Genomic DNA, 72,089 nt, shown 5'->3' on the forward strand with positions numbered 1-72,089 from the left:
CGTTAACCCGATGTAGTCGGACACCTGACGGTCTAGGCGTTCCCTGATGCTGGATCCGGATGACACCTGTCGATGGGTCGGCTGAAAGAATGACCTCATATCCGAAGTCACCAACACATCTTCAAACCGGCCTCTTCTTGCAGGCGCTGTTGGATTGGTACCCGCAACTCCTTCTCTGGCAGTGGGAATTGCTCCTCTGCCAGTGCACGCAAAGGCAGAATGCAGCATTTCTCGAAGCAAGGCCTGGAAGTGCTCCATTCTGCCAGCCCTCTGTGACGGCGGTAACATTTCCGCCATTTTGTGTTTGTACCGGGCGTCTAAGTACGTTGCCACCCAGTACTGGTCCTTGACCCTTATGCTTTTTATACGGGGGTCCCTATTAAAACACTGGAGCATGAAGGCCCCCATTTGCACTAAAGTGGAAGCGGTGTGGTGGCCTGGCTCCTGCTCATCATCAAGGATAATGTCGTCCTCTTCATTCTCCTCTCCCCATCCACGCACAACAACAGGGATCCCAGAAAGGTTTAAAGCATGCTCTTCTTGCTCCTCCTCAACCGCCCCGGCACCATCCTCCTCTGACTCCTCTTCAGACTCCTGTTGTTGACTTGTCTCAGATAGAGTAGCCCCCCCTGGGAATTCATCCAGCATTGCGATTTCCTCATCTTCCCGCTCCTGCTCCTCCACAGCTTGATCAATGACACGACGCAATGCATGCTCCATAAAGAAGGCATAAGGTACCATGTCACTGATGGCGCCATGGCTGCGACTGACCAGTTTGGTGATCTCCTCAAATGGGCGCAGAAGTCTGCATGCGTCGCGCATGAGCAGCCACTGGCACGGTGAAAAAAAAACCAGCTTCCCAGAACCTGTTCTGCCGCAGAGTTCATACAGGTAGACGTTAACTGCACGTTTCTGCTGGAGCAGCCTATCAAGCATATAGAAGGTTGAGTTCCATCGCGTTGGGCAATCGCAAATAAGACGTCTGACCGGCAGATTGTGTCGCCGCTGAATGTCAGCAAGGCGAGCCATGGCCGTGTAAGATCTTCTGAAATGGGCCGAGATTTTCCTTGCCTGCCGCAAGATGTCCTGGACCCCAGGGTATTTGACAAGGAATCGCTGCACGACCAAGTTTAAGACGTGTGCCATGCATGGCACGTGCGTGATTTTGCCCTGTTTCAATGCGCTAAGCAGATTGGCACCATTGTCACACACCACTTTACCAACTGTCAAATTGAGCGGTGTTAGCCACTGATCTGCCTGTGAACGCAAAGCTGAAAGGAGTGCCGGGCCAGTGTGGCTCTTGGCTTCCAGGCACAACAGACGCAGCACGGCATGGCAACGTCTCACCTGGCATGTCGAATAGGTTCTGGGGAGCTTGGGCGGTGCAGTGGAAGAGAAGCTAGCAGCGGAAAAGGAGGAGTCAGCCGAGGAGGAGAGGGAGGAGGATGGAGTAGGAGGAGGAGGAGAAGAAGAGTCAGGCCTGCATGCAATCCGTGGCGGTAAAACCAAATCTACACGGGTGCCACGGGTTACATGCTTGACGGCCGTCAGAAGGTTCACCCAGTGGGCAGTAAAAGTGATATACCTTCCCTGCCCGTGTTTGCTAGACCACGTGTCTGTGGTCAGATGTATCTTGGCACCGACACTGTGTGCCAGAGATACATTCACTTGCCACTGAACATGGCCATATAGCTCTGGGATGCCCTTCTCTGAGAAATACTTCCTTCCTGGGACCTTACATTGTGGTGTTCCAATGGCCACAAATTTGCGAAAGGCCTCCGAGTCCACCAGTTTATATGGCAGTAGTTGGCGGGCTATGAGTTCTGACAAGCCAGCCGTCAACCGTTGGGCAAGAGGCTTATCCGGGGTCATCATTTTTTTACGCTCAAACATTAGGCCAACGGAAGCCTGCCTTTTTGCAGAAAAACGTGAGCTTGGCGTGATGGAAGGTGGAGTGGAGGAAAATTGTGAGGAGAGAGGAGAAGGAGAAGTAGAAGACGAGGCTGGACGGTGAGAGCCTGGAGTGTGGCTTTGTGTGTTCTGTTGCTCCCACTCGGCTCGGTGATGGCTGCTCATGTGCCTTCTTAAGGCTGTCATCCCTAGGTGAGTGTTGGGCTTACCGCGACTAATGCGTTGACTGCAAAGATTGCAGATGGCAACGCTATTGTCAGCAGCGGACACGTTAAAAAAAGCCCACACTGCGGAGCCATGTGCCGGTGTCCTGGGAGCGCCAGATGTGACCGTACATGGTCGATGACTCGCTCCTGATACATTTGCAGTCTGCTTTGTCCCTCCTGTGCAATGTAAGTTATTCCAGCTTCTCCTCCCTATCTGCTGGTCCATATCTCCCTCTGAACTGATCTGCCTGTGAAAGCAAAGCTGAAAGGAGTGCCGGGCCAGTGTGGCTCTTGGCTTCCAGGCACAACAGACGCAGCACGGCATGGCAACGTTTCACCTGGTATGTCGAATATGTTCTGGGGAGCTTGGGCGGCGCAGCGGAAGAGATGCTAGCAGCGGAAAAGGAGGAGTCAGCCGAGGAGGAGAGGGAGGAGGATGGAGTAGGAGGAGGAGGAGAAGAAGAGTCAGGCCTACATGCAATCCGTGGCGGTAAAACCAAATCTACACGGGTGCCACGGGTTACATGCTTGACGGCCGTCAGAAGGTTCACCCAGTGGGCAGTAAAAGTGATATACCTTCCCTGCCCGTGTTTGCTAGACCACGTGTCTGTGGTCAGATGTATCTTGGCACCGACACTGTGTGCCAGAGATACATTCACTTGCCACTGAACATGGCCATATAGCTCTGGGATGCCCTTCTCTGAGAAATACTTCCTTCCTGGGACCTTACATTGTGGTGTTCCAATGGCCACAAATTTGCGAAAGGCCTCCGAGTCCACCAGTTTATATGGCAGTAGTTGGCGGGCTATGAGTTCTGACAAGCCAGCCGTCAACCGTTGGGCAAGAGGCTTATCCGGCGTCATCATTTTTTTACGCTCAAACATTAGGCCCACGGAAGCCTGCCTTTTTGCAGAAAAACGTGAGCTTGGCGTGATGGAAGGTGGAGTGGAGGACAATTGTGAGGAGAAGGAGAAGTAGAAGACGAGGCTGGACGGTGAGAGCCTGGAGTGTGGCTTTGTGTGTTCCGTTGCTCCCACTCGGCTCGGTGATGGCTGCTCATGTGCCTTCTTAAGGCGGTCATCCCTAGGTGAGTGTTGGGCTTACCGTGACTAATGCGTTGACTGCAAAGATTGCAGATGGCAATGCTATTGTCAGCAGTGGACACGTTAAAAAAAGCCCACACTGCGGAGCCATGTGCCGGTGTCCTGGGAGCGCCAGATGTGACCGTACATGGTCGATGACTCGCTCCTGATACATTTGCAGTCTGCTTTGTCCCTCCTGTGCAATGTAAGTTATTCCTGCTTCTCCTCCCTATCTGCTGGTCCATATCTCCCTCTGAACTCCCCTCCTCTTCATCTCTTGTGGGCACCCTCGTGACATCACTAGACACGTCATCGTCGACGTCACCTTCCCCACCGCTATAAGTAGAGATCTCAGAGTAGGCAGCAACAGCGGGGACCAACCTCCTCCTTGGGTTGATCTTAGTACTGTCGTCAGACTGCTGAGTAGCGGTTGTTGCTACCTCCTCTGCCTGTTTCAATACCAAGAGTGGCTGCGCATCAGAAAGGTCTTGATATGGATCAGAAAATAATTCCTGTGACTCAAGCGGAAGGTATGTGGTGGTGGTGGTGGTGGTGGTGTTGTTGTTGGTGGTAGTGTCTTTGGGGGTGCACATAGCAGAGAGTGAAGAAGAGGGTGCAGATCGAGAGGATGAGGAGGGTGCAGAAGAGTAAGGCTGAGTGAGCCACTCAACCAAGTCTGGTGCGTCCTTTAAAGTAATTGAACGCACCTTCTGCAACTTCCCACTTTGGCTCAAGCCTGTTTCTCCTGCCCTACCCCTACCACCCCTGCGGAAGGGCCTGCCTCTTCCTCTGCCTGTCATTTTTTAAATTACCCTGTGACAAAACTCTCAGTCCCTATACCGATGAAGGACTGCTGCAGTATAGGGCAGCGGTCAGCAGTAGTGCACCTCAACCCTATGTATTGTGGACCTATACCAGTCCTTATAGAATAGCAGACTGTACCTCACTCAACCCTATGTACTGTAGTACCCTATACCTTACCAGTCCTTATAAGGACCTTTGCGGAACAAGTAGGTTGTGTGTGAGTGATTAGCAGACTGTACGTCAGTCCCTATACCGATGAAGGACTGCTGCAGTATAGGGCAGCGGTCAGCAGTAGTGCACCTCAACCCTATATATTGTGGACCTATACCAGTCCTTATAGAATGGCAGACTGTACCTCACTCAACCCTATGTACTGTAGTACCCTATACCTTACCATTCCTTATAAGGACCTTTGTGGAACAAGTAGGTTGTGTGTGAGTGATTAGCAGACTGTACGTCAGTCCCTATACCGATGAAGGACTGCTGCAGTATAGGGCAGTGGTCAGCAGTAGTGCACCTCAACCCTACGTATTGTGGACCTATACCAGTTCTTATAGAATAGCAGACTGTACCTCACTCAACCCTATGTACTGTAGTACCCTATACCTTACCAGTCCTTATAAGGACCTTTGTGGAACAAGTAGGTTGTGTGTGAGTGATTAGCAGACTGTACGTCACTCCCTATACCGATGAAGGACTGCTGCAGTATAGGGCAGCGGTCAGCAGTAGTGCACCTCAACCCTATGTATTGTGGACCTATACCAGTCCTTATAGAATAGCAGACTGTACCTCAATCAACCCTATGTACTGTAGTACCCTATACCTTACCAGTCCTTATAAGGACCTTTGTGGAACAAGTAGGTTGTGTGTGACTGATTAGCAGACTGTACGTCAGTCCCTATACCGACGAAGGACTGCTGCATTATAGGGCAGCGGTCAGCAGTAGTGCACCTCAACCCTATGTATTGTGGACCTATACCAGTCTTTATAGAATGGCAGACTGTACCTCACTCAACCCTATGTACTGTAGTACCCTATACCTTACCAGTCCTTATAAGGACCTTTGTGGAACAAGTAGGTTGTGTGTGAGTGATTAGCAGACTGTACGTCAGTCCCTATACCAATGAAGGACTGCTGCAGTGTAGGGCAGCGGTCAGCAGTAGTGCACCTCAACCCTATGTATTTTGGACTTATACCAGTCCTTATAGAATAGCAGACTGTACCTCACTCAACCCTATGTACTGTAATACCCTATACCTTACCAGTCCTTATAAGGACCTTTGTGGAACAAGTAGGTTGTGTGTGAGTGATTAGCAGACTGTACATCAGTCCCTATACCAATGAAGGACTGCTGCAGTATAGGGCAGTGGTCAGCAGTAGTGAACCTCAACCCTATGTATTGTGGACCTATACCAGTCCTTATAGAATGGCAGACTGTACCTCACTCAACCCTCTGTACTCTAGCACCCTAGACAGACCAAGTTACCAGACCTTATAAGGACCTTTGTGGAACAAGTAGGTTGTGTGTGAGTGATTAGCAGACTGTACGTCAGTCCCTATACCGATGAAGGACTGCTGCAGTATAGGGCAGCGGTCAGCAGTATTGCACCTCAACCCTATGTATTGTGGACCTATACCAGTCCTTATAGAATAGCAGACTGTACCTCAATCAACCCTATGTACTGTAGTACCCTATACCTTACCAGTCCTTATAAGGACCTTTGTGGAACAAGTAGGTTGTGTGTGACTGATTAGCAGACTGTACGTCAGTCCCTATACCGACGAAGGACTGCTGCATTATAGGGCAGCGGTCAGCAGTAGTGCACCTCAACCCTATGTATTGTGGACCTATACCAGTCTTTATAGAATGGCAGACTGTACCTCACTCAACCCTATGTACTGTAGTACCCTATACCTTACCAGTCCTTATAAGGACCTTTGTGGAACAAGTAGGTTGTGTGTGAGTGATTAGCAGACTGTACATCAGTCCCTATACCAATGAAGGACTGCTGCAGTGTAGGTCAGCGGTCAGCAGTAGTGCACCTCAACCCTATGTATTTTGGACTTATACCAGTCCTTATAGAATAGCAGACTGTACCTCACTCAACCCTATGTACTGTAATACCCTATACCTTACCAGTCCTTATAAGGACCTTTGTGGAACAAGTAGGTTGTGTGTGAGTGATTAGCAGACTGTACATCAGTCCCTATACCAATGAAGGACTGCTGCAGTATAGGGCAGTGGTCAGCAGTAGTGAACCTCAACCCTATGTATTGTGGACCTATACCAGTCCTTATAGAATGGCAGACTGTACCTCACTCAACCCTATGTACTGTAGCACCCTAGACAGACCAAGTTACCAGTCCTTATAAGGACCTTTGTGGAACAAGTAGGTTGTGTGTGAGTGATTAGCAGACTGTACGTCAGTCCCTATACCGATGAAGGACTGCTGCAGTATAGGGCAGCGGTCAGCAGTAGTGCACCTCAGCCCTATGTATTGTGGACCTATACCAGTCCTTATAGAATGGCAGACTGTACCTCACTCAACCCTCTGTACTCTAGTACCCTAGACAGACCAAGTTACCAGTCCTTATAAGGACCTTTGTGGAACAAGTAGGTTGTGTGTGAGTGATTAGCAGACTGTACGTCAGTCCCTATACCGATGAAGGACTGGTGCAGTATAGGGCAGTGGTCAGCAGTAGTGCACCTCAACCCTATGTATTGTGGACCTATACCAGTCCTTATAGAATGGCAGACTGTACCTCACTCAACCCTCTGTACTGTAGCACCCTAGACAGACCAAGTTACCAGTCCTTATAAGGACCTTTGTGGAACAAGTAGGTTGTGTGTGAGTGATTAGCAGACTGTACGTCAGTCCCTATACCGATGAAGGACTGCTGCAGTATAGGGCAGCGGTCAGCAGTAGTGCACCTCAACCCTATGTATTGTGGACCTATACCAGTCCTTATAGAATAGCAGACTGTACCTCACTCAACCCTATGTACTGTAGTACCCTATACCTTACCAGTCCTTATAAGGACCTTTGTGTAACAAGTAGGTTGTGTGTGAGTGATTAGCAGACTGTACGTCAGTCCCTATACCGATGAAGGACTGCTGCAGTATAGGGCAGCGGTCAGCAGTAGTGCACCTCAACCCTATGTATTGTGGACCTATACCAGTCCTTATAGAATAGCAGACTGTACCTCACTCAACCCTATGTACTGTAGTACCCTATACCTTACCAGTCCTTATAAGGACCTTTGTGGAACAAGTGGGTTGTGTGTGAGTGATTAGCAGACTGTACTTCAGTCCCTATACCGATGAAGGACTGCTGCAGTATAGGGCAGCGGTCAGCAGTAGTGCACCTCAACCCTATGTATTGTGGACCTATACCAGTCCTTATAGAATAGCAGACTGTACCTCACTCAACCCTATGTACTGTAGTACCCTATACCTTACCAGTCCTTATAAGGACCTTTGTGGAACAAGTAGGTTGTGTGTGAGTGATTAGCAGACTGTACGTCAGTCCCTATACCGATGAAGGACTGCTGCAGTATAGGGCAGTGGTCAGCAGTAGTGCACCTCAACCCTATGTATTGTGGCCCTTAACCAGTCCTTATAGAATGGCAGAGTGTACCTCACTCAACCCTATGTACTGTAGCACCCTAGACAGACCAAGTTACCAGTCCTTATAAGGACCTTTGTGGAACAAGTGGGTTGTGTGTGAGTGATTAGCAGACTGTACGTCAGTCCCTATACTGATGAAGGACTGCTGCAGTATAGGGCAGCGGTCAGCAGTAGTGCACCTCAACCCTATGTATTGTGGACCTATACCAGTCCTTATAGAATGGCAGACTGTACCTCACTCAACCCTATGTACTATAGCACCTTACACCAGGTTATTACCAGTCCTTATAAGGAGCTTTGTGGAACAAGTAGGTTGTGAATGATTAGCAGACTGCAGCAGAAGGGCAGCAGTCAAGTATAATATTCTTTCTATATTTGGAAGAAAGAATATTATACGTGTACAAGCCTATTACCATACCACTGATACCAGTCCTGAAAAGAACCTTTGTGGACCTAATATAGTAACAGCTACTGATTAAACTGACCCTCACTGCCTCACACACTGCTTCCTGCCTGTCCATATATAAACTGACAAAACAGAGGCTACTGGAACAATAACTGGAATAGCACTTTTGTGGACCTGATAGTAACAGCTAATGACTAAACTGACTGTCCCTACAGCAGACACCGTCCTGTCCCTTTCTCTAAACTGACAAAAGACACTCAGGCTGCTGCAACAATCAGTAGCACAGCAAACCTATATCCTGAACTGTGAACTACACCTAACACCTATACCAGTCCTGAAAAGAACTTTTGTGTACCAAATAGCTAGCGATTTGGGTCACTGTAATCTCTCCCTGCTCCACACAGCAACCTCTCCCTATAGTGACAGAAGAAAGAATGTGAAATGGCCGCCAGATCGGGTCTATTTATAAGTTAGGGGGAATGTCCAAGTGTCCATGTGCTGTAATGTCTCAATTGGCTGTCCTGTACCCCATGATGGATGTGTCATCATAGGTCAAAGTTCTTTTACACAGTAAACACGGAAGTCCGCCGGGCGAACGGCGCTAATAGTCGGCCGAACGGGTGGACCGCGAACCGCCAAAATTCGCCGCGAAACGACCGCCGGGCGAACCGTTCGGCCATCACTAACAGGGGATAAACAGACAAACTGTCATGGATAAAAAGAAACATATATTTATATACTATATATATATATAGATATAGATATATGTGTGTGTGTGTACATGAATAATACCATAGAAGCTTGCTGATAAGTAATATCTCAGATTGAATAGATATAGATATATTAGAAATGCATACACAGAAATACATATAAAAATAATAATGTCTCATCATTAATACACACCTGGAATAAAGGGGGATAGATGGCATTTCTAATGGTGGGGTGAGTAAAACGGACCTCTCAGAGATAGCACACAAATCCTCGCACAGAGAGAAAAAAATATGTGGAGATAGTATATGTAGCACTGACCCCCAAAGGAGCTGCTGGTTTTATTGGGCTTACCGTTACCTTCTTGACGTCTTCTCCGTCTAGGGGTTCCCATGGAAGATGGCCCAAAGAAATGTGGAAACTGACACTGAATCTTCTTTTAGGTTATTTATTTGAACCAGAAACAGAGTCTTTAGATAAGGGTAGAGGGTTAGGATTAAGTTCAGGTACTTTAGACTGCAAAAATGGAAAGTCTCTTATAGGAAAAATCCAGAGAATAGCAACCATTTCACAGCTGGATTTTACAACCCCCGAATAGACCTCCTCTCACTAGGCCCAGCAGCCGGTAGGGTGTTAAGTAAAGTCTCTGCCACAGACTTGAGAGTAGAATATTTGAGAAAGTCTCTGCCACAGACTTGAGTGTAACTGAGGGACATAGACAAACTTAAAGAGCTATCATACGGTACCAGTATCTCTCAGCTGATCCGGTGATACTGTATGAGTGTAGATCCATGTAGTGTCCTTTAACTAAGCCTCCAGGCTCCTTCCGATTATCCAGCCTTGCGCACGGCCTTCTCCTGAAGAGTCCTCCCCTGGGGGTTCTCCAGTTGCTGGGCCTCTCCTTTAGATAAGATGGCACCGGACCACCTATGGATCAATTGGCCCCAAAATCCATTCAGGTTTGTCCCTGCAGTTGCGTTGCCTCGGGCTAGCCAGCCCCGAGACTTGAACTGCATGGTTCCGCACCCCAGGCCAGGAGGGCCATGGGGCTGGGCAGGAGGACCAGAACCAAACAGACAGAAAATATTCTCTGAAACAGAACAGAACAGACCACCCCACGTGATGTCCGTACCTTAAATACCACCTCCCAGAATGCACAGCAGGAGAACACTCCCACTGGGCTGGTTCCAAAAGAACAGTAGCATTCAATACACCCAGCTAGACTGCATTCTTAAGCCCCGTACACACGAGAGAACTTATGTCCGACAGACTTCCGAAGGAGTTCTGCCGGAGTTCCGACAGAGTTCTGACGGACTTTTCGACTGAGCGGACTTGGCCACACACAATCACACTAAACTCAGACGGATTCGAACGTGATGACGTACGACTGGACTCGAATAAGGAAGTTCATAGCCAGTAGCCAATAGCTGCCCTAGCGTCGGTTTTAGTCCGTCGGAATAGCATACACACAAGCAAATTTTTCGGAGGGACCGGGTCCGGCGGAGTTCCGTCGGAAAAATTTGAAGCATGTTCCATATTCTAAAGTCCGTCAGACTTTTGCGAATCAAAAGTCAGTTGCAGCCCACACACGATCGAATAGTCTGACGGAATCATTCCGTCGGACTTTGGATGTTCAAAAGTCCGCTCGTGTGTACGCGGCATTACTCTTGCCAGCGGTGACAGCAACACCTGTGGTCTAGGAGAACCCAGTGCAACCCAGCTGGACTGGTACTGAAACCATAAATTTAGAGAATTAGCCCCAAAACCAAGCTGTGGTTTCAGGAAAGTTTAACTTTGAAAAAACATATAGCGCCTGCTCGTCAGGAGCCAGTGCTACATCTATATATATATATATATATATATATATATATATATATATATATATATATATATATGTGTGTGTGTGTGTGTGTGTGTATCTAAATGTATATATGTATAACATCCTAACAGTACGTTCATTAATGGAATTTCTGCCTAAGCAGTATCCGAGAGTTTGTTAAAAATCTATGTAGCTGGTATACAATTGCTTACCCTGATGGAATAAATGCATGAGATGTTTAATCACTGCAAAAGAAAGCGGTCAAAAGCCAATCCAGTCAGGTGAATTCACCATAGTTAAAGAATATCCTGGAATTGGTATTAGATAATAGACAATAAGGCATAGGAAGCCAAATGACCTATTTGCAACAATACAGATGATGAGGCATGGAATTGCTTACCCTGAGAAATACATGCATGAGATGTTTAGTCACTGCAAACAGAAGCAGTCAGAAGCCAGCCCATCATCTTTATAATGGTGAAGCCTGTCTGTTTACATGACAGCTTAAAGCCTAGTACACATGATGAGATTATCGGACAAATGATCGTCCATTTTTTTTTTTTTGCAGGCTGATCTCCATATCAAAAAGGAATAGGTTACTAAAGTACGAAAATTCTTGTACGACAGAATAAAAATTCAGAAGTGATGTAATGTATAATATAATGCAGGGCTCAAAATTTCAAGTCCTAAGCTACTAGCCAGGCCTTAAGGGTTAGTTGCCACCAGTTGCCCCACCCAACCCCTACCATGCCCTGCCCCTAATCCTGCCCCTATATACGCCCTCATAAATTCTCATGAAATTACACTTAAATGTTTTTTGCAGAATTAAGTTACACAAATAAATATTAACAACAACTTTATCACCTGTGCCCATCAATGCAGCCTCACTCGTGACCATCAATGCAGCCTCACCCGTGTCCATCAATGCAGCATGACCAGTGTCCACTAACACAGCCTCACCCGTGTCCATCATTGCAGCCTCACCTGTGTCCATCCAGGGGCGGATCCAGAGTCTAATCTCGGGAGGGGCACTGCTATAAAATATGTTTTTTGGGGGGCAATTTATATGGGAAATGGCTGGTATTGGCGCTTCAATCATTACGGCACCATGGTTGTTATGGTGTCAGGATGATTGAAGCGCATTATTTCTATTAATACATTGTAATATAAAATTAAATGGTTCAACTCACCATAATGCAGAATCAGTGGGAGCCCTGAGGATGTCACTTGCCATGTCGCCTGCCACCAAATGTGGATTGTCACTTGTCACCAAATGCGGATTGTTACTTGCCACGTCACCTGCCACACATTGCGGATTGTCACTTGTCACGTAGCCTGCCACACATTGCAGATTGCCACTTGCCATGTCACCTGCCACACATTGCGGATTGTCACTTGCCACGTCGCCTGCCACCAGATGCGGATTGCCACGTAGCCTGCCACACATTGCGGATTGCCACTTGCCACGTCACCTGCCACACATTGCGGATTGCCACTTGCCACGTCACCTGACCCACATTGCGGATTGCCACTTGCCACGTCACCTGCCACACATTGGGGATTGTCACTTGCCACGTCACCTGCCACACATTGCGGATTGTGACTTGCCACGTCACCTGCCACACATTGCGGATTGTCACTTGCCACGTCGCCTGCCACCAGATGCGGATTGCCACGTAGCCTGCCACACATTGCGGATTGCCACTTGCCACGTCACCTGCCACACATTGCGGATTGTCACTTGCCAAGTTGCCTGACCCACATTGTGGATTGCCACTTGCCACGTCACCTGCCACACATTGGGGATTGTCACTTGCCACGTCACCTGCCACACATTGCGGATTGTCACTTGCCACGTTGCCTGCCACACATTGCGGATTGCCACTTGCCACGTCACCTGCCACACATTGCGGATTGTCACTTGCCACGTTGCCTGCCACACATTGCGGATTGCCACTTGCCACGTCACCTGCCACACATTGCGGATTGTCACTTGCCACGTTGCCTGCAACATATTGCGGATTGCCACGTAGCCTATCACACATTGCGGATTGTCACTTGCCACGTCACCTGCCACACATTGCGGATTGTCACTTGCCACGTCAACTGCCACACATTACGGATTGTCACTTGCCACGTCACCTGCCACACATTGCGGATTGCCACTTGCCACGTAGTCTGCCACACATTGCGGATTGCCACTTGCCACGTAGCCTGCCACACATTGCGGATTGTCACCTACTGGTGGTCTTTTGTTGGGTCCCAGAGTGAACATAGGCAGCAGAGAGATGATGCAATCTCTCTGCTGCACACAGCTTCCTACACAGTGAGGGAGGAACTGGAGGGACGCAGGGCAGTGAGAGATGATGTCATCTCCCTGCTCCCCTGCCTGCTGGCTTCCTGATTGGCCAGCAGCCCTCCTAAGCCGCCCAGCTGCCCCCCCCTCACCCGTCCACTCAGCGTGGGTACCCACGGAACCGGCCGCGCGGGTACCCGCGGAACCGGCCGCGATTGGACCCGCGGAACCGGCCGCGATTGGACCCGCGGAACCGGCCGCGATCGGACCCGCGGAACCGGCCCGCGGGTACCCGCGGAACCGGCCGCGATTGGAGCCGCGGAACCGGCCGCGGGTACCCGCGAAACCGGCCGCGATTGGACCCGCGGAACCGGCCCGCGGGTACCCGCGGAACCGGCCGCGATTGGGCCCGCGGAACCGGCCGTTCTGTCATCAGCTGGCGGTATTCTCGGAGGGGGCAATTGACCCGTTGCCCCCCCCCTGGATCCGCCCCTGTGTCCATCATTGCAGCCTCACATGTGTCCATTATTGCAGCCTCACCTGTGTCCATCATTGCAGGCTCACCTGTGCATCCTCATCTGTGTCCATCATTGCAGCCTCACCTGTGTCCATCATTGCAGCCTCACATGTGTCCATTATTGCAGCCTCACCTGTGTCCATCATTGCAGGCTCACCTGTGCATCCTCATCTGTGTCCATCATTGCAGCCTCACCTGTGCACATCATTGCAGCCTCACCCATGCAGGCTGACCTGTGTCCATCATTGCAGCCTTACCAGTGCAGCCACACCTGTGTTCATCATTTCAGCCTCACCCGTGCAGCCTCACCTGTGTCCATCATTGCAGCCTCACCCATGTCCATCATTGCAGCCTCAGCAGTGCAGTCTCACCTGTGTCCATCATTTCAGCCTCACCCATGCAGCCTCACCCATGTCCAACATTGGAGCCTCACCAGTACAGACTCACCCGTGCAGCCTCACCTGTGTCCATCATTGCAGCCTCACTAGAAGGGTCGTCTTTAAGGCAGGACAAAAGGGGCAGCTGCCCTGGGCCCTGTCATTGTTGTGGGGCCCAAAGCAGCTGCCTCATACTTCCCATCTATCCCTGTTTAAATTCCCTTGTCCTTTGACATTTTAGTCCTGTGCTGTGTCCCAATATCTCAATGTGAAGTGCTGGTACTAATGCTGCCCAAATATAAAAACAAAATAGATGCAGCGCTAATAACAACACATAATTGAATTACGTGATGAATTAATTTGTGAATAATGAATACAGTTAATTAACCACAAAAAGAAAAAAAGAAGAAAAAGAAAAAGAAAAAAATGTGATCAAAAAAAAGAAAAAAGAAAACTAATGCAGAGTCCCATTAGAATCAATGGTGAAAAAATGTATATAAAGTGTCCACGCAATAAGTGAGTAATAATGATCTCCGTGATCTATCTTCAAACAGCATGCAATGTACGTCCTCTTCACCACAAATAACGTATAGATTGCCTGCATACCAGAGGGCGATGACTGCCAAAAGAACAGTCTCTCCTAGCGTTTGGGAAATAGGTCTCCCGCAACCCTTTAGATGTTCATAGAGCCTCCGTATGTAACACTCAATACCGGGAAACAAAAGAGACTTCCATAGTGTGATACCGTAAAAACAATACAAATCAAATACACCTGGGTGGGGCCTTGACGGTGACGTCATTACGCTAGCCGCAAGACGGTGGATGGATACAGGAACAAGGAAGTAGAGCTATTGTTTTGGAGAGACCGCATTGGAGATTTACACACTGGGATATATTTTCGGCCATTTGATGACTACTAATTTGTGAGTGCAAACTTTATCTTTATTAAAAACTTATTGATTTTATGGTATCACACTATGGAAGTCTCTTTTGTTTCCCGGTATTGAGTGTTACATACGGAGGCTCTATGAACATCTAAAGGGTTGCGCGAGACCTATTTCCCAAACGCTAGACGAGACTGTTCTTTTGGCAGTCATCGCCCTCTGGTAAGCAGGCAATCTATACATTATTTGTGGTGAAGAGGACGCACATTGCATGCTGTTTGAAGAGAGATCACGGAGATCATTATTACTCACTTATTGCGTGGACACTTTATATACATTTTTTCACCATTGATTATAATGGGACTCTGCATTAGTTTTCTTTTTTTTTTTTATCACATTTTTTTCTTTTTCTTCTTTTTTTCTTTTTGTGGTTAATTAACTGTATTCATTATTCACAAATTAATTTATCACGTAATTCAATTATGTGTTATTATTAGTGCTGCATCTATTTTGTTTTTATATTTGTGTAAGAAGTACTAGGTACTGTACTTTTTTGGTGCTGGCTGCTTATATTATATATCTCACCTGGGTTATAGCGCAGCGTTTGCCGGAGGGCTTTTTGAAAATACTAATGCTGCCCAACTCTGAGTTATTGTTGTGTACAGATGACTCACCTGCAGACCCTGTGTTTACATGTAAATAACCGGCATTCATATGTAAATAGTGGCGGCATTCATAAATAAATAGCTGTGCCTGGCGGTATTGATATGTAAATAAAGGCGGCATTCATATGTAGATCATGCCCCCCTGCAGTGAGGAGATGTTGTGCTGTAACCTCTAGCAACCAATCGGTGAGCAGTAATACTGTACAGTAATCTATAGCAACCAATTAACAAGCAGAAATAATGTGCTGTAACCTCTAGCAACGAATCAGTGAGCTGTAATATGTGCTGTAAGCTCTAGCAACCAGTCAGTAAGCAGTAATGATATGCTGTAACCGCTGGCAACCAATCACAATTGCTACCTGATCTGATACAGTAAACTGATTTTAAGTCTAGCTGCTATTTATTGTATGTCTACGAGCAGGTGGAGAGTGAAATTGCATGGAGGGGGGGAGGCCAAGAACATTTCTTTTCAGGGCCCAATCAATATTAAAGATGGCCCTACTCACCAGTGCAGCCTCACCTGTGTCCATCATTGCAGCCTCACCTGTGTCCATCATTGCAGCCTCACCTGTGTCCATCATGCAGCCTCACCTGTGTCCATCATGCAGCCTCACCATTGCAGCCTCACCTGTGCCCATCATGCAGCCTCACCCGTGCAGAGGGGGTGGTCGGATCATTATAGCGGAAGAGAGTGTGGAGGAAGAGGAGAGCCGGCTTGATCACAGAGTAGGGTTTGCCCGCTGTAACAGATTACATTACAATTGCGGTCCGCACACCGTCACACACAGCTCTGCCCTCCTGAACACGCACCTGTGACAGACAGAACGCGCCCGACAGACAGAACCCCCTCCCCGCGCAAGCCGCCACCGATCTGCCTCCATGGGAGGCACCCACCGTATGACGCGTCCTCGCAGGTGACAGGGCAGGGCCACACGGTGACATTAACGGGTGGTCCCACCCCCCTCTGACGCCATGGGGAAGCCATTGGGAAGTCCCCGTGCGTCAGAGGGGAGCGGGGTCACCCGAATATGTCACTGTGTGGCCCCGCCCTCAGTTATAAAAGAACTGTCACCTGCGAGGACGCATCATACGGCGGGTACCTCCCATGGAGGCAAATCGGTGGCACCTTGCGGGGTTTTTTTTTTTTCTGTCTGTCGGCGGAGCGAGAGAAGAAGATGAATGGACTTTGTGGGACATTTTTATTTTTTTATTTTTTAATAATGGACTTGTGCCAAATTGTGTCTTGTGTTTTTTTTTTATTTTTAAAACTGAGCATGTGCAGAGTGACTCCAAAGGCTCTGTCTTATCAGAAAACATATTGGTGACAGTGGAAGAAGGGGAAGATCAGAGAAGACAGGATCAAACAGCCTTTTTACACAATGCGGAGGATTAACCTCTTAGATTCCACAGTGAGTATAACAAGCATACTTTACTGCATTTACATTCTGATTTTACTGTTGTGGGTTTAGCAATACTTAAATACAAGGTGCTTCATACTTTCATATAAACAGATTATGATGTGGACTTTCGAATAAGAGAGCGATGCACCATTTTAATAGTACAATTGCACCAATAAAAAATTGCCCATGTGCTCCCTATCTTAAAAGGAGAGCTATGGTCCCCGCACTTTTTTCACAGCAGGAACGCCGTTCCCTTTGCAGGACCAGAGCCGCCCGAGGCTCTAGCACAGCCTGCTAGCTGCGTTGTCTTCACAGAGCTGACATCGGAAGAGCAGCACAGTGATGCACGGAGGGCAGGGGCTGGCTCAGTTAACTGATTGGTTAATAGAACTGCTCTGCATTCTATCAACCAATCAGTTAACTGGGGCAGGTCCCGCCCTCTGTCCATCCCTTTGCTGCACTTCCGATGTCATCTGCTGTGCTGTGTCCTGTATAAGGTAAGACAGAGAAGAGGGGACTGTTATGAAGGAGGGAGGGGGAAAGTATCAGAAACTGAAAGGAATGAGGAGAGGTGATATAAAAGGGAGGCAGGGCAGGAATGTGAAGGGGGGTTCTACAAATGGGGTGAGGACAGGAATGTAAAGGAGGTGCCATAAAGGGGCTGAGGACAGGTTTAAATTTTAAAACTAGCTACTTGGTCATCTTCCGTACTATGTCGCATTCGCAGTCTGATCATCTCCTGTAGTATGTCGCATTCACAGTCTGGTCATCTCCTGTAGTCGCATTCGCAGTCTGGTCATCTCCTGTACTATGTCGCATTCGCAGTCTGGTCATCTATTGTAGTCGCATTCACAGTCTGATCATCCCCTGTAGTCGCATTCGCAGTCTGATCATCTCCTGTAGTCGCATTCGCAGTCTGGTCATCTCCTGTAGTCGCATTCGCAGTCTGATCATCTCCTGTAGTCGCATTCGCGGTCTGGTCATCTCCTGTAGTCTCATTCCCGGTCTGGTCATCTCCTGTACTATGTCGCATTCGCAGTCTGGTCATCTCCTGTAGTCGCATTCGCGGTCTGGTCATCTCCTGTAGTCGCATTCGCACTCTGGTCATCTCCTGTAGTCGCATTCGCACTCTGGTCATCTCCTGTAGTCGCATTCGCAGTCTGATCATCTCCTGTAGTCGCATTCGCGGTCTGGTCATCTCCTGTAGTCTCATTCCCAGTCTGGTCATCTCCTGTACTATGTCGCATTCGCAGTCTGGTCATCTCCTGTAGTCGCATTCGTGGTCTGGTCATCTCCTGTAGTCTCATTCCCGGTCTGGTCATCTCCTGTAGTCACATTCGCAGTCTGGTCATCTCCTGTAGTCGCATTCGCAGTCTGGTCATCTCCTGTAGTATGTCGCATTCACAGTCTGGTCATCTCCTGTACTATGTCGCATTCGCAGTCTGGTCATCTCCTGTAGTCGCATTCGCAGTCTGATCATCTCCTGTAGTCGCATTCGCGGTCTGGTCATCTCCTGTAGTCTCATTCCCGGTCTGGTCATCTCCTGTACTATGTCGCATTCCCAGTCTGGTCATCTCCTGTAGTCGTATTCGCAGTCTGGTCATCTCCTGTACTATGTCGCATTCGCAGTCTGGTCATCTCCTGTAGTCGCATTCGCAGTCTGGTCATCTCCTGTAGTCACATTCGCAGTCTGGTCATCTCTTGTAGCATGTCGCATTTGCAGTCACTGTATTTTATGTGAAATATATATACCGTATTTTTCGGACTATAAGGCGCACGTAAAAGCCTAAATTTTCTCCCAAAAACGACCGTGCGCCTTATAGTCCGGTGCGCCTTATATATGACCTGTTGACATCGCTGGAGTTCTTTGTTAACAGTATCTGTCATCTTGACGTAAACCTTCGGACTATAAGGCGCACGTAAAAGCCTAAATTTTCTCACAAAATCGACCGTGCGCCTTATAGTCCGATGCGCTTTATATATATGGAAATATCCATTTTATCAGCCGGTCGTTGCTAGTGCGCCTTATAATCCGGTGCGCCTTATAGTCCGATGCGCCTTATATATGGAAATATCCATTTTATCAGCCGGTCGTTGCTAGTGCGCCTTATAATCCGGTGCGCCTTATAGTCCGAAAAATACGGTATGCATATGAGCGTATCTTTTTTTTTTTTTTTTTTTGGTGGGGGAGTGGATCTTGGGTGGGAGTTCCCACACTTTTTTCCCCAGGACTTGACCCCTGGTTTTATCTCAGTTCCACAAATAGCTGTTAAGCCTACTTGTGATGTCCATCTCATGCAGCTTCCTGTAATGGGGTGGCAACAATGCTGCTCTGCTCCTGAATTCAGAGCAGAGTTGCCTATGTAGTCTGCGCCAATGTAGTCTGTGCCTGCATGCACTACAATGGGATGAGATGTTGTATGGTGTATGGCTTTCTCTATTGTCACTGCTGATTCACAAGTCTGTAGTTTGTTGATCAGCACCCGGCCACACCTAGTCATATACCTACAGTGCTGTGAAAAAGTATTTGCCCCCTTCTTGATTTTCTTATTTTTTTGCCACACTAAAATGATTCAGATCATCAAACAAATTTTAATATTGCACAAAAAAATAGCTGTCCAAACCTGCCTGGCCCTATGTGAAAAAGTAATTGCCCCCTAAATCTAATAACTGGGTGTGCCACCCTTAACATTTGCAATAACTGCCAATGAGTCTTTCACATCGCTGTGCATGACTTTTGGCCCACTCTTCTGTGCAGATTTGTTTTAATTCAGCCACATTGGAGGGTTTTCCAGCAGGAACGGCCTGTTTAAGGTCATGCCATCCCAATTGGATTTAAGTCCAGACTTTGACTAGGCCAATCCAGAACCCTAATTTTTTTTTTGAGCCAGAGGTGAACTTGCTGGTGTGTTTTGGATCATTGTCCTGCTGCATAACCCAAGCACATTTGAGCTTCAGGTCACAAACTGATGACCGGACATTCAACTTCAGGATTTTCGGGTAGAGCTCAGAATTTATGGTTCCATCAATTATGGCAAGTCGTCCAGGTCCTGAAGCTGCAAAGCAGCCCCAGACCATCACACTACCACCACCATGTATGACTGTTGGTATGATGTTCTTTTTATGAAATGCTGTGCTAGTTTTATGCCAGCTGTACCAAGACGCGCACCTTCCAAAAAGTTCAACTTTTGTCTCATCAGTCCACAGAATATTTGCCCAAAAGTCCTGGGGATAATCAAAATATCATTTGGCAAATGTGAGATGTGCCTTTGTTTTCTTTTTCATCAGCAGTGGCTTTCGCCTTGGAACTCTCCCATGGATGGCATTTTTGCCCAATCTCTTTCTTATTGTTGAATCATAAACAATCAAAAGTGAACCAGTAAATAACAACGCTTCCTCAGGGCTTCAAGATCTCTTTATCTGACAAAAAGCCTAAAAGATTCATCATGTCAGTTTTGGCTATGGATAGGCAGGAAATAAGAACAAAGGCAAAGATGATGCCCAGCATAAATAGAGAAACCCAGAGGTAGAGGCTAGGGACGGCTGCCGCCAACCACATACAGTTCTCTCTAAGCATAAGGATATAGTCACAAGAGGTGAATGTCATTCATAGTATTTCCATCATGGCATGGCAACTAATCCAGGCAAAGCATCATCAGAGACAGTTAACATGACACGCAGTCAAATTTATATCATCTTTCTATTAGGATTACTCCTAGAAAGCCACCAGGCACACCAAGCCAGGTAGTCTCTTTGCCACCAAGGACCCCCCTCACATAGGGAATCATGAACATGAATCACAAACACTGACTTAGCTGAGGCAAGTGAAGCTTGCAGTTCTTTAGATGATGTTCTGGGTTCTTTTATGACCTCCTGGGATGAGTAGTCGTGCTCTTGGAGTAATTTTGATAGGCCAAGTTTTCTCCATATGTGGATAATGGCCTTCACTGGGGTTCACTGGATTCCCAAAGCCTTAGAAATAGCATTGTAACCCTTTCCAGACTGCTACATGTCAGGTATTTTGCTTTTCATCTGTTCTTGAATTTCTTTAGATTGTGGCATGAGATATTGCTTTTTTAGATCTTTTAGTGTGCTTCACTTTGTCATACAGCTTCTGCTTAAGCAATTTCTTGATTCAACAGGTCTGGCAGTAAACAGGCCTGGGTGTGGCAAGTGAGTTCATTCATGATTTAGCAAGTGGGGTGATTACTTTTTCACATAGGGCCAGGCAGGTTGGGACAGATTTTTTCTCGTAATAAATTTAATCATCATTTAAAAACTGCATTTTGTATCTACTCGGGTTGTCTTTGTGTACTATTACAATTTGTTTGATGATCTGAATCATTTAATTTTGACACATATAAAAAAAAAAGCAGGAAGGGGGCAAATACTTTTTCACAGCAGTGTACTTTCTGGATTGAAAGCACTGTTCTATTGCTGAAACATTCTTACTTTGAACTGCAATGTCTGGGAGGTTGGGAGTGGAAAGCACAAATCAAGGAGGATTTGGCTCAGCCAAAGCGGTAGGAAGATTTACATTGGGTTTTCTTTCGGAGGCTTGGTTAACTTCCAGTGAGTTTAAGTTGCTATGCACTGCTCAGTCCAGGATGAAGGACTGCCCACGAACGCCACCGAGGTGGAAGAAGAGGGACCTTTCAGATCGCCATAAAAACCTGACATCTGGAAAAAAGTTCCCACGTGTATAGGATTAAAATTTTGGACTTACCCTATTGATGTTAAAAACAATCCCAAACTGGTATGTACCTACACTGCACTGAAATGCCTGTACCTAAACCTAAAAATTTGGCCTGCCAGAGTATCTAATCCTGCCACCAGTGATTTTTTGTAAGGAAAAAAGTGTTTTCAGTTTTCCTATTTCACCATAGTAATATACCCAAATCAACACATAACTAACACTGATACCTGTAAGCAGGTGCTGAAACATTTTACCACTGTCTGGGAACTCAAGGAGATGTACATAGTGATTCAGTCTGCCAACATCTATCAAAAACTGAAATGCCACACTGAGGCTTACAGTACATAGCCTTAAAGCATCAGTGAAAGCAATTACAATGGAATTCATTACAAAGCAATTATGTTGAGAAAAAAAAACAATCCCCTCTGGGTGATCAGTTACTCGTTATCTCCAGCCCTTTGGCAAACAAACTGCCTCCTGTTTCAACAAAATATTTCAAATTTTGTTGAGAGCACCTGCTGCCATTTATTTGCGCCCTAGTTCCTATGTTTTTTGTATAGTTGAGTCACTTAGCCTTGTTTCCATGTCAGATGTATGGCTTTTTGGCCTCAATTCTTCAATGAAGACCATTTCTGGCCAGACTTCTCTGGCAGTAGATGGGTGTACCTGGGTCCTACTGGTTTCTGCCAATTCTGTGCTGATGGCACTGCTGGACATCTTTGAATGTCGAAGGGAAGTAAGCATGATGTGTTGTTCATCTGCTGCATTAAAGTGTTTGTAAATCCTTATGTGTACCCAGTGAAGTGACTGGCCTCAGGTGATACACAGAGATGAAACAAATCCTCCTACATAAGTTGTATCTGTTTATCTGCGGCCATTCTCCCCTCTACAGCCCTTCAAAGTGCAGAATTTAAAAAGGTTTTCTGAGATTCCAAGACCAGGGGACCAAGAGACTTACACTCTGCAGAGCTCAGTGAGGAGAGCTCTGAGAGCTGATTGTAAGGAAGGGACGCACCCTCTTCACACAGCACACAGGAACAAAGCTGAGGCTGTCAATCAGCTGGAGATCCTTCTATTGTCACCTTTTTTTCTCTTGGTGTCCGGAAACTTTGTCAGAAGTGGAAATGTGGAATTTGGCTCCAGTGGATGAGTGCCATCATTCCTAATAAATGGAGAAAATAGAAATGGAGAAATCCCTCAAGGAGTGGGAGTATAGCGGCACTGGTAGATTAAAGTCAAAGAGGTAGTAGTAATTATAAAAATATAAAATTTTATTACAAAATGTACATATACAAAACATCAAGTGAAAATGGTGTATGACAAACATACATGAATATTGGAAAGATTACACACTTAACTCATTTCGGGACTCTTTCTTAACAGGTGTCTTCAATATACAGCACATACAACTTTCCAAATTTTTGAGTGATAAATCATATCATGAAGCTTAAAACGGAGTTCCACCCAAAAATGGAACTTCCGCTTTAAGGGAGGTGACCCCCTGACATGCCACATTTTGCATATCATTTTTTTGAGGGGGGGAGCCGATACCCTCTTTTCAGAGGGTTCCAGCTCCCATTTCCTCCCGGGGCACCGGGAGGGAGAACACCTCTCCGCCCTCCCTCTCGGCAATCATCTGGGACACGTCACATGTTCCAGATGATTGCCCGGCCAGTCACGGCGCGGCTTGGGCATGCACAGTGGGTGCCTGGCTTTGAAGCCACAGCCGGGCGCCCACACTTACAATGTCGGTGCAGCAGAGAGGAGGGGGAGACGAGTGGGGCTTCGCTCCCCCACATCGCTCGACCCTGCAACGGGTAAGTGTCCAATTATTAAAAGTCAGTAGCTGCAGTATTTGTATTTTTTTGCAGAACTGCGCTTTAAGAACATGCATTAGCGGAAAATGTATGTGTGGTTGTATGTATGGTTGTCATACGCCATTTTCACTTGATGTTTTGTATATGTAGATTTTGTAATAAAATGTGATATTTTTATAATTATTACTACCTCTTTGACTTTAATCTACCAGTGCTGCTATAGTTCCACCCCTTGAGGGATTTCTCCATTTCCCTTTGTCAGAAGTGATTCATACTGACAAGTGCTTTGAAATTACACTTAGTACTCTTAATTGAGACACATTATACAAAGCACACATTATAAAAGGATATGCTTTGTCCATATTTCATGTCTGAGGTCTACAACCACTTTAAGTTTCCTTGGCTGACCACAGTGTCTGCTATCCTCAGCATTGCCCATTTCTTTATGCTTCTTCAAAAGAACTTGAACAGCACATCTTGAAACCCCAGTCTGCTTTGAAATCTTTTTCTGGGAGAGACCTTGCTGATGTAGTATAACTACCTTGTGTCTTGTTGCTGTGCTTAGTCTTGCTGGGGTGTATGAACTGTGACATGAAATTGTCTTCCCCAACCTCAGCTTAGTAGCAGAGTTTGGCTGTTCCTCAACCAGTTTTAAAGTGGTTGTAAACCCTTACAAACCACTTTGACCTACAGGTAAGCCTAGATTAAGGCTTACCTGTAGATCCAAGAAATATCTCCTAAACCTATACAGTTTAGGAGATATTTGCCTGAAGACAGGCACCGCTGTCTACGGCGCATGCGCCGTAGACAGCGGCGCCAGGCGCACTGAGCGCAGCATTTCCAACAACGGAGCTGCCGCGCGTGTCGGCTCCCGTGCGCATGCGCGGGAGTGACGTCATCGCGGCTCCGCCGAATGCCAGCGGCGGAGCTGCGAGACCCCACCGAAAAGATGGATGCGCCGGACTACAGGGGACAGCGGTGACATCGCTGGCTCCTGTGTCAGGTAGGTGACACATAATGGGCTACTATGCGATGCATAGTAGTCCAATATGCTTTGCCTTTGCAGGGAATGAAAGAGGAAGTAAACCCATCAGGGTTTACTTCCTCTTTAGGCCTCCTACAGAGCTGGTTCTTTTTCAGTTAATGACTTTTGCACAGTACTGTATATTTATATGCTATATCTTGTTTGCTTTTTTTCCCCCACAATAGTGGAGTTAGACCTGTTTCACACTGAGGCAGTTTTCAGGCGTTTTAGCTCTAGAAATAGCGCCTGTAAAGTGACTGAAAACGGCCCCCCATTCATTTCAGTGAGACTTTTCACACTGGGCCGTGAGCTTGCGGGACGTTAGGAAAAGTCCTGCAAGCAGCATCTTTGGGGAGGTTTGGGAGTGCTGTATTTAGCGCTCCCAAAACGCCCTGCCCATTGAAATGAATAGGCAGTGCTTCCAAAGCGCCTGAAAAGCGCTTTGGAATCCCTGCAACGTGGCTTTTAACCTCTTCTTCTAGCACCCCGCTAGCAGCCACTAAAACAAGCGGCGCTTTAGCCCTAACGCAGCTGAGGCCCCAGTGTGAAAGGGGTCTTACAGTTTAAAGATTTTGCCACTCACTGGGATCTCAAAGAGATGTGTTTAGTGATTCGATCTGCCTGAATCTACATTGTACACAAAACTGAAATATCCTTCCTGTAAAGCATAAATAAAAATGATTATACTGAAATTCATTATATGGGGGTCTCTGAACTAAAGAGAACCAGCCCCAAAGGTGCTTGCAAAAATAAATAAATAATAATATAGCATCATTATCAGTTGTAAAATGTAAAATTACTTTTTTGTAGTTAAAAACTAGTCTAGAAATGAGCTTTTACATTTTTCTTTTCAATGGCAGAACAGCTCATGTGCAACCTAATATCAGGCACAATAAAAAGGTTTTTGTTTGTGCCCAGGCAGATGCAGGCAGATTGAATCACTAAGCACATCTCTTTGAGATCCCAGTCAGTGGCAAAATCTTTGAACTGTAAGACCTCTTTCACACTGGCGCCTCAGCCGCGTTAGCGCTAAAGCGCCGCTCGTTTTAGCACTTTAGCACTGTTTAAGCGGTGCTTTTCAGTTTCTGGCGGGGCACATCTTAAAAAGACAAAGTGTTATTTTTCTGAAATTGCACGGGGCTATGTTATGTAACTAAGTCTCACTGCAAACAGTACTCAGAGAAGTTCTCCTTTAAACATTCCTTTGTGCACAGAAATAGAATAGGGACGAGTTGCTCTTTCTTTGAAGTGTCTGCATGCAGAAAAGAAGTTCAGGCGTACTTATTTAAATCCGTCATCAATGCTAGCATTTTAATACTCAGTTTTTTTTTTTTCGGAAGATACGCCAGCTATATTGTTTATACAAATGGAAATGTCTTTTTGTGACTCACTGAAAAACAATTGTTAATTGCTATATATTTTTACCCTGGAAGTGTTGGTGGTTTCTGCACTCCTACATCATGGCCCAGTTACTATGCGTCTTAGTATTTTCATCCTTCCAAAATGTATGCCAAACCATCTGCTCACCATCATCAGCATTATATTATCTGCCAATTTTCATGGTACTGTCTGTGTGTCATCAGCTTACAAATACAGCATAGATTGAGCTTGTTGTTATAACTCATTTTTTCAGTCTGCTAGAAAGAAAATGGAATGGAAACATGAATGCACTTGGAAGTAAGGAGAGAAGGGACATTGCAGAGCACAGCAATGTCTGGGAGACACAGATCTGCCATGAATTCATTGTAATCTAATTGCAGTGATTGGCTGACTAGGGTCACTGTCTTATTCTTGGCATTTCTTGCATTGGGTCATATATGCTCCTCCCAAGTCATAACCTTTGGCACACTTCTACCACTGTGTACATGATGGATGTCAGAAGATCAGAGAATTAGGTGAACATAGTCAATATATACCGTATTTGGTGGCCAGCTGGTGATGTAAGACATTTTCTTCTTTTAATATAGTTTAAAATAATCAAGATGGGTCCGTACAGTCAAGTGCCTTTACCCTTTGGTCATGAAGCTTTTTATCTAACATATGATGTGCCGATCTTCCCTATTATTTTTTTTTATGATGCAAGTGTAGCGCCCTGCTCCTAATGAGCAGACGCTATTGTTTTTCAAATTTAAGTTGTCTGAAGCTGCAATTTGGCTCAGGCTAATTCTTTCAAAGTTCTGGTTTCTGTACCAGTTCAGCTGGGTCGTGCTAGTTTCCACTTGGCCGTGGGTGGCATTGTCACCACCAGTAAGTGTTGGAAATGCAACATGCTGGATGCATTGAATACCCTTTTGGCTCGGAGGTGGCCCAGTGGGAGTGGTTCACCCGCTGTGCATTCTGGGTGGGAGTATTTAAGGTACTGACACCATTTCGATGGGGGCTCTTTTCTGGGGTTCGCTATCCCGACCTCATGGCCCTCCTGGCCTGGGGTGTGTGCTGTCTGTTCCTGTGCCTCAGGGCCGGCTGGCTCGAAGCTTTGCAACTGAGAGAGTAGGCCCAAAAGTCTTGGGGCCTACTGATTCAGGGGTGGTCCTATACTGTTTTGCCTGCAGGGAGAAGCCAAGCGACTGAAGGATCCAGGGGAGGACTTTTTCAGGAGAGGACTGAGCCCAAGGCTGGTATCTCTGGAGGAGCCTGGAGACTCTGTTGGAGGACGCAACCCGGGTCACTAACCAAAAAGTATCACCAGGTCGGCTGAAGGAAACTGGTACTGTGTGACAGTTGTTTAATATTCCTCAAGAAGTTGATCTAAATTGACAAGTCTGTAGCAGAGACTTTGTTTGAGCATCACACCGGTTGCTAGGTCAGTGAGAGAGGCCTATCCGGTGATTTCTAGATCCAGTCTGTGGAAGCTGTTTGTCCTCTGGATCAAGAAAATACCTCTAACCCGCAATTACAAGGTACCTGAACTCCCCTTAACCCTCTATCCCTCTATTGCAAAACTTTTTGTTTATCTCAAATAAATCTTGGAAAAGTAGCTAAGTGTCATTGCTAACATTCTTTGGGTTCACTTTCCAACGGGACCTCTGAGACGGAGAAGCAAGCAGGTGAGGTAACGGTAAGCCCAATAAAAACCAGCAGCTCCTTCGGGGGTCAGTGCTACATGTTTTCTGGGATTACGTTTCTCCTTCAAATTTTTGCATTTGATCTAAAACTCTTTACCCTTTACTCTTTGGACACTCTCTTATAAAAATTAATCACTCTCTACATCACTCTCGACATTCTCTGAACCATCTGGTTAGAATAGGATAGATCAAGGTCTATTTCTGGGGTCTCCAAACTTTCTAAACAAAGGGCCAGTTTACTGTCCTTCAGACTTTAGGAGGGTTGAACTGTGGTCATTGGGAGTAGAAAAGTGCTTGACGTTAGTGGGGAAAAACAAAGCCCCATTGTTTCTTTCAGTGGGAGTAATTGTGCCCCATTATTGTTGTAAGTGGGAGGAATTGTGCCCCATTGTTGGTGTCATTCGAAGCAATTGTGCCCCATTGTTGGTATCAGTGGGAGTAATTGTGCCCCCTTCATTTGTGTCAGTGGGAGTAATTATTCCCCACTGTTGATATCCGTGGATGAAATAGTTCTCCAAGGGCCAAATAAAAGCAAGCAAAGGGCCGCGTTTGGAGATGACTGGTCTACATGTATATATGAAAGGCAAAATATTTGTGCATACATTTAAAAAAAACATTATAAATACCCTTTTCACCTTTTTTAAAAGTGATCACATACCCTCTGTTCTCAGCAGCACATGCGGGGGGTTGCATGTAAGCACAAGTCTGACCCAGCACAGTCAGAGCCAGAAAACTAGCCAGTCTGTGCTCTCATGCCTAGTGTGGTCAGTTTTTAATAGGAAAGCAGAGGGACTGACAGAAACACCAGGGATTTCACACAATGGAAGCAATACAAAGAGAACAGGATACTTTTTCATACAAGTGCATGGTATTTCATACATCTGTGCGGAGTGGACGGGCCTACACACAGTTCTCTTCCTGTTTGATTTCATATGTGCCTTCTTGACAAAAAAAAAACCTGGGGTCACCTCAGAAGTGCCCCTGGCGAAGAGGAGAAAGATTTGGACTATCTCCGTATCTCAAGGATATAAACAAGAGTATATTTAAAAATAGATTTTAATAGAAAATAAAGAATAAAAACATTATGGTAAAAAACATATTTGCAATATTATTTAAATACAATCAATAGTTACAGCCGTATATAATGCTTGAACATTCATAGAAGCAATGGTAGTGACCCCCAATGTTGAAATGGGGTATCAAATGTGAGGTATCTTGGCGGTTGTCCTCTACTAGTTTCTATTGAAATAAATCACAATCGTAATTTCATGTTTAAATGATTGTGTACATAGTTAATATAAATTTAAAGAGAGGAAAAAATAGAAATTTTATTCAGCAAAAAAATATGCATCGCTTACGTAGGGGAGCTACGGCAGTATGATAGCACAGCTAGAGGCACCCGAAGGTATATCCCTCTATGGAGGACACGGGAGACACTAGGAACCGCTGAATCTAAATTTACAGAATTTATAGGTAGTATGGTGTATCAGTTGGCAAAAAACATAAAAGATGGGGGGGGGGAGCAAAGGGGGAAAAAGCCAAGAAATTTAGAATTAAGAAACAGAGGGGTAAAGAAAAGAAGAGAGGGGGAGGAAGAAAAGGGATTGGGAAGGGGAAAAGGAAAATCAAGAAGAATGAATGAGAAGAATGGAATGGGAAAGGGATGGTAGTGGAGGGGAGGGGATTGGGGAAGGGGGAAAAAGAGGGGGGCAAGGGGGAGTAGAAAAGAAAGAGGGAAACAAGAATGAGAAAGGGAAGAGTATAAAACGTCAATTAAGTGTGTTAATCTGCTCAATAAAAACCAACCTGCAACCTAATGTATCTAGATATCCAGTGTGATGCCCCTGGGATTCAACTACTTGTCGGTTGGAAGGGTATTTCCGGTAGTTACTAGTTGATTAAAGTTAAGAGAGAGATCTTCCCATGAGGTATATCTCAGCGGGATTACTAGTCCTAAATGGATATATGTGCATATCAGTAGAAAGAAGCATATATAACACATGAATGCTCATATACATTGCTTCTTGGTTAGCACTGATACTCTTGTACTAGCTAAACCCAGCATTGCATGTTCAGGTAACAAGGGTCTGGTGTAGGTGTGAATATCCAGTATGATAGGACTCACTATTTGTTGCTTCCACATCCGTATATATCAACGGGGAGCGCCAGCCATAATGGAAGCCACTCGATGCGTCCTTTTGTGTCTCCAATCCAGCTGACACTCATCAGCCTTCAAACGCTGGCAGATGACGTCGCTGGATCCGACTCTCCTCACTGCGCAAGCGAGAGTATGCAATACTTTACTTATAGTAAGTTTAGTAATAGTTTTTAATAACTTTAAAAGGGTTGTAAAGGTAAGCATTTTTTCACTTTAATGCATTCAATGCATTAAGGTGAAAAAAAATCAGACAATGCCGACCCCCCAGCCACCCGTTTTACTTACCTGACCCCTCAAATGTCCCGTGCTCGCCCCCGACATCCTCTTTGACGATCAGCCTGGCCGCTGTTTGGTTACAGTGGATGGATTGAAAGCAGCGCAGCCATTGGCTCACGCTGCTGTCAATCACATCCAATGAGGCGGTGCACCGGGGGGCGGGGCCAAGTGATACAGTGAGCGGCTATGGCCTCCGGCTGTATGACGGGAGCGCGCCTGCAACCACTTCTCACCATGCGAGGGAGCTCGCATTAACGCGAGAAGTCCTTGCGGGGGGGAACGGAGACAGCCGCCGAGGGACCCCAGAAGACCAGGTTCGGGCCACTTTGTGCAAAACGAGCTGCACAGTGGAGGTAAGTATAACATGTTTGTTATTTAAAAAAAAAAAAACCTTTACAACCTTTAATTCCATATTGGTAGGCAATTGGTTAAGTAAATGGTACAGCAAGCACATATCAGAAATATGAAATGTTGGGTTTACATATACTTTAAGCACACTATAAAGTGTTCCTCAAGACCTTCAATGGATAATAGACTACACGTTATATAACATGAAAATCAGATGTATGTGTACTGTATAGATGTTGATTTTGAATGACTTCATATATTTAGGACATTATTAGACTTTTTTTTACCTTGTTGTGTTCCCTTGTTGCCCTTTTCCCAGTTCAATGTAATTTTGTTGTGGCATTTAAATAAATTACAAAAAAACCCCTTTATTAACTAGTTGGCCTTTCTTTGTTCTGACTGAACTAATGAATGCTAAAATGTGATTGGCTATATTGAGCACTAATGCACCACATTACATTATCCTTGCATGTAGTACGTTTTGCTGCACAGGAAATCATATTGAAATTCCCATAAGTAACGGTAATTCATCCGTAAATATACTAATTACTGAAAAATAAAAACAGCTCCATATTTAATTATTTTATTTAATTGATGAGAAACAGGACATTTTGAGATATGCTTTTATAATGCTTCCACGTCTTATTTCTTGATGAACACTTCTGCACACATACAATCTGACTTTCTCTGCTTTCTTCGGTCTTTGTTAAAATACGGTGTACACTAGTTTGATGTATTCAATAGCGCCAGCTTTCAAAGCTTGACCTTCTTTTCTGCTCTAGAGTATCACTTCCCTGAAATATCTTCCATTCTTCCAAACAGCTTAAAAGCTTTACTGCACTGAGGAATCACATTTTTGGCAGTGTAGCAACCTTAATTTATTTTTAAGAGGTCCAAAGGTGCCCAGTAATGTAGCTGAATAAAACATACTTTTTCAAAATACAATGGTGTTTTTTTTAATTACACAGAGGTGCACTGTAATTGAAGACGTACTGTGGTATAAGTTTCACTTCTTTGAAATAAAATTAAATTTCTGCTTGTTTTCTCTGCAGAATGTTGAGAATATCAAATTAACTAGATATTAAATAACTGGTAATTATGGGAGGCAGTGAGATGGTACATTTTCTGTTTCAATATTTTTTATTGGAGTTTCAAAAGTCGTAACAAGCCATGGTTTGCCCGCGCAGGGACAAAATTGAACAGATATCTAGGGAAATAGAGTGTGAACATGTAACGAATAAAATTTACAATAAACTGTAACCAGGGCCATAGAGGACCAGATTGAAAATTAAGCATGTGTCATAGACTATATTACTCTGTACCCTTGAGTACAGCAGTCTACATTTCTAGCCTTCATATCAGAAAGGAAAAGGAGAAGGAGGAAACAGAAAAAATAGAAAAAGTAAGAGAAAGAAAACCATAACTAGTCAGGGGCAGGAATGGAAGGGAGTAACTTATCCACGGTTCCCAGGTTTTCAAAAATTTTGCATTTGTATACTGGACATCTGTTCATCAATCATCATAGCTGTCATTCTGGTTCTCACCCCCTGGAAAGCAACAGACGGATTCTTCCGGCCTGGGCAATGGCTCTCTTGGCAGAAATAAAAAGGTATGTGGCCAATTTCTGATGGGGTGTAAAGAGGCCCGGTATAGGGCAATGTAAGAGATCCAGTTGGACATCCTTACAGATTGTCATACGAAATAACATCTACAACAGGCCTATGACCAGAAGCCGATCAAGCGTGCGCATGACCGCCATTTATACGTAGGACACCCCCATGTTGACCACAATACCGAAAACATCTGTCACTGCTGCCAGGATAAGCATGGGCAAGCCTAGCCAGGACCCAGTACCACCGCAGGAGCACTTTGTTAGTGGCCCCTAGGGTGGTAGTGTTGAATGAAAATTTTGCAATTGTTGTCCAGGCTTTACTCCAGTCCTCCCCTCAATACCAGATCCAAGGTCTTGCTGCCATTGTGTCACATAAGAAAGGATCAATATAGACGACCTACCATTAAGAGAGGCATAAAGTGATGAGATAAGACCAGGGGACCCCGGGGAATGTAAACAAGTATGTGTGAAAGAAGTCTTGCAAAAAGAAAAAGTGGAGGTACGACGAAGCGATAAAATCCAATTCTGCAATTGCAAATAGTGAAAGTGCATATGCCTGGGAGTCTCGTATGTCTCCTGAAGGGCCTCCCACGATGGAAACAAGCGCGCAGTTAAAAAGTCATGCACCCTGGTGAAGCCGTGAGAGGTCCGCCAGGAGAAGGAGCGAGGTCATTCCAACCCCGGTAGAAAAAGGGGATTATTGACAATTGGTAGAAGAGGTAAGAAAGGAGACATCAAGTTCCCAGAATATTTAACTGAATCCCACAACTTCAAGCTATGAAGCACTAAAGGGCTTAGCATTATGGGACGTAATCTATGAGGAAGCCAAAGCAATGCTTTTAAAGAAATCGGGGCACAATTGGGTAGTTCCAAAAGTACCCATAATGGGACGTCAGAGGTGGCATGTAACATGGGCAGTTGAGAGATCTAAGCTGCCAAGTATTACTTGGCCATATTAGGAGCACCCAAGCCACCTTGTAATCTATGGGTGTAGAGCATTAATCTGAGAACTCTGGGGTGTTTTTGAGCCAATAGACCCAGAAGATTCTATTCTGTAAAAGATGTACAAAGAAGGAGGGGACGTGTATGGGCAAGGTCCAAAAGAAATAGAGGGCTTTGGGAAGGATCATTATTTTACCAGCATGGATCCAAAAGAGGGAAGGAAAGGGCCAGGAGTGGAGAACAGAGGTCAGGGAGCGCAGCTGAGGATAATAGTTGACCGAGAACAAGGTGGAGTAAGAGGAAGTGAGTTTAATCCTGAAATAATCTATGGAGTGGGATGCCCAGCGATAGGGGTATTGGGTCTGTAAATGCAGGACTAGGTCGTCCGGAAGGGTGATGTTCAGTGCCGTGGTCTTAGAAAGATTAATACGGAGGTCCGAGATAACGGAAAAGTTATTCAGAGTCACCTGAAGGTTGGGAAGAGTAATAATAGGATTGGTAAGGACCAGGAAGGCATAGAAGTTTGCCTTGTAATGGGTACCAGCATAGGGAATGCCAGAAATGTTGGGGTTTTCACTGAGGGCCATGGCTAGTGGCTCCAATGCAAGAATAAAAAGCACTGGTGACAGTGGACAGCTCTGCCTCATACCCTGGAAAATTGGAAAAGGTGAAGGAACAAAACAGCGTATTTAACCGAAGCTGTGGGGAATGAGTATAGGGCTTTAATCCAGGCCAAGAAATCTCCTCCAAAGCCCCACCTCATGAGCGCAAATTCTAGGTAGTCCAGAGAAAGTGAATCAAATGTTTTGTATATGTCGAGAGACAATAAAAAGCCTGGTATTTTATGTTGGTGTAAAATATGGATTAAGTGTATAACCTTGCGGATGCTATCACCCGCCTCCCGGTCTTGGACAAAGCCCACCTGGTCCCTACGTATGAGTGTTTGAAGGTATGTGTTGACATGGGTGCTCAGAACCTTCCTCAAAATCTTCATATCCACGTTCAACAAAGAGATGGGTCTGAGGCTCATTGACCTCATCTGATGTTTTAGGAATCATGGTAATGTAAGATTTAAGGGATTCGGAAAGGAGGCTGAGAACCCAGCTTCAATTAGTTTAAATATGCAGCAAGATGGGTGGCAAATTTCTTATAGTAAATCCCCGAAAACCCATCCAGGCCAGGGGCCATCAAGGGTTTTAGTGACTTAATAACCTTGCCAATTTTCTCCTCAGAAATGTCTATGTTCAAAGCGTTGTGGCCCATCGTGGACAAAGGGAGGGTGTAGATGTTGAAATAAGCTTTCTGCGTGCTCTGAATCAAACTAATCTGGATTCCTATACAGGCAGACAAGAGGGTAGTAAACTCAGCCGTGATCCTCATCCAGTCGGAGGTGAGACCACCACTCCGACATGTAACTGGATGGGTTTATGTGTAGGGCCCACTGAGTTGAGTTTCCAGGCTGGCATGGGTCCAGGTTTGTTAGCACTAGTATAGAATTTATGTCTGGCCCAGCATAGGGCTTTATCGGTCTGCTTACTGGTAAGAAGATCAAGCTCAGTAGCCAGGGTATCACAGGTTTTACGAGTAGCCACAATTGGCCGAGTCTTCCATGCTGCATCAGCCTGAGCCAGACGAGAAGTAAGCTCCCGCACCCTCTTCTCCCTATCCCATTTTCTAGAGGCGGCAATGTGGATCAGGTGACCCCTAATGGTGGCCTTATGAGCCTCCCATAGAGATACAGCAGAGGTCACTGAACCCATATTCTCAGAAAAATAGGATTGAATTTGTGATTGTATCTAGATATAGGAAGCCTGGAAGCCTGAGTGGAAGCCTGAGTGGTGAGCAGAGACTCCTTCAGCCTAAAGTCATCTCCTGATCCCCTATGATACCTAACTTGCAAAAGTAAATATCTACTTATAGGGTCAGCAATACTTTGAGGTTAGTTTACTAAAGGCAAATAGTCTGTTCACTTTGCAAGGGGAGTTGCACCTTGCACCATTTTCTTTGTATGTGATTTGCAAAGTGAAATTTCACCACATTCACTAATCTCTGGAGAAAATTCCCTTTCAAAGGGTGACTTATCTTGCAAAGTGAACAGACTAATTGCCTTTAGTAAATCATTATCTTTGAGTCATTGACCCACAGGAAGCAGTTAGATAAGGATTCAGACTTTTCTTTGACTTTCTTGAGCTGCATACTCTATATGTCTGAAGTAGGTAAAAGAATTGAGGTACAATGTTTTGTTTATTTATTTTACCCCTCACAATCAATGAGAAGCTCTTCTTTGCCCAGATTGCTATTTTGATTTTGAAGCCTTTCATAGGGGTCAAAGTTGAGCACAAATAGTGTCAACAGATGTTTTGGCAGCCAAGTGCCCAGGTAATAAATGAAGAGAATTAAAAGTGAAGTTGTATTAGGGCTGTGCAATGTATCTGTTGCCAGAGTGAGGTTCTTGGATTCCGACCTTTGTTAGTTAATGCAGAAATTGGACAATTCCCCATTTAGTGAAAATTTAGCAATGGAATTAGGGGTAGAAATTGTGGGGTTGCTAATGAAAAAGTGTAGATTTTTTTTTTTTTTTCAAATATAAATTTTATTAATGCCCAAGAAGGGCGAATACAACAAATACAAATTATGCAACAACATACAGCAAGGTATAAAGGGGAAAAAGAGGAGGAGGTCCTCCTGATCAACAAACACATGCAAGGGGAGACAGGGGGGGGGGACCCCGGCTGGTCTCAGATGGCTCCCACTTTCTGTATGTACCAGGGAGTTAGCTTCTCAGGTTATTCTAAGGGCCATACCCTCTGGGGATAGGAGGAAATGGAGCCACATTTTCCATGTCGCTTTGTATTTTTCTTCCTGCTGTCTCGCTGTATGCACCAGGTCTTCCATTCTCCTAATGTCTTCTAAAAGTGTAGATATTTTACATATGTGGGGACTTTATGGTATTCCTTGCTCACAAGAATTCTACTGATGTCTGATGACTCTGGGAAAGGGTTTCAGGGTCAAAATGAAAAAAAAAAATGGTAGAAAGGGGGCACCTCTGTCATGGCCCATTTCTGACTTGGCATGGTTCAGAAAGAAGTCCGTTCACACAGACTCACCCAGCTGACCCTGTCAAAGGCCTTGTCAGCACCACTTGACCAAATAAAGGTTTCAGGTGACCCTGAACAAGGGCGGAGTGAATAATGTCAAGTTTGAATTGTAGTATCACAAGCTTCTCTGTTCTGTTTCTTGTTATATACAGTTCTGCTCCTCTTTTTATCTCTTGCTGAGTTTCGTAAAAAAATGGCCCTCAGAATATTTTAAATAGAAGCAATTTGTGATTGTCACCCTCTACATGCATATTTGGAATTGCGCATATTATTAACAAGTAATTTTTCTATTCTGTACAAGAAAAATTAATTTCTTTCAGAGCATATTATTTGAATACACTTGGTAAATTAATATATAACATAAAACAGAATACAGTTTACAATTAAATGACATGATCAATTGCTTATACATAGTACAAGTAAATGAAAAGTTGCATCTCATCCATACATAACCCAGAGGTACATTTACAACAAGAAGATTTATTTTCAGAGCCCCAAACATTAATGATTCAAGCATAGGTGATATTCTTTCTTCTATGAATAAAATGAGTGTCAAAGTAAAAGCAATTTTTCACATTTATTGGTGATAATAGAAGATTTATTAAATAGTTACCTACTGTTGTATTGAGATTGCACTGGTGTCATTATGGGGAAAAAACATACCGTACCTGTCATGTTTCACAGCCAGGAAGATCACTTTGCCATTTTCTTGATCAATGGTAAAACTTCATCCTGTACCAAGTTTCAATTTCATGGTCAGAAGTGATGTTGCTCTAAAGCAGATGGGAGTTGGAGAGGAGATACTGAGAGATAGAGAAGGGCCACCGGAAACTGCAAAGCTGACACCGGGAATACAGGGCAACCTTGCCATGCTGTCTAGCACTTTGTCTGAATCATACAACTGTCTGAACAGAAATATGGATGGCTGGAAGGGTAAAATGTGCATGTTTTAAATGTGTATTTAGCTGTCCACCAGGAAATACAAATGCAAGGACACACAGACTGCATATAACCTTGCTGTGACAACTGTCATCAGTAATTATCAGATGTCTAGCACACAGGGAGTCATGTCTTCCCTGCATGTCTAAAATACCAGATAAAGCCAAAGAGTAAGCTGCTGCTATCCATCATCAGTTAATATTGGACTACGAATGCAAACAATTTTTTTTTTTGCCACACTTGTCATGGACTCAGGTTCCTCTTCACTTGATGTGACCATGCAAACAAAATAAATTAAAAATAGAACATAAATAAAAGTAAAAAAAAAAAAAAAACACATTACATTTCTAATGCCATGGCTTGTGGGAAGAGGTCAGAGAATATCATGGAAGTATTAGTGGATATTGGAGAGGGTACTAAAACTTGAGAAAAGTTTTCGTGATCTACAATGTAATTAAGGAGTTATGGGACCTGGGGAAAACATTCTGTAATTATATTAGATGTATATATGGATGCTGTATGGCATAGTAGGGGGTGGTTATGGGGTCTTATGGCATTATTAGAGGATGAGGGATGAGCTTAGTGTTCAGTCTGAAAGTTAGTTAGTTAGTTAGTTAGTTATACTCAGACAGAATTGTTAAAAAACAAAAATACAAGTTAGGTGGTTAGTTAGGTTATACTTAGACAAAAAAACGAAAAAAATTTATAAAGAAAATTGAAAATTAAAATAAAGAAAAGTGAGGGGGGGGGGATTAGTGACAATATTAGACAGGCACAGTAGAGTAGAGAAAAGACTGACCAGAGAGAGATTAGGTTAGTTGTACTCAGACAAAAGAAAACAAATACAAAAACGGAATAAAAATGTTAGTTATACTCAGACATTTTTTTTTAAACAACAAAATAAACCACAAAAAATAAATAAATGAAAAACATTAAAAAAAGTGGGAGGGTAGAGGGGGGTTGGTAAAGTGCCAATATGGGGGCACTAATTCTTATTGCACGATTGTCATGTTCATTAAGGATGCATTAAATGTCACTCAATAACTATGCAATATTTAAAGTGAACCTGTTTGACTGCCGAATCCTCTAGACATCCCTACACTCCTGTTCCACCAGTGATCCTTGCCCTTCTGTGCTTTCAGAGACTCCAATGCACTCCTGTGCCTTCACTGTCACGTTGTGCACTCCTGTGACCCCTGTGTCTTCAGTGACTCTGTGATCTTTGTATACTCTGGTGACCCTAGCACTCCCATACCTCTAGTAACTCTGTAACCCTTGTCCACGCCAGTGGCTCTTGTGACTTCACCTCTTTCACCTCTATATCTCCATTGACCTCTGTGCCAACACCCTATGTGCCTCCAGAGACACCTTGTGTCTCCAGTGACCCCTGTGTACTCCTATGTCTCCAGTTACTTCCAGTGACCTCACAACACCCTGTGTCTTTCAGTGACCCCACAGCTTCCTGCCTTTTGCAGTAACCACAGAGCATCCCTGTGACTCCATTGAGCATTTCCATAACACCTGTGTCTCCATGCAGCCACACTTCTGTATTTCGTAGTTTGTGTCCTTCTGAATGGATACAGACCTTTGTCTCATACTTACTAACATTATGGTCCCAAATCCCAGCAGTGGCATCGCTAGAGAGGGGGGGTGCGGGCCAAATCGGGTGACACCCGCCAGAGGGGTGACACCTGTGGGCAGCGGCACCACTAACGCCGCCCTAAATATACATGCACTGCCCATCATGCTTTTTTTGTAGGGACTGCTCATCATGCTAACTTTATAGGTTGGTCCCATCCAGACCCTGAATTCAAATATGTGGCGACTGCCCATATTTGCCCCAGATCCCCATAATAAATGCCTTTTTGAGTTCCTGCACATGTGCAATAAATCAAATAAAATTACTGCTGTGAGCTCAGCACATAGCTTAAGACACAGCATCAGTGAGACAGAGGGTCAAGATGCAGAATTGTCCTGGCAAATCCGGTTGTAAACCCTTACATATACCCACTGAGTGACAAGCCTGAGGTGGTATACAGAGATGAAACAAATCCTCCTACATAATTTGTCTTTATTTGAAGCACTCTCTTTTCTCTACAGCCTTCTGAAACACATATAACACAGGCTTTTTCTCAGCTACAGGAGGCAGGATGCAGGGATCTGACATAACACACTCCACAGAATAGTGAGGAGGGTCTAGTGTAATCTGAGACCCGAGTGGAGGGAAAAGACATACCCTCTAGGGCCCCAGTAGATATACATAAAAAAGCTGGACAGCTTTGTTTGATATTTGTTATTTCAAAGGTTAAGTTCACCTTTAGGCCGCGTACACACGGGCGGACTGTTCGCCCAACTTTGTCCGCTGAACAGTGTTTGGGCGGACAGTCCGCTCGTGTGTGGGCTTTCAGCGGACAGTTTCAGCGGACAGTTGGACGGACAAGGTTTTTCGGAATTTCCGAAAAACTGTCCGCTGAAACCTTGTTTCAGCGAACAGTCCGCTCGTGTGTAGGCTTGTTCGTCAAACAAAGTTGCGCGCATGCTCAGAAAGGATTTACACGCCGAAAGCTATAATGCAGTGTATAGGACGTCGTATTTTTCGTCCCGTCGTACGTGCCGTTCACGTCATCGCGCACGGTTTCAGCAAACTGTTCGTCCGTCGTGTGTGGCCATGTCCGTCCATGCTAAGTTTGAGCGGACTGTTTGCCGAAACTGTTTGACGGACAAAGTTGGGCGAACAGTCCGCGCGTGTGTACGCGGCCTAAGGAACATGTCACACCCATATTCAGGGTATAGCATGCAACATGTTCTTAAACACCCACTTCCCCCCACTCCATAACAGCATGCAGTGGTTCCTCTCCTCCGCAGAAGCTGTCATATTTCAAATCAGTGTGGCTGTGTGGGGCTTCTCCCACATAGCCATGCTATTTAGTCACAGAGATCTGTTAATGAATAAACGATAAGTTCTGTCCTCCACCACAGAAGATGGACTGGTATTTCTCAATGGACTACGAGTGCAAGAATCAGTGCACTCATAGTCCATTGATGCCTCCTCTAGCTTTCTAACTGAAAGCCTGTAAAGAGCTATGGACAGGGAGCTGGAGGAAGTGTCTGCAAGAGCCTGGCATTGCACCCATGATTGTGGGTGCACTACCTTGCAGACTCCTGTGGAAAAAAAATACATGTACATTTTTTCCTGGCCAAAAGGTGAACTTAACCTTTAATGTCATACATGTACACCATTTGCCCCCATCCCCACCCTCCCCCAGAAGCCTGGTCAAAAAACTCATAAGGATCTTTTTATAATCAAAGAACAATGAACAATGAACATAATCTACAAAAGAACTATACCAATATAAAACCCATTTTCTTGATCATACATCACGGGACACAGGAGCTTCATTACATAGTGGGTTATATAGGCACCTCTGGTGATTGGACACTGGTTAACCCCAATTAAGGAGAATTCCTCCCCTATATAACCCCTCCCATATGGGAGGCACCTCAGTTTTTTCGCCAGTGTCTATGGTGGTTGGTCACGTAAAACTTTAGCTCTGTGCAGGTCCCTGCGGGGGCCTAAGGGCTACAACAAACCGGATCCATACCTCGGGCCGATATTTGACTCCCAAGATGGTATGGTACCCGGGCCTCGTCAGCCGAAGAAGTGAGGTTTGGCCTGTAAGTCCTTTCCTATTGGAAGACTGGGCTCTGGGAAAACCAGAGTCTTTTACATGGTCCAGGTAGGAGGCTCTTCCGAGAAAGAGCCCCAGATAAACCTGAAGGTTGGCTAACACTGCCCGCCGTGATGGGTGAAGGCTGGAATTTGTCTGTTTCAGCAATTCCTGCGGCGAGGACAGGTAAGGGAAGTTAATCCTACATATGTAATTATATGACGAATTTCTTAATTTTGAGTAGTTGTATGTCTTACCTGGTTTCCACCACTAGAGGGAGTAAGAGCAGCCTGATGCATACTTACATGCCTTTCAGTACACACGCTCAGTGAAGCCTGGTTCTCCAGCTGTCTCACGTCTCCACTGCAGTCCCTGCCACAACAAGGTAACACAGGGATTCCATGTAGTCTGGGGGTCCCACGCAGCTCCGGTGGAGTTCTCCTTCCCCCCCCCCTGGATCCCGCGGTCCTCGTGCCCGCGTGCCGGGCACGTTCCCGGCCTAACGGAGGAGGGGGGAGTGTGGTTGTGAGCCGTGCAAGTCAGTGTGCACGGCGCTGTACTGCGCAGGCGCCAGGTGGCAGATTTAAAAAGCCCAGAGCGTCAGGGGGCTGTAAGTGTGAGGCACAGGAGCTGTGGGCAGTAAGCATCCGAGGGGATTGGATCCAGGCAAACCTTAGACACCTACTCAGCATCAGGTTGTGCAGTTTAAGCATATATATTTATTGTGAGACTTTAAACACAACAGTGATTGCACTTGTACTAGTACCTCTGCTTTGTAGCTTAGGACTATGTCTCCTCGTAAGAGGGTCTCAGGGGGAGGTAGCAAAGGCACTGGTAAATCACCGCCTAGGTCCAGGGGTTCTAAAGGTGCCTGTAAGTTACCATCCCCCCCTGCAAGACTGGAGCCAGCCTCTCAAGACGAGTCAGTGCCCCTGTCAGGTTTTGCAGCCTCTCCTAATGTCCCAGCCCCGGTTTATGTCACTGAGGACTCCCTTAGGGCTACATTGGAGGGTTTTGAAGGGAGAATAATTAATTTTATTTCTGCTTCCCTGAAAGATAGCAGGTAAAGGGGTAGATCCCCTCCCTCTGCTGAAATTCCTTTCTCAGATGATTCTTCTGAAAATGAGGAGAGATCCCTGTCTTGGGACAGGGATCAGGAGCAGTCAGATGATTCAGAGGAAGAGGAGAGAGTCCCCTCCTCCCAGGCGCTCAGAAAACAGGTGCAGTATTATACTGAATTCAGGGGCGGACTGACAACTCATGGGGCCCCTGGGCAATAGGAGATTATGGGGCCCCCAGGCAATCACAGATTATGGGGCCACACAGTATACACAAACACAGTATACAATCACACAGTACATGCAGACATGTTTCTATTGGCTGAGAAGGTACTGGAGAGGTGGGGTAGCTATAATTTTTAGACCAAAAGGATGTCGGTAAGGGACAATTGAAAGGCAGATGTAAAAAAAAACACAATTTTTTTACATACTGTCCCTGCTTTTACTGAGGCTGGCAACCCTGATGGGGCCCCCTAGTGGCATGGGGCCCTCGGGCAGTGCCCGAGTAGCCCAATGGTCAGTCCTCCCCTGACTGAATTGGTGCGTACCACATTCAGAATGCCTGCTGCTGAAGTCGCTACGTCCTCTGTTTCTTCCCTGGGAGTCAGGAAAGCCCCACAGACTGCCTATTCCTTTCCAATCCATCCCTTAATGGATGAATTGTTGTATGAGGATTGGGGACATCCCGATAAACTGTTTGCTCCTCCTAAAAAGGTTTTCTATCCATTATCCTCTGGAGGAAAGTTTCACCAAGAAGTGGGGGGTCCCATCTGTTGATGCCGCTGTTTCTTGCGTGAATAAAAACCTGACTTGTCCCTTGGATAATGCGCAGGTATTTAAAGATCCAACTGATAAGAAGCTGGAAACCTTATTAACCACTTACAGACCGGACCATTTTGCTGGTCAAAGACCAGACCACTTTTTGCGATTCGGCACTGCGTCGCTTTAACTGACAATTGCGCGGTCATGCGACATGGCTCCCAAACAAAATTGACGTCCTTTTTTTCCCACAAATAGAGCTTTCTTTTGGTGGTATTTGATCACCCCTGCGGTTTTTATTTTTTGCGCTATAAACAAAAATAGAGCAACAATTTTGAAAAAAACGCATTATTTTTTACTTTTTGTTATAATAAATATCCCCCAAAAATATATAAAAAAAAATTTTTCCCTCAGTTTAGGCCGATACGTATTCTTCTACATATTTTTGGTAAAAAAAATCGCAATAAGCGATTATTGATTGGTTTGCGCAAAAGTTATAGCGTTTACAAAATAGGGATAGTTTTATAGCATTTTTATTAATAATTTTTTATTATTTTTTTTACTAGTAATGGTGGCGATCAGCGATTTCTATTGTGACTGCGACATTGTGGGGGACCCATCGGACATTTTTGACACATTTTTGGGACCATTGTCATTTATACAGTAATCACTGCTATATAAATGCAGTGATTCCTGTGTAAATGACACTGGCAGTGAAGGGATTAACCAGTGGGTGGCAGTGTAGGGGTTAAGTGTTCCTAGGGGTGTGTTACTAACTGTGGGGGGGTTGGGCTTTCATTTAGTGAACACTGATCTCTGCTCCAATCACATGGAGCAGAGATCAGCGTCACTAGTTGCTAGGCAGAATGGAGAAATGCTGTTTACACTGCATTTCCTCCATTCAGCCGCTCCGTGAGACGATCGCGGGTATGCCCGCGGTGATCGAGTCCGCGGGTCCCGCGACCAGACTCACGAGGGTCCCGACCAGCGCGCTTTCTCTCCCGGAGCATCAAGCTCTAGGCACTGGCCACGGCCTTCTCAACCCTCCTCTACAGGAAAGGCTCAGGGCCAGGCCCAGGGGCAGAAAAAGACTTGGGGGCGAAAGCCTGCCAAGCAGAGCCCAAAAGCTTCCTTGTGAAGGGGCGCCCCCGCTCGGCCGAGTGGGGGGAAGGCTCCTGCAGTTTGCAGGAGCCTGGCGGGAAGAGATCCGGGACAAGTGGGTGATCTCTTCGGTATCTCTGGGCTACAGGCTAGAGTTTCAGGAGATTCCACCTTCTCGCTTTCTAAGGTCAAGGATCCCCAGGGATCAAGTAAAGCAAAAACCGCTATTTCTGGCCTTAGATCACTTACTATCCCAGGGGGTGATAGTAGAAGTGGACCCAAAAGAACAGGGTTCAGGGTTTTACTCAAATCTCTTCACCGTTCCGAAGCCAAATGGAAGTGTCAGACCAATCCTAGATCTGAAGGATCTGAACCGTTTTTTACGCATACGGTCCTTCCGAATGCAGTCAATCCGCACTGTGGTCTCCTCCCTGCAAGGGGGAGAGTTTATGGCATCAATAGATATCAAGGATGCATATCTCCATGTGCCAATTTTTTCCGCACACCAAAAGTATCTAAGGTTCGCGGTAGAGCGGCGCCATTTTCAATTTGTGGCCTTGCCGTTCGGGCTTGCTACGGCCCCTCGAGTCTTCACAAAGATTCTGGACCCTCTCTTGGCAAACCTAAGAGCTCAGGGTATAGCCGTCATGGCTTATCTAGACGATTTGCTTCTCATGGAGAAAACAGTAGCGTTCCTGAACCTCTGCGTCACCAGTACGCTAGAACACCTGGAACACCTAGGTTGGATCATAAACCTAGAAAAGTCGTCCCTACAGCCTGCCACCAGGTTGGAATACCTGGGTATGATCATCGACGCCGCTCAGGGCAAGGTGTTTCTTCCAATTCTGCCTAATTCTGGGCAGGAGATCTTCCCCCATTCGATTGTGCATGAGACTGTTAGGGAAAATGGTCGCCTCCTTCAAGGCCGTCCCATTCGCCCAGTTCCGCTCAAGGCCTCTGCAAAGATGCATCCTTGAGGCTTGGAACAGGAAGCCCCAATCCTTGGATCTTCCTATGCGTCTATCCCCGGGGACACGCAGGAGTCTCATCTGGTGGTTACAAACCAAGAATTTGCTGAAGGGCAAAACTTTTCTTGCTCTTCCATGGAAGATTATCACGACAGATGCCAGCCTGATAGGCTGGGGAGCAGTATTGGAGGAGACGTGCTCGCAGGGGAAATGGTCTGCGATCGAGAAGCTATTGCCCATAAATGTCCTGGAGATCTGGGCAATTTATATGGCTTTCATAAAGTGGTCTTACAGACTACGAGGTCTCCCTGTTTGGGTTCAGTCCGACAATGCCACAGCAGTGGCCTATATCAATCACCAGGGCGGTACCAGGAGTCTGGTGGCCCAAAAAGAGGTGAATCGCATACTTGTCTGGGCAGAAAAGCATGTTCCGTGTCTTTCTGCAGTATTCATTCCAGGAGTGGAGAATTGGCAGGCGGATTTTCTGAGCCACCAGCAGTTGTGCCCAGGAGAATGGGCTCTGCACCCCGACGTGTTTCTGAGCATATGTCACAGGTGGGGTACTCCAGACATAGATCTGTTTGCATCCAGGTTCAACAGGAAACTGGACAATTTTGTGTCAAGGACAAGAGATACACTTGCTCAGGGGTCAGATGCTCTGACAGTTCCCTGGGATCAGTACAATCTGATCTATGCCTTTCCCCTGAGCCCGCTTCTGTCGCGGTTCCTGGGAAGAGTCAAGAGGGAGACAAAATCTGTCCTTTTGGTGGCCCCGGCTTGGCCCAGGCGACCGTGGTACACAGAGATCATGAAGTTGGCAGTAGGCAGGCTATGGATCCTCCCTCTCCGGACAGATCTGCTCTCACAGGGTCCAATTTACCATCCTGCTTTACGCAGTCTGAATTTGACGGTTTGGCTGCTGAGACCCACATTCTGAGAGACCGTGGCCTTTCGGGGCCAGTCCTTTCTACTCTGGTCAATGCCAGAAAGCTGGCCTCCAGGCTTATTTACTACAAAATCTGGAGGGCATATGTTTCCTGGTGTGAACTCAGGAAATGGCATCCTAGTAAGTATGTCATTAGCAGGATCTTGGCCTTTCTCCAGTCAGGCCTAGAAATTAATTTGGCCAAAAGCACTATCAAGGTGCAGATTTCGGCCCTGTCAGTATTTTTTCAGAAGCCACTTGCATCGCATTCCCTGGTGCGGGCTTTCATCCAGGGGGCCATGCGGATAAGACCGCCAGTCAAGCCTCTGGTATGCCCATGGGATCTGAATTTGGTTCTCTCGGCTTTGCAGGGGCAACCATTTGAACCTTTGCATCTGGCTTCATTAGTTCTCCTGACTAAAAAATTGGTCTTCTTGGTAGCCGTATCTACGGCTAGAAGAGTATCAGAGCTAACAGCTCTTTCCAGCAAAGAGCCGTATCTAATTATTCATAAGGACCGGGTGGTCATGTGTCCCAACAGGTCCTTTCTACCTAAGGTGGTTTCAGGATTCCATTTGAATCAAGACGTAATCCTACCATGCTTTTTTCCGGACCCACAGTCCACAGAAGAAGAATCTTTGCACACTTTGGATGTGGTTAGAGCAATCAGTATATATCTTCGGGCAACTGCTCAGATAAGGAAAACTGATTGCTTGTTTATTTTGCCGGAAGGCCCTAAGAAGGGCCAGGCGGCGTCAAAATCCACTCTCTCAAGGTGGATTAGACAGGTTATTTCTCAGGCCTATAGTATAAAGGGGAAGATTCCTCCTTTTCAAGTGAAAGCGCACTCTACTAGGGCTGTAAGTGCTTCTTGGGCAGTGCATCACCAGGCCTCCCTGGCTCAGATCTGTAAGGCTGCAACTTGGTCATCAGTCCACACATTCACCAGATTCTATCAGGTGGATGTCGGAGGGCAAGAGGATATCGCCTTTGGGCGCAGTGTACTGCAGGCTGCAGTTTAGGTCCTCAGGTCCCTGGCGGTCTATAATTATGATCTGTGTCTCCCTCCCCTCAATCTGAGCATTGCTTTGGGACATCCCACTATGTAATGAAGCTCCTGTGTCCCATGATATATGATCAAGAAAATGGGATTTTTATATACAGCTTACCTGTAAAATCCTTTTCTTGAGAGTACATCACGGGTAGGGATGAGCTTCGTGTTCGAGTCAAACGCATGTTCGACTCGAACATCAGTCGTTCGTGCGTTCGCCGAATTCCGAACGTTTGGGCCGTTCGCGGCAAAATTCGTGTGGCCCACAATGCACTGCGATGGCGCAATGCATTGCTGTCTCACGATTGGCCAAGCATGCACTGTGACCCCGCATGCTTGGCCAATCGCAGCGCCAGCAGCGAGGAGAGCCATGGTTGGCCACAGGCATCCTGCCTGTGGCCAATCATAGCTCAGGCTGTGTAGTGCACGCCCCACACTATATAAGGCCGCCATTAAGGCAGCCTCGTGCAGTGTGTTGGCGTCTGAAGCAGTGGGTGTTCTGTGTACCTTCAACACAGTTACACACCAATCGTTTTTGGCTGATTTACTATCTTGCTCTTGTGTAGTGGTTACTGTCTGTGCCCTGACCGCAGTATACACCACTATATTCACCTCACCTATATAGCTAGTGATCTAGCTTTAATAATAGAGCTTGCAGTCAGTAGTGTTAGTGCGTGCTGTCTGCGTGCTCTGTACCCAGTACATACCACTATATACACCTACATAGCTGTTCTCTATTTGAGCCCGATTGTCATCTGCAGGAGTTATTGGAAGTTGTGTGTGCTTCCAGCACAGCACAGTATACATCTGTATATACCCCTTTAACTCTGCTGTTTTCTGGTTATTGTCTGCGTGCCCTGACCGCAGTATACACCGTGATATTCACCTCACCTATATAGCTAGTGGTCCATCTTTAACAATAGAGCTTGCAGTCAGTAGTGTCACTCAGGAGATAGTGCGTGCTGTGTGCGTGCTCTGTACCCAGTACATACCGCTATAATCCACCTACATAGCTGTTCTCTATTTGGGCCCGATTGTCATCTGCAGGAGTTATTGGAAGTTGTGTGTGCTTCCAGCACAGCACAGTATACATCTGTATATACCCCTTTAACTCTGCTGTTCTATAAAAAAGGCATCTGCAGGAGTTAGTGGGTGTTGTGTGCCTCCAGCACAATATAAACTACCCAACTACTGTTTTACCCAACTCCCTTCAGGCCATTACCATGTCTGGAAGGCCAGCAAGGAGAGGCAGACAGGCGCGAGCCGATAAAAGAGGGCAAGCAGGCTCTGTGTCTAGAGACAACAGTGCTGGTCGTGGACGCGGTGCATTGTCATCAGCACGTGGCCATGGGACATGCTTGTCCTTCTTTTCTGCAGCTGGACATGTTGAACCGCAACATGCCAACGACTTGGTAGAGTGGATGACCAAGCCCTCTTCATCCTCCTCATCCTCTCTCACCCAGTCTCAGGGTAGTAGAAAAGCAGCTGCCAACACATCGTCGTCCCTCCTCTCAATGTCATCATCAGTGACTCCTTCCCTAGACCCACCACGTCCTCCTGAGGAGTCTCCTGAACTCTTTGAGCACAGTGTTTGGTACATGCTCCAGGAGGATGCCCAGTGTTTGGTGGGCTCTGATGATGACACTCAGCTAGAGGAAGGCAGTTGCGTGAGCGCAGAGAGAGAGGATGCTCAAGAAGCACAGCAATCTGGCAGTCATGTTCCACAAGCTGCAGCATACTGCCAGGTTTAAATGTTAAGGAGTTATTCCTGCGCCTAATCAGGGAAGGGAACAACGATCTAATTTTTGTACCGCTGCATACACTGGAAATGGGGTACTTGAACCCCTTTTTGCAGAATAGAAAAATATGGGAGGTAATGTTGCGCAGTACTGGATAGGTAAATATTATCCTGAAGATTTAATAAATTCTGTCCGCATCACAGTAATTAAAAAATAAGTGTGCTATCACCCAAACTAAAAACAGGGTGATATATGGGAGGTAAAAAATTGGCAAAATGAAAGAAATGATGTTAAAATGTGGATACATTTGTGTGAGTATCTTCTATATCACAGTGTGGATAACATAGTACATAGATAATCAACAAAAAAAATATAAAAATAGTGATTCTTGATGCGATTAACCAAAAAATCGCATAACAGTGCCAGTGCTGAATGGTGAATAAATCTATAGAAATATCTCCTACACCATAAAATAACAACCAATAGAAATATAAAAGTCACTAAAAACCAGAATTATGTAAAAAACTTAATAGTGACTACAAAATCGCATAAAGTGCCAGTGCCAAGAATTATTGTAGATAGGTGCGTATAAATGTCTTTATACCATATACTAAAACGTGTAAGTACGGTGAACATATATAATCGTGCAACATTAAACAAAGAATAAAAAACTTATAACAAAAAAAGGAAGAGATGAAATCTCTCAAAAAGAGATCACAGTGAGTGTGCACAGTGATTTAGAACTATATCAACCAATACACATAGTTAGAGAGGTTCTATAATCGCATATATAGGGTTAATGTCCATTCAAAATGTGCAACAACTGGTGGCGATTCTATCCAAAATCGCATGCAACAGAAACGCATATGGTGCTGGTACTGGATTATTTTGTGTGCACTGTAAGATAACGAAGCGATAGGTGATTGTATTGGTGATGGTGACTATATCCCACGTGGTCCTGTGTGCTCAGGGTATGGATGTCCCCTTACCTTACAGCTGTAAGGTAACAGCGTTTGACATGTGTATCCTTAGGGTTCTTGGTAATCCTTATCCCTCGAGGTCCTATTCTTGTGGCCCCAAACCTGGCGTCTGCTGCCTATTGCGCCGTGTTGATCTCCTCAAATGGACGCTCAGCGGTACTCGGGGGGGGGGGGGGGTGGTTGTTAGGTTGCCTCAGCGGTAAATTTATGTGGGGGTTAAGCAGATAAGGAAGAGGGGAGCCCCATAGTGTAGTAATTTTGAACAAAGTTTAGGTTTTATTTAAATATACTGAATAGTACTCACAAACATATAGAGCTTCTTTGCAAGGTATAAACGAGCCTCGAGCTCGATTGCGTCACTTCCGGTAGCGTCCCGACGCGTGTTCGTCACGGTCACGTGACTTCATCAGGGGATCATCCCCGCTGAGGCAACCTAACAACCACCCCCCCCCCCCAATTTCCCGCTGAGCGTCCATTTGAGGAGATCAACACGGCGCAATAGGCAGCAGACGCCAGGTTTGGGGCCACAAGAATAGGACCTCGAGGGATAAGGATTACCAAGAACCCTAAGGATACACATGTCAAACGCTGTTACCTTACAGCTGTAAGGTAAGGGGACATCCATACCCTGAGCACACAGGACCACGTGGGATATAGTCACCATCACCAATACAATCACCTATCGCTTCGTTATCTTACAGTGCACACAAAATAATCCAGTACCAGCACCATATGCGTTTCTGTTGCATGCGATTTTGGATAGAATCGCCACCAGTTGTTGCACATTTTGAATGGACATTAACCCTATATATGCGATTATAGAACCTCTCTAACTATGTGTATTGGTTGATATAGTTCTAAATCACTGTGCACACTCACTGTGATCTCTTTTTGAGAGATTTCATCTCTTCCTTTTTTTGTTATAAGTTTTTTATTCTTTGTTTAATGTTGCACGATTATATATGTTCACCGTACTTACACGTTTTAGTATATGGTATAAAGACATTTATACGCACCTATCTACAATAATTCTTGGCACTGGCACTTTATGCGATTTTGTAGTCACTATTAAGTTTTTTACATAATTCTGGTTTTTAGTGACTTTTATATGTCTATTGGTTGTTATTTTATGGTGTAGGAGATATTTCTATAGATTTATTCACCATTCAGCACTGGCACTGTTATGCGATTTTTTGGTTAATCGCATCAAGAATCACTATTTTTATATTTTTTTTGTTGATTATCTATGTACTATGTTATCCACACTGTGATATAGAAGATACTCACACAAATTTATCCACATTTTAACATCATTTCTTTCATTTTGCCAATTTTTTACCTCCCATATATCACCCTGTTTTTAGTTTGGGTGATAGCACACTTATTTTTTAATTACTGTGATGCGGACAGAATTTATTAAATCTTCAGGATAATATTTACCTATCCAGTACTGCGCAACACTACCTCCCATATTTTTCTATACTGCCAGGTTTGCTACAGCGATGAAGAGGGAGGGGATGATGAGGGCACTGACTCCACGTGGGTGCCTGGAAGGAGGGAGGAGGAGGAGGAGGAGGAGGAGGAGGCACATGTCCAATGAGGCAGGATGCCCTCCGGGGGCCAGCTTAGGGGCAGCACACCGACTGAATCACACCGCAGAGCTCCGCCTGCGCAGAGCGCTTCCTCTGCGCGTTATTCTAAAAGTTATTTGGTGTGGGCCTTTTTTGAGACGAGTGCATCAGATCGCACCGCTGCTATTTGCAACATATGTCTCAAGCGTATCTCACGTGGCCAAAACATCAGCCGCTTGGGCACCACATGCTTGACCAGACATATGTTGACCTGCCATGCAGCTCGTTGGCAAGCATACCTCAAAGACCCACACCAAAGAACAAAGCGGACCTCTCCTTGCTCCTCATCAGCTGGCATCTCCAACCCCACTAGACCTTCAGTCCTCTCTGAAACCTGCTCTGAGAGGAATGAAGGTGTAGAATTAGGTGTGTCACAGCCAAGTGCTTCCGGGAACTCTGCTAGTGGTACATCCACGTCCGATTATAGCAGGCAAATGTCCCTGCCCCAGCTGCTGGACCGGCGGAAGAAATTTACTCCCAGCCATCCACATGCCCAGCGGTTGAATGCTAGCTTGGCTAAATTGCTAGCACTTCAACTGCTGCCTTTTCAGTTGGTAGACTCGACCCCCTTCCGTGAGTTTGTACAATGTGCGGTTCCTCAGTGGCAGGTCCCCAAACGCCACTTTTTCTCACGGAAGGCGATTCCAGCTCTCTACCGGCATGTGGAAGGCAATGTCCTTGCCTCGCTGGACAGGGCGGTCAGCGGTAAGGTGCATATTACCGCTTACTCATGGTCCAGCAGGCATGGACAGGGACGTTACCTGTCTTTCACGGCCCATTGGGTCACTCTTCTGGCTGCTGGGAAGGATGCAGGACAAGGTGCAGTAGTGTTGGAGGTTGTTCCGCCACCACGCCTCCAAAATGCTACTATTGGTTGTGACACACCTCTCTCCTCCACCCCCTCCTCTTCTTCTTCCTCCATGGCCTCTTCCAGTGCTCTGTCCTCAGAACCAGCGGTGCTCCGTAGGCGTTGCAGGGGCTACGCAAGTACGCAGGCAAAACGATGCCATGCCGTGCTTGCGCTGGTTTGTTTGGGGGACAGGAGCCACACTGGGGCGGATGTTTTGTCAGCTCTGCAGGGGCAGGCCGAGAGGTGGTTGACGCCACGCCAGCTTAAGCCAGGAATGGTGGTTTGCAACAATGGCACCAACCTCCTCTCCGCCCTCCGACAGGGACAACTGACCCATGTGCCCTGTGTAGCTCACGTCCTTAACCTGGTGGTGCAGCGGTTCTTGGGCAGGTACCCCGGCTTACAGGATGTCCTGAAACAGGCCAGGAGAGTCTGTGTGCATTTCCGCCGATCATTTAATGCCTGTGCTCGGCTGGCTGAGCTCCAAAAGGAGTTGAACCTGCCCAAGAACCGCCTTATATGTGACATGCCCACCAGATGGAACTCAACATTGGCCATGCTGCAGCGGCTGCACACGCAGCAGAGGGCCATCAATGAGTACCTGTGCGACTACGGCACCAGGACAGGGTCAGGGGAGCTTGGTTTTTTCTCACCACGCCAGTGGGGCATGATCAGGGATGCATGCACTGTCCTGTCACCGTTTGAGGAGGCCACAAGGATGGTGAGCAGTGACAGTGCATGCATCAGTGACACTGTACCTCTTGTCCACCTCTTGGAGCATACGCTGCGTGGAATAATGGACAGGGCACTTGAGGCAGAACAGAGGCAGGAAGAGGAGGACTTCCTTGCCTCTCAAGGCCCCCTTTATCCAGACAGTGTTCCTGCTGTGCCACCCATCACACAGGAAGAGGGTGAGGAGGAGGAAGAGGAGGAGGAGGATGATTGTGTCAGCATGGAGGTGGAGGCTGGCACTCAGCATCAGCAGCAGCAGCAGCAGTCTTATAGGGATGATTTACAGTCCCAAGAAACACGTGGACTTGTACGTGGCTGGGAGGAGGTAGCTGCGGATCATGTTGTCCTTAGTGACCCAGAGGACTCCGGACCGAATGCCTCAGCTAACCTACGCTGCATGGCCTCCCTGATCCTGCAAAGCCTGCGGAAGGATCCTCGTATTCTTCGGATCAAGGAGAGGGACCATTACTGGCTGGCCACTCTCCTTGATCCACGGTACAAGGGTAAGGTTGCCGACCTTATCTTGCCATCGCAGAGGGAGCAGAGGATGAGACATCTCCGGGAGACCTTGCAGAAAGCTCTGTGCAACGCGTTCCCAGAGACTGGGAGGTCACAAACTCCTGGTCCTGGACAACGTGTTGCTGAGGCATCAGTCAGAAGGAGCGGTGGAGAAGGTGGCCGTCTGACTGATGCTTTCAGACAATTTTTTAGTCCGCAGCCCCAAGGTATGATTGGTTCCAGCACCCATCGCCAGCGTCTAATTTACATGGTGCAGGAATACCTAGGGGCAAGGTCAGACTTGGACACCTTTCCCACTGAAAATCCTCTGGCTTACTGGGTCTTGAGGATGGATCACTGGCCAGAGCTTGCACAGTATGCAATTGAGCTACTGGCCTGTCCTGCATCCAGCGTTCTTTCGGAACGCACCTTCAGTGCTGCTGGTGGCTTTGTTACCGATCACAGGGTGCGCCTGTCCACCAAATCAGCTGATCGACTGACCTTCATCAAGATGAATCAGTCTTGGATCACCCACAGCTACCAAGCACCTGAAGCTGATGTAACCGAATAATTTTTTTTGAAATACCACATCCCTTCAAGACTGCCTATGCTGATGCTGAGTGACTGTCCTGTTATGTTGATTGTCTATCCTCTTCCTCCTCCGCTGATATGTTGGAAGAACATTTTTGGTTCTGGGTGATGCCAGCAGCCCAATTTTTCTGCCCCTGTTTAACAGGGGCGTTTAAGTACAATTTTTGATGCAATGCTTTGCAGCAGGGCTAATTCCTGCAATAAAACTAGAGTATATGGCAGAGGTTGCAGTGTGATGGCACCAGTGCCTAAGGCCCAATTTTTCTGCCCCTGTTTAACAGGGGCGTTTAAGTACAATTTTTGATGCAATGCTTTGCAGCAGGGCTAATTCCTGCAATAAAACTAGAGTATATGGCAGAGGTTGCAGTGTGATGGCACCAGTGCCTAAGGCCCAATTTTTCTGCCCCTGTTTAACAGGGGCGTTTAAGTACAATTTTTGATGCAATGCTTTGCAGCAGGGCTAATTCCTGCAATAAAACTAGAGTATATGGCAGAGGTTGCAGTGTGATGGCACCAGTGCCTAAGGCCCAATTTTTCTGCCCCTGTTTAACAGGGGCGTTTAAGTACAATTTTTGATGCAATGCTTTGCAGCAGGGCTAATTCCTGCAATAAAACTAGAGTATATGGCAGAGGTTGCAGTGTGATGGCACCAGTGCCTAAGGCCCAATTTTTCTGCCCCTGTTTAACAGGGGCGTTTAAGTACAATTTTTGATGCAATGCTTTGCAGCAGGGCTAATTCCTGCAATAAAACTAGAGTATATGGCAGAGGTTGCAGTGTGATGGCACCAGTGCCTAAGGCCCAATTTTTCTGCCCCTGTTTAACAGGGGCGTTTAAGTACAATTTTTGATGCAATGCTTTGCAGCAGGGCTAATTCCTGCAATAAAACTAGAGTATATGGCAGAGGTTGCAGTGTGATGGCACCAGTGCCTAAGGCCCAATTTTTCTGCCCCTGTTTAACAGGGGCGTTTAAGTACAATTTTTGATGCAATGCTTTGCAGCAGGGCTAATTCCTGCAATAAAACTAGAGTATATGGCAGAGGTTGCAGTGTGATGGCACCAGTGCCTAAGGCCCAATTTTTCTGCCCCTGTTTAACAGGGACATGTAATTACAATTCTTGATATAATATTTCACAGGAGGGCCCCTTCCTGTGCCCACCCAGAGTAACGGTGAGGACTTATAGTGTTGTGGCACCAGCACCACAACCACCAAAGGTCAATTTTTCTACCACTGTTCAACAATGGCATGTAATTACAATTCTTGATATAATCGTTCACAGCAGGGCGCTCCAGCGCCCACCAAGAGTCACTTTGAGGGCTTACAATGTTGTGGCAAAACCAACACCTTTGTCCGCCATTTCTGCAGAGCATATAGGGCAGGCCCCTACTTTCAAACATCCAATTTACAAACATCTCCTACTTGCAAACGGAAGGAGACAACAGCAAGTGAGATGAAAAAAGATGGACGACAAAACAAATTATACAGAGGTGATAACCCTTCCCTATGTTTTCCAAAAAGCTTAAAAATAGTTTTTTTGACTGGAGCTACACTTTAAAAATGTACCAGTTGAAAATTACAAACAGATTCAACTTAACACAACAAACCTACACAGTCCCTGTCTTGTTTGCACCACCTGTATACTGCTGTTCTGAGTATATAGGGCCTGGGGGCCACACACATTTCCTTTTTTTAATATGGGTACGGGGTTCCCCTTAATATGCGTACAAGACCCAAATAGGCTGGTAATGGGCAGGGAGGGCTACCCATGCCATTTTTCTGAATGATTTTCAACCATATTCCAGGAACCAGATATAACATTAAAACCGCAAGCAGTTTTAAATGGTGTTATTTCCGTTTAATGTCATTTTGTGCAGGGACTGTTCTAAACACGGGAAACACGTGGCACTTCACAGGCATACTACAGACACCCCCCAGGCACCATATTTAAAGGAATATTTCATTTTTTTTTCACTTTAATCGTCATTAAAATCAGTGTTCCCGCCAAAACGGCCGCTTTTAAAACTTTTTATTGCATTGACCCATGTCCCCTGAGGCAGGAGTCAGGTCCCCAAACCCTTTTTAGGACAGTATCTTGCATATCAGCCGTTAAAATTAGCACTTTCCATTTCGAACGTTCGAGTCCCATAGACTTCAATGGGGTTCTAACGTTCGTTACGAACGCGGGGTCCGTTCGAAAAGTTCTGGTGCGAACCGAACCGGGGGGTGTTCGGCTCATCCCTAATCACGGGACACAGGGCTCCCGCCCCTCTTGGGTTTTACATGGTTTCTTATTGCTTTGCTACAAAACTGAGGTGCCTCCCATATGGGAGGAGTTATATAGGGGAGGAATTCTCCTTAATTAGGGTTAACCAGTGTCCAATCACCAGAGGTGCCTATATAACCCACTATGTAATGAAGCTCCTGTGTCCCGTGATGTACTCTCAAGAAAAGGATTTTACAGGTAAGCTGTATATAAAAATCCCATTATTCAGTCCATGAAGAGCTAAGCAATTTGGCAAATAACACATTGACTGGCCTAAAGAGAAAAGGTGCAACATTTTGTGGACTGATGAAAGCAAGATTGTTCTTTTTGGGTCTAGGGGCACCAGACAGTTTGTCAGACGACCCCCAAACACTGAATTCAAGCTACAGTACACTGTGAAGACAGTGAAGCTTGGTGGTGCAAGCATCATGATATGGGGAGGTTTCTCATACTATGGTGTTGGGCCTATCTATCGCATACCAGGGATCATGGATCAGTTTTAATACATCAAAATAATTAAAGTGGTCATGCTACCTTATGCCAAAGAGGAAATGCCCTTGAAATGGGTGTTTCAACAAGACAACAACCCCAAATACACCAGTAAGCGAGCAGCATCTTGGTTTCAGACCAACAAGATTAACATTATGGAGTGGCCAGCCCCAGGGCCATCTTTAACCACTCCAGCCCCAGAAAGATTTACTCCCTGAGACAATTGCGCGGTTGTACGACGTTGCATCCAAACAAAATTGACGTCCTTTTTTTCCATAAATAGAGCTTTCTTTTGGTGGTATTTGATCACTGCAGCGGTTTTAATTTTTTTTGCGCTATAAAAAAAAGAGTGACAATTATGAAAAAAAAGCAATACTTTTTACTTTTTGCTATAATAAATATCCCCCAAAAAAATATATATAAAAAAAAATATTTCTCAGTTTAGGCCGATATGTATTTTTCTACATATTTTTGTTAAAAAAAACACAATAAGCTTATATTCATTGGTTTGTGCAAAAGTTATTGCGTCTACAACAAGGGGATAGATTTATGGCATTTTTATTATTCATTTTTGTTATTAGTAATGGTGGCGATCTGCAATTTTTATCATGACTGCAACATTATAGCGGACACATCGGACACTTTTTTGGCACCATTGTCATTTATACAGCGATCAGTGCTATAAAAATGCACTGATTACTGTGTAAATGACACTGGAGGGGGAGGGTTTAAACACTAGGGGACGATCAAGGGGTTAAGTATGTCCTAGAGCAGGCATGTCCAAAGTCCGGCCCATGGTCTGATTTTGAATGGCCAGCCTGGCTATCAGGGCTGTCAGATGATCCCCATCCCCTGCCGAACTGTACATCGGCACTGCGAGAAGCTCGTCAGCCTCAAAAGTGAAAGTAAAGTGCAGGGGAGTGTGCTGTGCTCTCTGCTTCCCCCTACAGTGCAGTACCCGGCTGAATGAGGACGCTGGAAAGGTAGAGTACTGAGGTACAAGCTAAATTAGTTTTAAAACTGCTTTATTCATGTGTCCGTGCATGTGTGTGTATGTGTGTGTGTGTGTGTGTGTGTGCATGTATGTCTGTATGCATGTGTCTGTATGTGTGTGCATGTATCTGTATGTATGTGTGTGTATGCAGGTGTCTGTATGTCTATGCATGTGTCTGTATATATATCTGTATGTATGTGTATGCATGTGTCTGTATGTGTGTGCATGTGTCTGTATATATGTCTGTATGTATGTGTATGCATGTGTCTGTACGTGTGTGCATGTGAATGTGTCTGTATGTGTGTGCATGTGTCTGTCTGTATGTATGTGTGTGCATGTGTCTGTATGTCTGTGCGTGTGTCTGTATGTATGTGTATGCATGTGTCTGTAAACGCGTGCATGTGTCTGTATGTGTATGCATGTGTCTGTATATATATCTGTATGTATGTGTATGCATGTGTCTGTATGTATGTCTGTATGTATGATTGTGTATGAATGTGTGTGTGCATGTGTCTGTATATATGTCTGTATGTATGTGTATGCATGTGTTTGCGTGTGCATGTGTCTGTATGTGTGTGCATGTGTCTGTATGTATGTCTGTATGTATGTGTGTGCATATGTCTGTATGTATGTCTGTATGTATTTGTATGCAGATGTCTGTATGTATGTGTGTACGCATGTGTCTGTATGTGTGTGCATGTGTCTGCATGTATGTATGTGTGTGCATGTGTCTGTATGTATGTGTATGCATGTGTCTGTATATGTATGCATGTGTATGCATGTGTCTGTAGGTGTGTGTATATATGTCTGTATGTATGTGTATGCATGTGTCTATATGTATGTCTGTATGAATGTGTATGCATGTGTCTGTATATATGCCTGTATATATGTGTGTGCATGTGTCTGTGTGTGCGTGTACATGTGTCTGTATGTGTGTGCTTATGTCTGTATGTATGTCTGTGCATGTGTCTATATGTATGTATGTGTATCCATGTGTCTGTATGTATGTGTGTGCATGTGTCTGTATGTGTGTATGCGTGAGCATGTGTCTGAATGTATGTCTGTTTGTGTATGCATGTGTCTGTATGTGTGTGCATGTGTCTGTATGTATGTCTGTATGTATGTGTATGCATGTGTCTGTATGTGTGTGCATGTGTCTGTATGTGTGTCTGTATGTATGTGTGCGCATGTGTCTATATGTATGTGTGTGCATGTGTCTGTATGTGTGTATGCATGTGTCTGTATGTGTGTGCATGTGTCTGTATGTATGGGTATGTGTCTGTATGTATGTGTATGTGTGTGCATGTGTATGTATGTATGTGTATGCATGTGTCTATATGTATGTCTGTATGTATGTGTATGCATGTGTCTATAGGTATGTGTGTGTATGTGTGTGCATGTGTCTGTATATGTGTGCATGTGTCTGTATGTATGTGTATGCATGTGTCTGTATGTATATGTGTGCATGTGTCTGTATGTATGTCTGTATGTATGTGTGTGCATGTGTCTGTATGTGTGTGTGCATGTGTCTGTATGTGTGTATGCATGTGTCTGTATGTGTGTGCATGTCTCTGTATGTATGTGTGTGCATGTGTCTGTATGTTTGTATGCATGTGTCTGTCTGTATGTGTGTGCATGTGTCTGTATGTATGTATGTGCATGCATTTGTCTGTATGTGTGTGTGCATGTGTCTGTGTGTATGTTACTTTTAATCCAGACTCCCCCCATTCCTGTACCATCAGAACTGCTTTTGTAGGGCTTGGGCTTGTGTGTGATAGCAGCCAGGACTGCTGCTCCTCTGCAAAGCAATCTATGCACAGATCACTTTTGAGAGGCATTTGAAAGGCTGTAAAGAGTCATTATGTTGCCTTCTCATCACCTGTTTTAAGCCCATAAATGCAGCATCACTATACTGCAACTGTGCAATCCACACAGTTGTGGGGTAGTTGCAGTGCAGGCCCATTCACCCTGGGTATACCTCCAGCTGCAGCCACAGCATGTGTACTCCCTCTGCAGCTAAAGGAGGAGAAGTTGGGGGTGGTAAAAACAGCTTAACCATGTAGTTTTTCTGCCCCTCCAACCTGACATGTGAACAAGCCCTTGATTCACACATCTGTGTGGCTGCATGCTGTGTGTAGGGCAGCCCATTCATTTCAATGGGCTTCCCTACCCCAAAAAATGCAGGGAAAGAAGTCCACAAGCTTTTTTTTTTTTGTAATTGCACCGCACCAAAAGCACTCCACGTTTTCCAATGTGTGGGGTACGATTAAGAATAAATGGTTCCCCTAAAGAGCACAGCATTCGCCTGTGTGTCGGGAACGAGCACGACAAAGGCAAGAGAATTCTTGCTGGGCAGTGTATTAGTGCTCGAACGAACACACTTAGATTTTAATGGTTCAAAGAATGTCAAGGAAAATGGTCGGCCCTCACGCATGTTCACTTCATCAAATCTAGCCCTCTTTGAAAAAAGTTTGGATACCCCTGTCCTAGGGAGTGATTCTAACTGTGGGGGGGGGGGGGGGGATTGTCTCACTAGAACATGACAGAGATCACTGCTCCCGATGACAGGGAGCAGTAGATCTCTGTCATGTTGCTAGGCAGAACAGGGAACTGCCTTGTTCTGCCGCTCCGTGACATGATCGCAGGCCCCCTGGAAGACATTGAGTCTGCGGGACCTGCGGGCACGCTCATGGAGTACAGGGCAGGCGCTCATGCTCCCAATATGCCACGGTTTAAAGGGGATGTACCTGTACGCCCATTTGCCCAGCTGTGACATTGTGCCAACGTATATCGTCGTGCGCTGGTCGGCAAAGGGTTAATGCAGGGCAAAAGGGGCATCTGCCCAGGCCCCCGGCATTGTTTAGGGGCCCAAAGCATCTGCCCCTGGAGACTGCGTTGCCCGTCGGCTTTTTTTCAGCTGGAGTTCTGCCACCTCCGGGATCCGGCACTGGCTGCTGAACTGCTCACTATTGTCACTTTTAAATACAGAAGTGCTGCTTCTGTAATTACAAGTGACAGTGCTATCCTCCTGGCAGCCATTCACATCCCTCCCTGCTCTACAAAACACATTGTGGGGGTAAGCTCCAAACTGGAATCTGGGGGGAAGAGAACTCTGTACTTGGGAGGAGGGGCCTTGGATGTACACAACATATCCCTAAACCCTGCACTCCATACATAGCTCTCCCCTCAATCCTGCACCCTGTACATAGCTCACCCCTAAACCCTGCACTCCGAACATAGCTCATCCCTCAATCTTGCACTCCATACATAGCTCACCCCTAATAGCTTTATAAATTTGAAACATTTTTCTTTATGTTTTAATTTGTAATAAACTGTGCAGTGTTCCCAATGTATTTGCGTGTATAGAAATAAAATCTAATATGAGAATTTTGAGCTTAACTCACTTTTTTAAACACATTGCTATTATTTTTAACACAACTGTACATATAGTAACAGGGGCAAACTAATCTAAAAATAGCCCACAAATGGACTGTCACAATTAAAGTGTAACTGAATGCTAAACTTTTTTTTATTTTGATTTGAGCAAATGAGGGTTATAATCCCTGTCATTTTTTTGCTATCTGTGTCCCATAGGGTTGATTTTCCTTCACATCCTGTCCCATAGCCAATATAGGAAGTGGGTGGAAACCCATCCAAAGTAAAGAAATTCCAGGGTATCTCCAGGGTAAAAAAACACCACCAAAGGAATAGGCACCCAAAAGGGCTACCAATTTCAATACAAAATATAATTTATTGGACATATACAGTGCCTTGAAAAAGTATTCATACCCCTTGACATTTTCCACATTTTGTCATCATTTTTTTACAACCAAAAATGTAAATCTATTTTATTGGGAGTTTATATGGTAGACCAACACAAAGTGGCACATAATTGTAAAGTAGAAGGAAAATGAAAAATAGTTATCCAAATTTTTTACAAATAAATATGTGAAAAGTGTGGTGTGCATTTCAGTCAATACTTTGTAGAACCACCTTTCACTGCAATTATAGCGGCAAGTCTTTTTGGGTACGTCTCTACCAGCTTTGTACATCTAAAGAGTGAAATTTTTGCCCATTCTTCTTTGCAAAATAGCTCAAGCTCTGTCAGATTCGATGGTGAGTGTTTCTGAACAGCAATTTTCAAGTCTTGCCACAGATTTTCAGTTGAATTTAGGTCTGGACTTTGACTTGCCCATTCTAACACATGAATATGTTTTGATCTAGACCATTCCATTGTAGCTCTGGCTGTATTTTTAGGGTCGTTGTCCTGCTGAAAGGTAAACCTCCACACCAGTCTCAAGTCTTTTGTAGACTCTGACAGGTTTTCTTCTCAGATTGTCCTGTATGTGGTTTCATCCATCTTCCCATCAACTCTGACCAGCTTCCCTGTCCCTGCTTAAGAAAAGCATCCCCACAAAATGATGCTGCCAACACCATGTTTCACGATGAGGGTGGTTTGTTTAGGGTGATGTGCAGTGTTAGTTTTCTGCCACAAATAGAGTTTTGCTTTTGGACCAAAAAGTTCAATTTTGGTCTGACCAGAGCACCTTCTTCCACATGTTTGCTGTGTCCCCACATGGCTCCTCACAAACTGCAAACGGGACTTCTTATGGCTTTCTTTCAACTTTTCTTCTTTTCTTCTTTTCTTCTTTTTTTTTCTTCTTTTTTTTATGGCTTTTCTTCTTGCCACTTTTCCATAAAGGCCAGATTTGTGGAGTGCATGACTAATAGTTGTCCTGTGGACAGATTCTCTCACCTGAGCTGTGGATCTCTGTAGTTCCTCCAGAATTACCATGGGCCTCTTGGCTGCTTCTCTGATTAATGCTCTCTTTACCCGGCCTGTCAGTTTAGGTGGACGGCCAAGTCTTGGTAGGTTTGCAGTTTTTATAGTTATTTTTTTATAACCTAACCATGCTTTAGCCTAGGTTGACACTGCTGCGGGATTGAAATTGTGCGAGTTCAGCTTACATCGGGGGTGATTTCAGAGACATCTGTGCGGGTTCCTGCACAGATGTCTATTGAAATCACACCTGAAGTCGCCAAAAGTAGTACCAAAACTACTTTTGGAAATCCGTGAGGTGCCACAAAGTCGGCGTCACTCCGATTTAAACAATACCATTGCTGGCAATAGGCTCCGATTTGGCATGTGATTTGACATGTCACTGCATGCCAAATCGCATCAATGTGAACCTAGGCTTAAACTTCACCACAACCCTATCCCTGACATATCTGGTGTGTTCCTTGCTAGGGATGGCCGAACTGGCGGTCGGTTCGCAGCGAATTTTACGTGTTTGCGATGCGCCCGATCGGCGGACTATTGCTGCGGACATATGTGTTTACAGTGTGAAAGAACTTTGACCCATGATGACACATCCATAATGGGGTACAGGATAGCCAATTGAGACATTTCAGCACATGGACAATTGGACATACCCCCTACCTTATAAATAGACCTGATCTGGCGGCCATTTTACATTCTGTCTTATGTCAGTGTAGGGAGAGGTTGCTGTGTGGAGCAGGGACAGACTATAGTGACACAAATTGCTAGCTATTAGGTCCACAAAAGTCCTTTTAAGGGCTGGTATAGGTGTAGTACAGTATATAGAGTTCAGTTCACTGCTGTGCTGGTGATTGCAGCAGCCTATCTTTTGTCAGTGTAGGGACAGGATGCTGTGTGCAGCAGGGAGAGACTGTAGTGACACAAATCACTAGCTATTAGGTCCACAAAAGTCCTTTTAAGGACTGGTATAGGTGTAGTACAGTATATAGGGTTCAGTGCACTGCTGGGCTGGTGATTGCAGCAGCTTGTCTTTTGTCAGTGTAGGGAGAGGACGCTGTGTGCACCAGGGAGAGACTGTAGTGACACAAATCACTAGCTATTAGGTCCACAAAAGTCCTTTTAAGGACTGATATAGGTGTAGTACAGTATATAGGGTTCAGTGCACTGCTGTTCTGGTGATTGCAGCAGCCTGTCTTTTGTCAGTGTAGGGACGGGACGCTGTGTGCAGCAGGGAGAGACTGTAGTGACACAAATCACTAGCTATTAGGTCCACAAAAGTCCTTTTAAGGACTGGTATAGGTGTAGTACAGTATATAGGGTTCAGTGCACTGCTGTTCTGGTGATTGCAGCAGCCTGTCTTTTGTCAGTGTAGGGATGGGACGCTGTGTGCAGCAGGGAGAGACCCGAGGCACCCGTGTAGATTTGGTTTTACCGCCACAGATTGCATGCAGGCCTGGCTCTTCTTCTCCGTCTCTTCCGCTGCACTGCCCAAGCTCCCCAGAACCTATTCAACATGCCAGGTGAGACGTTGCCATGCTGTGCTGCGTCTGTTGTGCCTGGAAGCCAAGAGCCAAACTGGCCCTGCACTCCTTTCAGCTTTGCGTTCACAGGCAGATCAGTGGCTAACACCGCTCAATTTGACAGTTGGTAAAGTGGTGTGTGACAACGGTGCCAATCTGCTTAGCGCATTGAAACAGGGCAAAAATACACATGTGCCATGCATGGCACACATCTTAAACTTGGTCGTGCAGCGTTTCGTTGTCAAATACCCTGGGGTCCAGGACATCTTGCGGCAGGCAAGGAAAATCTCGGCCCATTTTAGAAGATCTTACACGGCCATGGCTCGCCTTGCTGACATTCAGCCGCGACACAATCTGCCGGTCATACGTCTTATTTGTGATTGCCCGACGCGATGGAACTCAACCTTCTATATGCTTGATAGGCTGCTCCAGCAGAAACGTGCAGTCAACCTGTATGAACTCTGCGGCAGAACAGGTTCTGGGGAGCTTGTTTTTTTTTCACCGTGCCAGTGGCTGCTCATGCGCGACGCATGCAGACGAGGGCAACACAGTGGTGTAGTAGTTAGCACTTTCACCTAGCAGCAATAGGGTCGCTGGTTCAAATCCCGACCACGACACCATCTGCCTGGAGTTTGCATGTTCTCCCTGTGCCTGCGTGGGTTTCCTCCGGGTACTCCAGTTTCCTCCCACACTCCAAAGACATGCTGGTAGGTTAATTAGACCTTGTCTAAACAAAATTGGCCTTAATATGTGTATGTTAATGTTATATGTGTTTATAAGCGTGTCAGGACCTTACGGGATAAAGGACCATGAAAAGCCACAGATGGACTCTGGTGGCAAGAAAGCGCCCTGAAGCGATTCAGTTCGCATAGGCAGCGCTATACAAGTCACTCACTCACTCACTTCTGTGGCCATTTTATGAGATCACCAAACTGGTCAGTCGCAGCCATGGTGCCATCAGTGACATGGTACCTTATGCCTTCTTTATGGAGTGTGCATTGCGTTGTGTCATTGATCAAGCCATGGAGGAGCAGGAAGATGCGGAAGTCGCAATGCAGGATGAATTCCCAGGGGGGCTACTCTATCTGAGACAAGTCAACAACAGGAGTCTGAAGAGGAGTCAGAGGGGGATGGTGCCAGGGCGGATAAGGAGGAGCAAGAAGAGCATGCTTTAAACCTTTCTGGGATCCCTGTTGTTGTGCGTGGATGGGGAGAGGAGAACGAGGAGGACGACATTATCCTGGATGATGAGCAGGAGCCAGGCCACCACACCACTTCCAGTTTAGTGCAAATGGGGGCCTTCATGCTCCAGTGTTTTAACAGGGACCCCCGTATAAAAAGCATAAGAGTCAAGGACCAGTACTGGGTGGCAACATACTTAGACCCCTGGTACAAACACAAAATTGCGGAAATGTTACCACCGTCACAGAGGGCTGTCAGAATTGAGCACTTCCAGGCTTTGCTTTGAGAAATGCTGAATTCTGCTTTTGCATGCGCTGGCAGAGGAGGAATTCCCACTCCCAGAGAAAGAGTTGCGGGTACCAATCCAACAGCGCCTGCAAGAAGAGGCCGGTTTGAAGATGTGTTGGTGACTTCTGATATGAGGTTATTCTTTCAGCCGACCCATCGACAGGTCTCATCCGGATCCAGCATCAGGGAGCGCCTAGACCGACAGGTGTCCGACTACATCAAGTTAACGGCCGATGCGGACGCTCTGAGGAGTGATGAACCCCTGGACTACTGGGTGGGCAGGCTTGACCTCTGGCCATAGCTTGCCCAATTTGCAATGGAACTGTTGGCTTGCCCCTCGTCCAGTGTCCTGCCTGAAAGGACGTTCAGCGCAGCAGGGGGGATCGTGACCGATAAGTGCACTCGCCTAGCTCACGACAGTGTTGACTACCCCACATTCATAAAAATGAATGAGGCATGGATCTCAGAGGAATTCAACACATGGGACCAGTAGACCATGTATGTCTCTATAAACAATTTATTTAATCGAGCACACAGAACTTTTTTCTACATTTGGCTCACTTCCTTGTACAAAAAAAGCACACCGTACTATATGCCCGTACCCTCCTGTTTGAAAAGGTTGAGCGGTGTCATATTTTTGGTGACAGCAGCGAGTTGCTGGTATCAGTGCTGCTGTCAGTGCTCTCTATCTCGGTGCTGGTGTGGTGTCAGTGTTCTCGATCTCGGTGCTGGTGTGGTCTCAGTGCTCTCTATCTCGGTGCTGGGGTCAGTGCTCTATATCACTGTGCTGGTGTCAGTGCACTCTATCACGGTGCTGGTGTCAGTGCACTCTATCACAGTGCTGGTGTCAGTGCACTCTATCACGGTGCTGGTGTCAGTGCTCTCTATCTCGGTGCTGGTGTCAGTGCTCTCTATCTCGGTGCTGGTGTCAGTGCTCTATATCATGGTGCTGGTGTCAGTGCACTCTATTACGGTGCTGGTGTCAGTGCTCTATATCTCGGTGCTGGTGTCAGTGCTCTATATCACGGTGCTGGTGTCAGTGCTCTATATCACGGTGCTGGGGTTAGTGCTCTATATCACGGTGCTGGCTTCAGTGCACTCTATCACAGTGCTGGTGTCAGTGCTCTCTATCTCGGTGCTGGTGTCAGTGCTCTATATCTTGGTGCTGGTGTCAGTGCTCTATATGTCGGTGCTGATGTCAGAGCTATATATCACGGTGCTGGTGTCAGTGCTCTATATCACGGTGCTGGTGTCAGTGCTCTATATCACAGTGCTGGTGTCAGTGCTCTCTATCACGGTGCTGGTGTCAGTGCTCGATATCACGGTGCTGGTGATTATCTCCTGCACCCTCTTCATAGCCTACCCTGACCTTTCCTCTCCTCCATTGCCTTCATGCGCTCCTGAGTTCTGAATTGTCAATATTTCACAGATAAAAAAATAATGCTTGTAGTTGTCGATCCCAGATTCACTTCATACATGTGTTATGTCAGTGGCCATGTGGTGGGACTATGTGTGCACAGCTAGTAAGTATTTTGTGGCTGAAAATATGACCTGTAGGTTTTTAAAGCGGGATTCCACTCTTTTTTTATTTTTTTCTTACCTGTCTCACTGGTGGGTGAGTGCTACCTTCGATTGGCATCCACGTCCGGCGTTTATTTGACCCCCGGCGCCACGAATCTTTTCCTCAGGATGACTTATAAAAACCTGCCCTGGCATTTTCCATTTTAACTGTGGGCGTCTGAAGCCCACAGGCATTTACTTCCTGGTATATGATGACGTCTGGCTCCCAGCATGCTCCGCTCCATCTTGCACATGCTCAGTGAGAGCAGTGACAAGGAAAGAAAAACTTTCATTGTCCCCCATGGATTCTTGGGAAATTTCCCAGGGACCATTGCGAGGACGATAGCCACACCTACTCCCACGGGAGGACAACCAGGAAGTCAGCTGAAACATCAGAAATAAAAGGTAAGGAAATGATATTTTTTTTTTTCAGGGTTCGTTTAGGTAAGTATGCTATCTGTTGATTTTAATAACATGAACTTTCATTTTTAGGTACCAAACCACTTTAAGGTTCGCCTGCCATTGAAGTCAATGGGGCCCGCCGCAAACTTTGCGGTTCGCAAACTTTTGGCCGCATTCACGGTAAGCATTCGCAAAACGTCCATTCAGAAGTTCGTCCATCTCTATTCCTTGCCTTGGCCTTCATGATGCTGCTTGTTCACTAAGGTTCTCTAAAGCCCCATACACACTATTAGATTTTCTGCTGATTTTTGTCTTCGGATTTACCAAAACCATGTAGTGCAAGGGCCTGCCTGATTGCATAAAAATTGAAAGTCCTAAGGTTTGACCTCATATTATATGGTTTTGGTAAATCTGAAGGAAAAAATCAGCAGAAAACCTCTAATGCCGCTTACACACGATCGTAATTCTTGTCGGAAAAAGCTCTGATGGTTTTCCCGACGGAATGCGGCTCAAGCTGTCTTGCCTACACATGGTCACATCAAATTCCAATCATTTATAACGCGGTGACGTACAACACGTACGACGTGACTAGAAAAAGGAAGTTCAATAGCCAGTAGCCAATAGCTTCTGTCTCGTAGTTGAATCTGAGCATGCAGGATTTTTGGCGTGTCGGAATTGCATATACACGATCAGGGGGCTGAATACAAATGCACTCCGCACTTTTGACATACTTATTTGTAAAAGAATTTGAAAAGTATTTATCATTTAATTTCAACTTCACAATTATGTGCAACCTTGTGTTGGTCTATCACATAAAATCCCAATAAAATACATTTACATTTTCGGTTGTAATTTCAAGGGGTACCTTATAAATACATTTTTAAGGCACTGTATGTATATCAAAAGCATTGGCAAGGGTGAGGAACCACTCCTCACAAAAAACACCCAGGGGGGCATCCTATCAACTTAACCTGGACATTCCCCCCCCCCCCCCCACACACACCAAAACAAACCCACCCCACTCTGGACGCCTCAGAGCAGTCCCACTCTGCCCAAAGCCTACCTCAATGTGACCCACTACAGTAAAAACCTGGGCTCCCCTCTTGATGGTTGAATGGTCCAGTTGATGTCAGTGATCTATGTGTAAATGATTTAATAGTGGCTAATAGGCTGAAAGCCTATGATCGTGGTTGTGTCTGCCTACTGATTCACCTTGTAAAGTCACCTATGGAGTCAATTGTATCCAACTCGCTCTGTTATCTATCAATATTTATACTGACACAAATGAGCATGGATAGAGCTACAATGTAGCAGCTATATCAGGGATATGCAATTAGCGGACCTCCAGCTGTTGCAAAACTACAAGTCCCATCATACCTCTGCTTTTGTGTGTCATGCTGGTGGCTATCAGAGTCTTGCTATGCCTCATGGGATTTGTAGTTCTGCAACAGCTGGAGGTCCGCTAATTGCATATCTCCGAGCTATATGCTTCAAAGGTGATATTGGCAGGACTGTGGACTGTGTGATGAATATATAATGACATATTCGATGAGCGAAATAAAAAAATATAAATCCATGGACATGTGATAATGCAGGTTGCAATCATATGTGGAAAGTGAAAGACACCCTTTTGTTGCTAAGGAACCTGTCATAACATGCTAGATAATGGTTCAGTAGACTCTTAACTTACATACAGCTCCTGTTAACTCCCATCAGGTCCAGTTTGCTATGCAGTGAAAGCTGATGTCCACATAACACTTAGCAGCTGATTGACCTTTCCTGGGATATGGTGCTCATGAGAGATCTATAGTCAAACAACCATCTGCAAGTCCGGGTCTATCATAGGTGATTCAAAGTTAGTAACTTGACAGTTCAAGTAACTTGTGACTTGGATAGTAACTTAAAGATAATTACTCCCACTTAAGGTAAGTCAATATACCGTATTAGCCCGGTGGTCAAAATTAAAAAAAAAATTCTCACAATTGGCTGCAAACCATCCTTTTGGGTCCAGCCTGCTATGCAATTATAGCTTGTGCCATGAGAGACAATCAGAAGCTGATTGACCTCAAATAGGGGGTGGTGCTCATGAGGGATCAAAATTGGCAGGCTATTTACATGTGTATGTGTGACCTTGACTCAATATTGCATGTACAAATTCATTGGATGGAACACAGTTCTTATATTGGCCAAGTCCAGGTATACAAAGGTATGGAAGATGATATACGGCAGTCTCTAAACAGTTGAAACAATGAGATAATGCACTTCTTCCTTAACCCTCTGCGACTGACCAGCATTAAGCAGGAATAAACTCTCAGGATTCATACATTTGGTTTTTTTGCATACAGTGTCACCAAGGTCACCAACTGGTAGATTTCCCCTCTATTACTCTTCTGATGTCAACCCAGAATTTAGGATTGTCTTTTTCTTTCACTTTAGAAGATAACAGTAAACAGTAAACAATCTCTCTAAAGGGGGCACAGACAGCAATAGAACCTAATAGGTGTTCCAATCCCTCTCCACTCTTTCCAGAGCTAATAATTTTAAAAACTGTAAACAAAGTTTTGCCTTAAGGTATACTTGAATGAATTGTTTTAATTTAAACACATTGCCATACCTTTTCTTTCAGTGACAAACAAAGGCACATGCACTGTAACTGTGGGCCCCTCACTTACAACTACCCATCTGGTCAACAAAATCTTTATTGCTTCTAGCTACACCATTCTGTGGTCTTACCTTACTTGCTGCATACATTTTTAATTCTCCAGGTTTTCTGAAAATCATTATTGGTCTGCCTGGCAAGGTATTTTTTGATAACTGGGTCTTCTTGAAGGATCCTCCAGTGTTTTTTTAGCACCTTGGTGATCAAAGGGGCACAATCATTATAGTTTATATTGAATGTATCTAGTGTAGAAAAACAGGTTCATCCCAAAACGGTTATAGGTCCACATGTGAAATAAGTTGGGATCGCTTAGGGCACATCTAGCTTGTATAGCTGTACTCTTCTTTTGGGTTTAACATGCAATCAGAAATGAAAAATAATTATGGTTTAAGAACAAATTCAGTACCCTCAAAAATACATATAACTTGATTTGAATTGAGGGAGCCAGACTCAAGAAGTATTGGACAGCTTGTAGGTCAAACCAATGTTTAATGGATGTGTACAATGAGGAATGAGGATACATCTAGAGATACTCACTTCTATTTGTGTTTGGACAAATGGACAGTATCTCCAGCATATGCCCTAAGACTCATACATTTATTTTATCTATTTATTTCAGGTACTTATATAGCGCTGTCAATTTGCACAGTGATTTACATATATATTGTACATTCACATCAGTCCCTACCCTCAAGGAGCTTACAATTAGAATGGAATCTCTACAACAAAGGTATGGGGAGATGTAATCCATACAACTGGCTAAATTACAGATCAAACTATCAATTTCCACTATAAGGAGCCTTTAAAGAAGTTTAATTGGATCTTTATGTACCTTTGGTAAATTACAAAATTAAATTGCACAGAGACCCATAATCTGTTTTTGTAAGAATCCACCTATGCGGAGCTCTATGTAAGATGATTCTTAGCTCTTCCTTATATTACATTGTAGGCTCATTCGATCATTTGTTATATTGTTAATAACTGGATAGTAGTCTATAGACCTTGCTTAAATAAATTCTCTCTTTATTATAGTGACTCTGCCTTTGTGTCACGGTCGTTCCACTATCCCGGTCGTTCAAGGAAGACTTACCCGCAGGTTCCCCGTACAAGGGGATCGTCGGTGCCTTCGGACGCGGGTTGGCGCTAACGAACGCACGCGAGTGCACGTAGTCCCCAACAGGCGCACGCGGGTGCGCATCGACACGAGCGGGTGCACGCGGGTGCGCGACGAGCCGAACGGGCGTACGCGGGTACGCGGGGTCACGAACGGGAGCACGGCTACCCGCGGGGGTACGCAAACGTACCGTGCGACCGTTCGTGGCGCCCAATTGCCTATTTAAGGGACCTGCTCCTGCTCCTCAGTGCTGTCCTGTCTACAGCGTTCCCGAGACTCCTGCTATCCGTTCCTGTGTGTGTGCTCCTGATTCTGTACCCGGCCTGTTCCTGGACCTTGCCTGTTTGCCGCCTGCCTCCGACCCTTTGCCTGATTGACCTCGCTTCTGCCTTCTGCTCTGTACCTCTGCTGCCCGATTGTTGCCGACCCAGCTCGTCCCTGACCACGCCTGCCTGTCTACCTGAAGTCCAGCACCTACTACTTCTGCGGTTCCTGCCTGTTCACCTGTGCCAGCTGTCCTGCAGTTCCAGTCCAGCACCCAGCGCTGGTTGCACCTGCCGTTCCAGTCTACCACCTGTTCTGGCTTGCCTACTACCAGCTATCAAGCTTGGCACTTGTGTCCTCCGGACTCCTGAATCCCTGTTCCTACCTCCAGGGGCTCTCGAGCCGGAGGCTTACGAGGCGCCGCTCCCTGCACGCTTGGGCTCTCCAACCAGGTACGTGACAGTACAGGACAGCCATGTCCGAGCCCTCGCAGGGAGCGACCCCAATGGATGAACTTTGCCACCATCTAGCCGGCCTCACCCAGGCTGTGAAGAACCTGCAAGAAGGCTACGGTCGTTTGGAAGAACGTGTTCAGGCCCTATCTGCCGCAGCTCCAGTTGCCTCTGGACCTCCAGGCCCACCTTCAGTGGTCATGATGCCGCCAGAGCCAAGGGTCCCTACACCAGACCGTTTCTCCGGTAACCGGAATAAGTTCAGGGCCTTTCGGAATTCCTGCGAGCTCTTTTTCGCTCTTCAACCCCGGACCTTCTCCCTCGAGGCAACAAAAGTGGGGTTCGTTATCTCCCTACTAACCGACGAACCCCAGGCCTGGGCACATCGCCTTCTAGAACGAAAAGACCCCTCCCTGGACTCTTTAGATGCTTTCTTCCAAGCCATGTCTCGTCTATATGAGGACCCCCAGCTTGCTGCTACCGCAGAAGCAGCTTTACACGTTCTCCAACAAGGTCGCAGGCCAGTTGAAGACTATGTGTCTGAGTTCAGGCGCTGGAGCGCTGACACGGAGTGGAATAACTCAGCTCTCCGCTACCAGTTCCGCATGGGACTCTCGGAGGCATTGAAAGACGAACTGGCTCGTGTAGGAACCCCCGAGACCCTCGAAGCGCTCATCGACCTCTCTGTCCAGATCGATAGGCGTTTAAGAGAGCGTCGTCTGGAGCGTTCCTCTTCTACTTCTCGCCCAGTCTGGATGTTGCCACGGGTTCCAAGTTCCAATCCACCGGTCCTTCCTGGTCCTTCTTCTCCGGATTTATCGGAACCTATGCAGCTGGGTCTACTTCGTCCATCTCTGACGCCCGAGGAGCGCCAACGCCGAAGAACTGGTAACC

Source organism: Lithobates pipiens, unplaced genomic scaffold, assembly GCF_037356315.1.
Source record: "Lithobates pipiens isolate NorthernLeopardFrog02 unplaced genomic scaffold, aLitPip1_a1.2 Scaffold_8, whole genome shotgun sequence".
Classification (NCBI taxonomy): domain Eukaryota; kingdom Metazoa; phylum Chordata; class Amphibia; order Anura; family Ranidae; genus Lithobates; species Lithobates pipiens.